Below are 59,690 nucleotides of genomic sequence, written 5' to 3' on the forward strand. Positions count from 1 at the left end.
ATTCTGACTTTCTTATTTAGATTTATATAAGATTTCTGATTTTCAAAAACTCCTACTGGAAATTATAATAATTACCAAACAATATCTATATAAAGGCAACATTTCTAAAGTAAAACCAATTGGTATCACTCAAACAGAACAATCTCCATTATTCATTTGAAACAGTGTATTAGATCCCAAAGCTTCAGAAGCTTCTTTCAGACACAGCAGGTTATTCACGTACCAGAAAAACAAAAACAAAAACAAACAAAAAAACAGTAAAAAGGATATGTTCATTAAATAATTTCTTACTTCTATAACAGTGAAAAAAATGTAAAAAATAAAAATATAAAATATTAAGAAACTCTAGAGTAAATAAAAGCATGGATTCTGTGGCCAAATTATCTGGCATACTCCTCCCAGCTCCTCTAGCTGGGCAAATTTGAATAATTTGCTTGATCTCTCTGTGCCTTAATTTCCTCATCTGTATGCTTGGAATCACAATAATCTTTTCCTCAGGGGTTTTAGGGAAAGCTGTTTAACCTCTGAGTATCTTAATTTTCTCATCTTTAAAATAGTGATAATAACAATACCTATGGCAATGTTGGGTTACTGTGAAGTTTAAGTAATTTAACAGATGTAATATGTTTCATATGGTAAATGAGTTGATACATACAGACACTTAATTAGTGCTTGGCACATATTGAGTACTCCATAAGAGTTATTATTATAAAATATTAAGAACTTGAAGAGAACTTGATCTGTTTTTACTTGTAGGTGAAGAATCATGGATGACACAGACACATATTTATTGAACTTCAAAGGCTATAATTTTGAACGTTCTTTAGTTAATGTTGATCTACTAGAAAATCTAGATGATTTTGAAATTAGAGATGATGATGTCTTCATAATCACATATCCAAAATCTGGTAAGCTTAAAGAGTGGACCATCTGGTAAGTTTAAGGACTGTGCCATCTGGAAAATTTAAGGAGTGGGCCATCTGGAAAGCTAAAGGAGAGGGCCATCTGGTAAGTTTGAGTGGACCATTTGGTAAGAGTAAGGAGTGGGCCATCTGATATCAGCCTTCACTTTGTTTTGGTAATACATGTATACAAATGTGCCCTTTTCCAGACCTCATCAACAGCCCAACCTACTTTTAGATAACCATTTAGGATCAGAAAAAAGTTAAATAGAACTCAAATATGTATGTTGTAAGGCTATTTGCAATGCATATATTGTCATTTCAGATGGCAAATATGAAGAAATCAAGTATTGAGCCAAGAGACAGTACTTGGTAGATGCTAACCTGTTGGCTTGGTCTGATAATGAAAGAAAATATATTCAAAAACCCAGCTAGATTTCTGTTCGCAGAATATCTCAGAACTATTTCTTAATATGCTTTTCAGTTACTCGAATTGCTTTCTATTTCTCTGTAATAATAAAATAACTTTCAGCTAAAATACAATGCACTCAAACTTTGTGGTTCAAAAAAAAGTATGTTTTCAAAGTGTGCTTTTTAGAACATAGGATGATTGGTGCCACCGACACACTGTTATACAGAGTAGTTAATGCTGCTCAAAGATACACTAGAGTCTAACTCAAAATGATAAAAAAGATTACTGATTTTCATGAAAATGCTCCAGTCCCTCCCTTTTGCCCTCTACTTTGAAATTCATGACTTTGTTTGCTTCCCCCAAGCAAGTAACCCCTCTTCTTGTCTCTGGATTGCCTTATTTCTGCCATCTTGTGAAACTCTATCAGGTGGATAACTCAGCAGCAACTGAGATTGTTTTTTTCTCCTCCTGCCTTAGATGTTGGTGGCATATCAGAGATTGTTTTTTTCTCCTCCTGCCTTAGATGTTGGTGGCATATCAGCTTGCTTAGTTTTAGGTCAAGCTCTGCACCACATATAAAAGCATTTCCCTGACCCATAGTCCATCCCAAGTTTCTGGAATATCACATACCAGTCCTCTGTCCAGCCTGCGGGGTTCTTGTTGCCTTGGAGGAGACATCAGTGAGTCTCCCCAGGATTCAGTATAAATTGTATCAACTCTGTCACGTAGATGAATCAGTTGAGCAGCAACATTTATAAGATTTTTGGCACTTCCCATCCTTTGAGAACATTCATAAACATAGATGCAAATATCCTAAACTAAATATAAGCAAGCAAAATCTAGCAGTGTTACAAAAAATACACTATGACCAAGGTGGGTTTATTTCAGGAATTAAACATTTATTAATGTAGCTCACCCACATCGCTAGAGTATAGGAGAAAGCCTGTATTATCATTTGAATAGATGTAGAACAAGAATTAAGTAAAATTCAGCATCCATTCATAATAGAAACTATTAACAACCTAGGGAGAAAAAGGAACTTCCTTAGCCCGATAAACACAATCTAACAAAAATTATAGCAAACATTGTATGCAGTGATGAAACATTTAAAATATTATTTTTAAAATCAGAAACAAGACAAGAATGCCTGCTACCTCTACTTATATTCAACATTGTATGGGAAGACATATACTGAACAATAAGAAAAAAAAAAAAAAAGACAGATGAAAAGAAAGTCAATGTAATGGTAAATAAATAATCAAATAATATCAGTACAATAGGAAATTTCACTTTGTTACATGTAGGGAGATGAGGTACAGGCCCCAATAGTAGCTGTTCTCAGAAGGGGAACAGCAGCAACTGTGAGTGCTTGAAACACATCTTGTTGGTGTCTTATCCAACTGAATCTATCCTATCTGTTTGCCTGCAGCTCTTTCTCCAGGCATCTTGGTTTTTCTGAGACTCTTCTTTGTGGCTTCATCAGAGCTTCTTTTGGCTACAGGGTAATATTCTTCCATAATTTGAGGTCATCATGTAGACACTTGTTATTTCTTACTTTAGTGCTTCTCCCACATACTGGGTACTAGATGATTATTTATCATGAATGTGTGGATTCTGAATGTGGAACATATCAGCCTCAATCAATAGAGGGATCAGTGCATCTTAAAGCACAATTTTATGACTCTGTCTTTAGGTAAAAGAGTATTTTATTAACCATACAAAAAAGTAATGATTGTCTAGTTAACTAATCAGTAGTTCTTTGATGAGTATGGAGATGATCTGATGTAATGACAAGGAAAGATGTCCATGTTATAAGACTGGTTAAAAATAACCCTCAAATTGTAGAATAGTAGGTATAACATGAACTTATTTTTGTCTTTGAAAGACTATTTACATATGGTTTCCATATAAAGTATGCAATGAAATTCTAGAAGGCTATACTCTAATCTGTTAATAGCAGTTATGCTTGAGAGTGTGGTAAGTTTAAGCTTTAGATGAAGTGTTTCCATTTTTGATTTACTGTTTCCTAATTTATTTAACAAGAAAATATGTTTGTAATTTAGAAGGAAACAATACAAAGATATTTTGAAGGGGGTGAATGAGAAACATCAAAATGAGAATCTATTCCTGCTAAACAGTGACTCTATGCTTGCTGAATCATAGCAGGGATTATTTTGGTGGAAGTGTTGAAGGAATTAGAGGAGAACTCCAGTGAGCAGTAATCCCCAGCAGCTGGTACCTCTGCAGTTTTTTTTTTTTTTTTGGTTTATTAAATTTGGTGATTAGAATGGAGACATATGCCCTGGACAGGCAGAAGCTGGAGGAGTCATCTCCAGTAATGAGAGATGACTTGGAGCCTGATGACTGACCTGGAATGATGTGGCATTAGGAGTTATGCAGAAAAAGAGTTGTATCACTAAGAGCCAAAGAGCTTAAATTGGAAAAGAGGCCTTCTTATTGACGGTATTGTCTTAGAATGGCATTATGTTTTTGGAATGTGACAGGTCTACAATAAATTCTGTGAACATAATCCACTAAAATTGGTCATTTTATATGGGAACAAGAGATTTTTGGATTTTCCAGGTTGCTCTTTTGTTCCTGCTTTGTAAAATATGTTGTTTTCCTTATGATAGGTCTGAGACAGTGCAAAACCTTCCTTTCTCCAACTTATAAATGCTTCATTAGTTAGAGGCTTTATCTCCCATAAAGATCAATTTTCCAACAGGTTTCATTTTCTTAAGAAGCATTCCATGAGAGCTGAATTCTAGTTTAAGAATTTCAAAAAAGTCCTGGACCAATAATGTCCATTGAAAAGATTGCTTTTTTTGAGGTCTGTGAAGACCATCAGTACAAAGGAGTGGTGACACACGGTCCTAGTAGGTTACAGGAGGAGGCACTGAAAGGCTTTTGATCATGTGATGCCTATTTGTACTTCAGCAGAGGGTGAAACTTGGAATGCTTGGTTTGAATTGGTTTGATATGGACTAAGAGGTAAAGCTGGAGTTGCTGAGATTTCAAGTATGGTTTTTTGCTTGTTCATGATGTGGGTGTCCCAGAATACCACAAACAAGTTGGTCATACAAGGTTTGGCAATAAAATAATTTTTGGAGTAAATAAAGAGGTTTTCCAAATATACTGCTTTGTTTTATTCAAGTCCTATTTTGTCCTTACATCTTTGGAATGCTTAAATATATGATATTACTTGAAGGGCCCTTATAGGAGGTCATTCCGTCTTACTGTAGATCTGGAACCCAAGACTTTGATTGTCAAAATCTGAGAGAGTAGTAAGATTTTGTCCTACATGTAAGCTAATATGTTAACCCTCCATAGTTTCATAGATTCTAGCAGATGATAGGAGACTCCTGGGTCAGAGCCAATGGATTTTATTGCTCATGGCATAGCAGTCAGCATGAACTTCATGTTTGCCTCAGTTTCCTTTGGAGAATTTCCTCCCAGCAATGATTATTATCTTCATGGATCCCAATGCTTTGAAATCTCCTTGGGTTATTTTGATGAGACAGAAGAGTTAGTCTGAGATGAATTAAAGTTTGACTAGTGTGTGACCACACAAAGACCCTGACAATTGCAGCAATATTTGAAGTCACTGCTTGTTTTATGGAGATAAGAAATCCCTTCATTTTCTTGATGATGTATGTCCACAGACTTTTTGACTCTAGCTCTGATAGCCTGGCCAAAGTCCATGCTACCAAGCAATAAGCACACTTGGCAATGAGAAAACAATGCCAAGCGAGCATCTTCATGTGATCATCCAGTTGATGTGGCCAGAAAAGGGCTCATTAAATCACCAGCAGATTGTCAGGTCCTCTTGGAGGTCCTGGGCCAAAATTGGGGTGAACGATGAGTGCTTTTGATGGACCATGGAAGATGTTGGAAACTTTCATTGTTACCAGCACCAGAACCTATGATTTCTTGGTATGGTTAATTCTTTTCAAAATGGCAAGCTCAGCTTCATAAGAAGCACCACTGTCTCTCTCAGAATAGCAGTGTGTTAACATCCACATTACCACTCACAAATGGTTTAGAATAGCAGCAGTGTGTTAACATCCACATTACCACTCACAAATGGTTTAGAATAGCAGCAGTGTGTTAACATCCACATTACCACTCACAAATGGTTTAGAATAATCATTAGTAAATCAGGTCAAACCTTAGTATCATCATATTTAATTACATATGGATCTGTTCTAATTGTTTAAAACATTTATATGAATTTCCCAAATCCTTTCATAACCAGTGATCATGTTTGACTGGTCAAAAAACCAAGAATCAATGAGAACAGTGAAATTTTTGGTTTTCTCTTTCCCCGTGTGTTTTGGGTTGTCTGTTCTTGGGAATTTGGCATAAAAAAAAGTGTTTCAGGGCCGGCCCCGTGGCTCATTAGGGAGAGTGCAGTGCTGGTAGCTCCGAGGCCGCGGTTCGGATCCTACATAGGGATGGCCGGTGCGCTCACTGGCTGAGTGTGGTGCTGACCACACCGTGCCAAGGGTTGCAATCCCCTTACCGGTCAAAAAAGGAAAAAAAAAAAAAAAAAGCGTTTCATAATGTGGAGGCCTTACATGGTGGGAATCAAGAGGAAGGGAACAAACTGAATAATTTTATCATGTTTGGAAGAGACATCTGGTCCCTAAGATCCTAAATGTTTATACTTCTAAAAGATAAAGTTCTAAGAAAGGAATCCAATGAAGGAGAAACAGAAGTACCCACAAAAGATGGTAAAAAGGGACCTTACATGATGTACAAGAAACATAAGGAGTTGTAGAATTAATCTGAATCACCACTATAATGGAATCAACAACTACAGTTCTTCAAAGTGAAATAAACACTGAGTCCTTGATTTAATCTTTACTAATTTTAATGTAAACCACAGATGAAAAGCAAGCAAAAAAATTGGACAAACTTATTAGCATACTTGAAGTATTTAGAAGAAAATAAAAAGCTCCAAATGATTTTAAGATGGATGGCATTACTGTTGGCATTTATTATTAAAAATTAATTTTGGTTTGAAAACAAGATCATTTATTTTTATAGGTACCATCTGGACTCAGCAGATACTAAGCCTGATTTATTTTGAGGGACATCGTAACAGAACTGAGAATGTGGAAACAATTGATAGAGCCCCCTTCTTGGAATACAACATTCGCAACATGAACTTTATTGACAGACCGTCCCCTCGCCTCTTCACTTCCCACATCCCATATTATTTAGCACCAAAAGGTCTCAAGAACAAAAGAGCTAAAGTATGTCATAGAAATGGCTTATGGACTTTTGCACAGACAAAATACCTTCTGCACATATTGTTCCCCAGCTCCACTAATCCATATGCTTTCAAATGTTATGCTTATTATATCATTATGATGTTGTCTTGCACATTAAAATTATATATGGAATTATAAGTATATGCACATATTGGATTGCCACACGTTTGCAATGTGATTATATAGCAAAAATTCTTTTGCATCAATACATAAAATTCCATTCTTTTTTTATGGCTTAATAGGGTTTTACTGTATGGCTGAGCAATATTTAATGTGTGTTTGATGGACAGGTAGGTTGCAGCAAATGTACATGTTATGCTGTAATAAACATTCCTGTAGATATTCACACTTTTTTATTCTGGCAAAATGTTTCAGTAAAAGCACAGTTTTAAAGAGTCCAAATATTTTAAGCATTGGCAGATATTACCTACTTGCCTTCTATAATATTATCAACTCAAACGTCATCAAATAGCCTGTGATAATGCTTCTTTCCTCACATGCTCACCAATGATGGGAATTATAAATCTTTACTAATGTACTGGGTAAAAAAAAAATCTTGTTCTTGAATAATTTGCAACTCTTTTGATTTTAATAAGATTAAGCATCTTTTAATATTTTTATAGTATTAAATATCCTTTATATTCTTTGCCCATTTTTATTTAGTTTGTCTTTTATTTATTGTTTTATGGAAGTATATATAAGGGGCAAACATTTTCCAATTAATAGCTTACCTTTAAAAATTGTTGAAAGTTTTTAATTCTATGCAACCGATTTATTAATCTTTCCCATGGCTCCCAGCTCTGGTGCTTTGATAAGAAAACACTTCTCCCACCCCAAAGATTATGCAAATACTCTCCAGGTTTTTTTCTAATTAACTTCATTTTGTGTTTTTTATTTTTGATTATAAATTATATCTCATACTGCATGTGATGTGAGACATAAATATTGCATGATATTTACCAACGGGGTTAGCCAATTGATCCAACATGATTTATTAAAGCATCCACTTTAATAATTCCCTACTATTTTGAAGTCTACATTTTGATGTACTAAATTTCCATAGTCCTTCTCTTCTGAGTCTGCATTCTTTATGCCCAAAGTGGATACATCTGTTTAATATGCGGCAGTTCTTCACAGTGTTACGTATTATAACTAATAAGGTAAATTCCCCCTCAACTTTTTTTTTTTTTTTGTCTTTTGTCTTTTTCCGTGTCCGGCAATGGATCGCAACCCTCAGTGTTGCCCCCGTACTGGACCGGGGACCGGCAACGGGATCGCAACCCTTGGTGTTGCTCCCGCGCCTCGCTCAGCCAGTGAGCGGGAACCGGTCCGTATGTGGGATCCGAACCCTCGGGCGGGAGCGCCGCCGCGCTTCCCAAGCGGCGCACTATCCAGTGCGCCACCGGGCCGGCCCTCCCCCTCAACTTTTTAAAAATATTTTAATCCCCCAATGATTTTTAGACATTTGTTTGAATTTATTAAATATATAGATTAATTCTGAGGCAACCATCATTGCAATATTCCAACATTCCTTTGGCATTATTTTAGGGCTTTTTGTTTATCAGGTTTACTTTGTGCCTTCCAGATGTGCTTTATATTGTTCTTAATATACTTCTTACCCATTTTATCTAGATTTTGTAAAAAAGTACAACATATTTTTTCATGATGTTATCAATTACTCCAATTCTGTGATTATATCTTTTTCATTCATTGTAATGATGAAAATTTTTATATTCTTTCATTTTTTTTATGTTTCAGGATATGAATTTTCTATTTTACTGATTTTTTTCCCACCAAAGAACTACCTTCTTTTTTGAAACATAATTTAATGTTTTCTATTTTGTTGATTTCTGCTTTTATTTTAATTATTTCCTCATATTTTGTTTGCATTTATTTTTCTATGTTCCTTAATTAACTGCTTAGTATATCTATATCCAATGTTTATTTTTAAAACACTAATTTTATTTATTAACTTATTTTTATTTTATTTTTTATTATACATACATTGGGGTACAATGTTGATTTGCAATAATTGTGTAGAATGTGTGGTGGTTAGGTCAGTATAGTTAGCTTATTCATCATTACAATACACAATCATTCTTTGTGTCCATTGACCAATTCCTCTTTAGCCCCCACACCCTCTCCCCTTCTCCTCCCCTTTTCCATCTCTAATTTTCTAAAATTTAACATATTACTGTGATTGCTGTTTCTTTCTTTCTTTCCCTCTCTCTTTATTGTTCATTTGTTTATTTTTGGATTCAGCTCCCAGTTATGAGTGAGAACATGTGGCATTTCTCTTTCTATACCTGGGTTGTTTCACTTGGGATAGTATTCTCCAGACTCATCCATGTTGTAGCAAATGGTAAAATTCCATTCTTTTTTATGGCTGAGTAGTATTCCATTGTGCACATATACCACATTTTCCTTATCCAGTCATCCATTGATGGACATTTAGGTTGGTTCCATCAATTTTAAAATGATATATATCTTGTTTAGTATAGCTATGGATATAATTTTGCTAATACCTAAATAATCTCTCATTTCAGTTTTACTTTTCTAATATGTCCCAGTTATTTTGAGTTTTTTTTTATTTCCAGCTGTTTATATAAATTTCTTTTTAAGCTTTTTCATTGCTGGTTATTAGTATTATGGCACTATCATCAGGTAATGGTGCTGTAAGAGTTCTGATTTTTTGAATTTGTTGAGAAATTTTATTGCCAATTACATGATCAACTTTTCAATATGTTTTACAACTACATGAGAAAATGATGTACATTTTCTGTGTGGGGTACTAATATATACATATATCAAATAAACTTTTAAAATTAATTTTTAAAATTAACCTTATTTCTTTTATGCTATGTCTGAAGAAAAGTGTATGTAAGTCTTCCACTAGGATTGCTGCTAAATCAAAATATTTCCAGACTTACCAGAATTTGTGTCATTTATTGTTATTTAGTATATAAAGATTACTATTCTGTTGTTCACTGCAAACAGATTATGTTTTCCTGTTTCTAGATTCCTTTTACGTTATTCAGTATACAAAAATTCCTGTTCTGTTGGTCATTGCAAACAAATTATATGTTGTCTTGTTAAATCATTTGTCCTTAAATTTTACTTAACTTTATATGTATATTCTTGTTTTTTTATTTCTTTATTGTCTGGGACTTTGCCATATGCTTTTGTTTACTCTTGCTTTTGAATACTATTTTCGCTCTTGTATAATTTCACAGATTGTGTAAGTAATTATATCAGATCTCTGCTTTCCCTTTTTTGAATAATTAGGTTATTCTAATTTGCTGTTATAAACACTTGCTGCTATGAACTCCTGGGCACACCTGCACAAGATTCCCTAGTGTAAACATCCAAGAATAGAATTACAAAGCCATAAGCACAAGAATATTAACTTTTTAAGATGATGCTATATTTTCTTAAGAAAGCAGGTGTACCAGTTGATACTGAAACCGATAATGGATGAGTTCTTAATTTTTCCCCCAAGATTATTTTCCCAATAATTTTTACTGTAGTAATTTTTTTTTTCCTTTTTGTCTTTTTTTGTGTCCGGCAACGGATCGCAACCCTCAGTGTCGCTCCCGTACCGGGCCGGGACCGGCAACGGGATCACAACCCTCGGCGCTGCGCCCACACCTCGCTCAGCCAGTGAGCGGGAAACGGTCTGTATGTGGGATCCGAACCCTCGGCGGGAGCGCAGCCGCGCTCCCAAGCGGCGCACTGCAGCAGTGCGCCACCAGGCCGGCCCATGTAGTAATTTTTTTTTGTACAAAACTTTTTCATTTTTGTCAATGTAGTAATTATAAAATGGTTTCTCAAACTGATATTAAATTGCATATTTATAATCAATAATGAGAATAAGCACTTTTTGATGTTTATTGGCCATAATTATTTCCTGTTCTGTGAAATGACTATGTCTTTGGCAAAATTTTTTATGACATTGTATTGTCTTATTAATTTGCTTTATACATACTCTGGATACTAATCTATTGTTGCTTATATGTGTTGCTTCTTTCATATTTTGTGGCTTTTTGTAACTTTCTGGTATGCAAGGGCACTTCCACACTTTTATGGAAAATAGAAATGAAAGATAATATGAATCTTTCCATGAACTTTTTGAAGTACCCTTATGTTTTGATTAATAGCATTCTTGATTTTAATGTAGCAAAACTGATTATTTTTTATTTTAAATAAAATTTTTCTTGTTTAAGAAATCCTCCTTGGGCTGGCCCGGTGGCGCACTCAGTTGAGTGCGGCACTTGGGAGCGCGGCGGCGCTCCCGCCGAGGGTTCGGATCCCATATAGAGACCGGTCGGCTCACTGGTTGAGCGTGGTGCGGGCGTAGCACTGAGGGTTGCGATCCCGTTGCCGGTCACGGTACGGGTGCGACACCGAGGGTTGCGATCCCGTTACCGGTCACGAAAAAAGACAAAAAGGAAAAAAAAAAAAGAAATCCTCCTTTGCTCCAAGACAAGAGATATATATATATTTCTTAGCTGTCAAAGTTTTTATGTTTATATCCTTAATCCACTTATGAATATTTTTGTGTATGATATGAGATAAAATGCTTTTCTTTTTTTTTTTAATATATGGATAACTTTTTGTCCAATATCATTGGACAACATTGAGTTCAACATTTTTCACTTATCTCCAGTGCTATCTTGGCTATATATCAAAAATCACATAATGCTTGTAGTGGGCAAATGGATACAGGCTGTTTGCAAAGTAATTTTCAATATTTTTCAACTTTACAAATAATCAGTTTTACATTTTAGAAATTTATTGTACGTGCTTGCATACATGTGAAACACCACGTGAGTGAAATTATTTATTGCAACACCCTTTGTAATAGCAAAAAAAAAAAAAAAAAGGTAACCACCTAAATTTTCATGGCTAGTAGACCAGATGGAAAATTATTATAAATTTATGTAATAAATTATTATGTAGCTATTAAAAAATCTGTAAGGATAACCAAGAATTGTTAAAATTATTTTATAATTCTTTCTGCAGATTGTTTATGTCTACAGAAACCCTAAGGATGTGTTGATCTCATATTTTCATTTTTCAAAGCTTGTGGTTACATTAGAAGATACAGATACTATAGAACATTTCATGAAAAAGTTTCTAGATGGAAAAGGTAATTATGATTTTATTTATCAAGCAACATGTTTATGAAGTAATGTTACCATTTAGCCAAATTGTCGAACTTAGGGAACATATTTTGGAGAGATGGAGAAGAGCAAACGTAGATGACAGAATGCATGTGAGTGGTTACAATTGTATGTCAACTTAGCCTGCCACACTATGGCTTTTCTATCCTTGCCAGGACCATTTGGGGATTGTCAAGTTTGCAAAGGCATATTGTTTAGGAAATGTTTTGACCAGACCATAAGAGAGCCGTAAATGGTCTAGCAATTCAAACTAGCTAGAGCCATGTACTCCAGAATAGCTACTATTCAGGGTGAGTTTGTGCGTTCTGTCGTAGACTTGTGATAAGCCTTATAAAAACAGCTGTGGAATTTTTTATTCCACTACTGAGGAAGAATTATTGATGCAAGAGGCTTATGGAGTATGGAATCAAGCTCTCACTCATTTAGAAGTTTATATTCAGGTTCTGTCCCATTCTAGATTGCTAAGATTGCTATCCAGAGATCTTACAGAATAAGAGGAGAAATAGAGACATATGTTTTCGAGTGAAAGAAGTAGGAAAATGAGAAGACTTGCCTTAAAGAAATCTTCTAACTTAGATCTTTGGGCTTCTTACTTCTGCACTGCTGCTTTTCTATATACATACATTAACTTTACATAGGCAGGTTTCTGTTAAAAATCAGGTAATTGTTCCCCAAAGCACTAACCACTTTAAAACAGTAATACACATGTCCAGTGGTGGGAGCTTTATTTTTCTTTCTGAAGATTCCAGAATAGAAAAGAAAGAATAGAGTTTGCTGTACAATAAGTGCGACATCTTTACCTCGTTACTTATTAATTTTTTTTCACAGTGGTAGGAAGCCTTTGGTTTGATCACATCAGAGGCTGGTATGAACACAAACATGATTTTAATATTCTGTTCATGATGTATGAAGATATGAAGAAGGTAAGATAAGAGTACTTCTTTAAAATAATATTTATTTGAAACAGATTCTTCTCTTGGTTTCAGCAAACCAGAATCTCCTAGTTATCTTCATACCTAATTGCTCTTTCTCAGGCTTCTTTTTGGGTTTATAATTTCCTTCCCATCCTTAATTACTGGTCTTTCTCAAGGCTGTCTTCTCACTATACACAGTCATCTTTTGTGATCCCTTCTCATGTAACCACCTGTAGCAATAAAGACAACCTCAATATATGGCAGCCATATGTTAAAGATTGTGTAGTGGATTGAATTATGTCCCCCCCAAACTCACTGAAGCTTGAATTGTGTCCCCCAAGTTTTATATATTAGAAACTTCATCCCCACTGTGACTGTTTAGAAGGTGGGAAATCCAATTATGGTAATTGGAAGGTGGAGCCTTGAAGAGGTGATTAGATTGTAGGACCGCATCATAGTGAATGGATTAATAATGGTGATCAGAGGCATGGTTCTGAGGGCTTTAAAAGAAGAGAGAAGAGAGTCTGTCTCTCTCTGCTTCTGCTTCCACTGTCTTGCAATGTGAGACCCCTGGGTTACTGTCACCACCACCAGATGGACTTTGGACTTCCCAGCCTCAAAAACTGTAAGTAATAAACTTCATTTTTCTTTATAACTCACCTAGTTTTGGGTATTTCGTTATGTGCAACAGAAACCGACTAATACAGAGGGGCTTCATGGATAACTAGGGCAAGAAGTCATTACTAACATATGGTTAATTATTGCCATAGATGAGTATGTACCCTGTGATGCAAATTCTTCCTGTTTTTAAAGAGAATTTTGAAATGAAGCTTTCATGTGAAAACACAAAATATTTACATATTGGCAAACAATTCAAGGCTGTCTAATGTGATATCTGATTGATGTGGCGATTCGTAATACATAGTCAATTCATTTACTCAAAAATTAGTGAATGATTACTATGTGACAGGCACTTAATCATGAGAAAGAGAGGATGAATCCTTTACTCATATAGCTCATAATATAATAGGGAAGACAGGTATGCAGCAAACGAGTATATATAATTCAAAACTGTGATAAGTGTGGTTATTAAGGAAAAGCTCAGGTACGATGCCCATATATGTAATAAGGGTAACCAATATAGTCAAAGGTGACAGGCAATGTTTTCTGGAAGAAGCGAACTAATAAATATGGATTAAGAAAAAGAAGAGAAGTGAAAGAGAATTCTTAGCCAAGGAAAAATAATGTGCAAATACTGTGAAGCAATAAAGTAGAGCTGATGAAAGATTAAGATGGAAGAGTGTATAAGACTGGACTAGGCAAGGTCTGTAGGTTATGTTAATGATGGTGATTTTCTTTAATCCTAAAAATAGTAAGGAGTACTTTAAGAGTTATAAGAAGTATAGCAATGGGATAAAATTAATATTTTTAGAATATCATTCCCATTAGTGGGTTGAAAAGTGAAAATAGTGAATACAAGCAGACCAGACAAGTTAGGAAACAGTGTGTTAATCCACTGAAAATCAATGGTGCCATGGATTGGAGTGGTCTTATTGGGAATTGAGGGGATATAGAGTTTTAAGACATTTAGACTGTAAAAAGGACAGGGATTACGTAGAGGAAAAATGAGAGAGAGGGATGTCAAGGATGCTTTCTAGATTTCTGGTTTGTATATCTGTGTAGATAGTGGTATCATTCTTGAAGGCATTTAGGAAACACTGAAGCAAGATCAGGTTAGAGGAAGAAGATTGATTACGATGTAAGTTTTGACATGCGGAGTTTAAGGTAACTTAGAAATATCCAAATAAATATACCAAGAAATAAATTTAAAAAATTCATATCTAAAACTCTAAAAAAGGTTTGGGCTGAAGATACTAATGATGTAAATTTGACACTGTCACTGTGCATAGAATATAACTGAAACAATGAACTTAGATTAAATTGAGAAAGGGGAAGGAGGGAGGCAGAGAGGGAAGAAGGAAAGAAAGAAGGGGGCAGAAAAGAGGACGGGAGGAAAGGAAGGGGGAAAAAGAGGGACTAGGGTCAATTACTGAGAGACCTTAACATGGAAAGTTTGGATAAAGAAAGATAAGCCCACCAAGAAAAAAGAAAAAGAGGAATTGGAGAGGTGGAAAGAAAACACGGAGTGTGTGGTGACACAGAAGCCAAGCAGGCATGTCTAGAAAGATATTTAAGACTGCCAGGAAATGGACTAAAAGTGGATTTAAAACATCCATTGAATTTAGTGACATGAAGTATAATGTGAGGTACAGTAAACCAGATTGGATACTAAATTGGTGAATCCCAAATATATATGACAAGCGGAGACCCATATATATTATAACTGTCTTCTGTATACCTACTTTTATATCTAATATCTGGACTTCAAATAAATCATGTGCAAAATAGTATTTTTCATCTCCCCCACAAAAACTGCTTCTCCTCCTGTGAATTCCACTGTAATTCCGGGGGCCTAAATCAGAAACCAGACTTCATACTTAATATCTACTTTGCCCGTACATCTTCATTTAATCAATTAACCAATGGGCCATGTTAATTCTGTCTCTGTATCCCTTGTGGAAGACATGAAATTATCCGATCAATATTGCTTTTTCCTTAGGCTGGGTCACTGATGTCTCTTGCTTAGTTTCCACAGCAGCCTTCCTAATTGTTCCACCTGCTTCTAATCTCACCTTGTTTCCAGTTATTCTCCATTCTTCAACCAAAATGCAAACCTGATTTCCTTCCTATTTTTATATTTGGCTTCCATGTTAAGAATGTGCTCACACAAAAGCATTTATAAACAATATACTTTATTGAAAATTTGGACAAAGAAACCATAGAGTAAACTATGTAAAACCTTCTGAACATTTTTCTGTTCCATCTTCAATATGCTATCGCCAGGTGTCACTTTTCTCTAACCTTCCACCAAGTAGCCCATTGCTTATATATCTTTGATCTAGGTGTTTTGCCAGACTTGTGAAAACATTTTTTTTAAAACTGTGTAATAGGGAGAGAATCTTCTTTCAACTTGCTGGAGAAGATAGACCTTGGTCAACCCAAGTTTTTCAGCTTCAAGTTCTTTCTATAGAAAGCTCCCAATTTCTCAAGCAATTAGGTATCCAACAAAGGTGGAGTAAATTTTAGGGTCTTGGTAATTTTACTTAATACAATTTATGCCTGGTTCTCCAATGATAATCCCTATCAGGACACCCAAAGCCAATGCAGTTTATCTCAGAAGATTTTGTGCATTTCCCACGGACTTGGAGGTGATATCCCTAGGACCATAGTGACTTAGTATAGGAGAATCATTTTCTACTTTTCTGGCTCTTGTCCAGCAGTATGTAGATGGAGTGGAGGCAGTTATAACTATAATGTTTAGAGATTCATATTTAGGTGCTAAAAATACAAATAAAAACAAATAAGTCAATATCATAAAATGAGGATAGTGCTTATCTTTTGGGGGAAGGGCAAGGTTTCTGATTAGAACAGGAATGTGTCTGGTGGCATTCTGGAATACTTGCATTGTTCAGTTTCTTGACGAGCATGTTAGAATTGTGGATGAGTACTTCATAAAAAATCATTAAGATGAATCTTTGTTTTATGCCTTTTCTGCCTGTGTGTTTTAATTGAAAATGTAAACAAGTTTTAAAACATTTTAATTTATCTTAAGAGAAATGAGAATCTATTTAAAGGCATATTTTGGGGGAAAGTCTAATATAGTGAGAGATTTAATCTTTCTCTTCCTATGATTTTTTCATTTATATGTCATAATTGGCTGAAGTAAAGAAATTTGTACATTTTCGTATGCCTTGTTGTGGTAGTCTTTGGAGACGGAAGTAACAGGGTGATAAAGAACAGGAGTGTTCATAGTCTTGCATAAAAACAGTTTACTATTTTGTGGAGTATAGTTCAGGATTATGAACTGTGACAGGTGGTAGAATTAGGGATTGGCTTATTTGCTGAAGAACTAACTGAAGTGGACAGTTTTAGAGAGACACAGAAGAGAGTCTTATGAGCTGTGCTACAAGCAGGAATTCTTTCTAGAGGAAGCCGACCTCTGTTTTGTTTCTTTGTGATGTGTCATTCTGAATGTTTCCTTCTCTCCCTAACTCACGTTTCAATCTTGCTCTATGCATCTGCGTTTAATCTGCTGTTAAAATTATTCACCCCAGTCTTCATTTCTACTCGTGAACTGAGATCTATTTTAACTCTGCTATTTTTTATAATTTCCAGTTATTTTGCCAAAATTTTATTTTGTCTTTTATCACCTTGAATATAATAAGCTTAGTTATTTTAACAATCTTTCCAATAATTCCAGTATCTGTAACATCTATAGTTTTATTTCTATTGTCTTTTTTTCTGCTCATTCTTGGCAACATTGTCTTATCTTCAGTAAAGAAATTCATACATATTTATTTTTGCATGTCTTGATTTTGGGTTAGTTATTGTATATAAAAATTATTTGTAAAAATAGCTTAATAACTAGGATCCTCTTATATTACTCACCCTATCACATTTAATCTCTTCCGCTGACTATTACCTACAAGGAAAAAGACTAAGATACTCAGCAAACTTAGAAATCCTTTTTCACCAATTTGCTAATCCAGCTTCATTTCTTGGGAATCTATCAAGTACCAAGCACACTAAAGTTTAATTTTTATTTAATGTAAAAGGGATTTCAAGTTTTATAATTTGGGACTTACTTTTACTCTCAGAAAGGAATTCCATGCTTTTCCAGGAACATTTCTTATTCTTCATTTTTGAATTGGAAGAAACATTTTTTTTCTAGGAAAAATTGTTCTTACCTCTCTGAGATAAAATTGATCTCTCTTTCCTGTGAGCTGCTGCTGGACATTGCATCTCTGTTTCAGGTTTTTTCCCAATTGCATTTTTTCTTGTGATAAAATATCCATAATATAAAATATGCCATTTTAATCATTTTTAAGTGTACAATTCTATGACATTATGTATATTTACATTGTTATGCAACCCTTACCACTGTCCATCTCTAGAACTTTTTTCATCTTGCAAAATTGAAAATTCCTCACTAATTTAAACTATAGTTTCTCATGCTTCTTTCCCAATCTGATTATGCTTAATACCTCATTTGAGTGGTATCGTACAGTATTTGTCCTTTTCAATTAGATTATTTTACCTAACATAATGACTTTGAGGTTCATCCATGTGTCAGAAATTCCTCTTTTAAAGCTGAATAATATTCCATTGTATGTACATCCCATATTTTGTTGATATATTCATCCATCCATACACACATATCTTTCTTCCATGTTTTAGCTATTGTGAATAGTGATGCTATAAACATCGGTGCTCAAATATCTTTTTGAGACCTTGCTTTCAATTCTTTTGGGTATATACCCAGAAATGGAATTTGTGAATCATATGTTAATTCTATTTTTAGTATTTTGAGAAACCACCATACTATTTTCCATAATGGTTGCAGCATTTTATACTTCCACCAGCAGTGCACAAGAGTTCCAATTTCTCCATGTCCTTACCACATGTTCTTGTCTGTTTTTTGTTTGTTTTTAAATAACAGCCATCCTAATGGGTATGGAATGGGATCTCATTGTGATTGATTCACATTTCCCTAATGATAATGATGTTGGGCATCTTTTCATGTGCTTATTGGACATTTGTATATCATTTTTGGAAAAATATCAATAAGTCTTTGCCCATTTTTTTAATTGAAAAATAGTCGATTATATATATTTGTAGGGTAAAGCTGAATATCGATACCTGTGTACAATGTGTGATAATCAAATCAGGATAATTGGCATGTTCATCATTACAAAATGTAGTCATTCCTTGTGTCCATTAACCAATTTCTCACTAATCTCCCTCCCCATCCCCCCTTCTCACCTCAAGTAACCACAGGTCTGTTCTCTCTTTCTGAAAATTGAACTCATTACTGTGATTGTCCTTCCTGCATTCCTGCCTTCCATCCATCCTTTTTTTCTTCCTTCCTTCCTCCCTTCCTCTCTCTTTCCCTCCATCCCTCCCTTTCTTCCTTTCGCTCCCACTTATGAGTGAGGACATGCAGTATTTGTCTTTCTGTGCCTGGCTAGTTTCAGTTAACATAATTTTCTCCAAGCTCATCTACATTGCTGTGAATGGCATAACTTCATTCTTTTTTATGGATGGGCAGTATTCTGTTTTGTATATATACCACATTTTCCTTATCCAGTCATCAATCAATGGACATTTAGGTTGATTCCATATCTTGGCTTTTGTAAATAGAGCTGCAATAAACATGGGACTCCAGATATCCCTTCAACATGATGATTTCCATTCCTTTAGGTATATGCCCAGAAGTGGGATTTCTGGATCATAAGGCAGTTCTACCTATAATTGTTTGAGAAACCTCCATACTGTTTTCCATAATGGCTGTACTAATTTACAGTCCCACCAACAGTGTATAAGGTTTCCCCCTTCTCCACATCCTCACCAGCATTTGTTATTCTCTTTTTGGTAATAGTCAGTCTAACTGGAGTGAGATGATATCTCAGTGTGGTTTTGATTTTCATTTCCGTGATGATAAGTGATGTTGAGCATTTTTCATATACTTGTTGGTCATTTGTATGTTTTCTTCTGTAAAATGTCTATTCAGCTCCTTTGCCCATTTTTGAGTCAGATTATTATTGTTATTATTATTTTTACTGTTAAGTTATTTGAGTTCCTTGTATATTCTGGATATTAATCCCTTGTCAGATGTATAGTTTGCAAATATTTTCTCCCACTCTGTAGGTTATCTTTTCATTCTGTTGATTGTTTCCTTTGCTGTGCTGATGCTTTTTAGTTTGATATAATCCCATTCATTTATTTTTTCTTTTGTTGCCTGTGCTTTGAGGTCTTATTCATGAAGTCTTTGCCCAGTCCTATATCCTGAAATCTTTCCTTTATGCTTTCTTCTAGGAGTTTTGTAGTTTCAGGACTTCTACTTAAGTATTTAATTCATTTTAAGTTGATTTTGGTATATGATGAGATGTATGGGTCTAGTTTCATTCTTCTACACATGGATATCCAGTTTTCCCAGGACCTTTGCTGAGGAGGCTGGCTGTCCTTTCCCTAATGTATGTTCTTGGTGCCTTTGTTGAAGGTCAGTTGGCTATAAGTGTGTAGATTGATTTCTGGGTTTTCTATTCTGTTCCATTGGTCCACTTGTCTGTTTTTAAAAAAGAAATCAAGAAAGCAAGCCCATTTACAATAGGTACCAAAAGAATAAAATACCTTAGCTCATTTTTAATTGGGTTGCTTTTGTTGTTGTTGAGTTGTAGAAGTTCTTCATATTCTTGATATTAGCCCCTTATCAGATATATGACTTGAAAATATTTTTTTCTTAACATGAATTACCTTTTGACTCTGTTCATTGTGTCCCTTGATGCACAGAAGTTATTAATTTTGATATAATCCATTTAATCTATTTTTCTTTTGTTGTCTGTGCTTTTGGTATCACATCCAAGAAGTCATTGCCAAATCCAATGTTGTGAAGCATTTCCCCTAAGTCTTCCTCCAACGGTTTTATAGTTTTAGTGCTTACATTTATGTCTAGTCAATTTTGAGTTAAGTTTTGTATATGGTATAAGGTAAGGGTCCAAATTTATTCTTTTTCATGTGGATATTCAGTTTTCCCAGTACCATTTGTTGAAAGACTCTTCTTTCCCCATTGAATGTTCTTGTTAAAAATCCTTGTTGAGAATCATTTGATCATATATGTGAGAGATGATTTCTAGGATCTTTATTTTATTCCATTGGTATATATTTCTGTGTTTGTGCCATTACCATACCATTTTGATTACTGTAACTTTGTAGTAAATTTTGAAATCTGGAAGTGTGGGGCCTCTAAATTTATTCTTGGTTTTCAAGAGGGTTTGGCTATTCAGTATCCCTTGAAATTCCATATGAATTTTATGATAGATTTTTCTGTTACTGCACAAAAAGTCACTGAGATTTTGAGAGGGATTGAATTGAATCTACACATCACTTTGGGTAGTATTGTCATCTTAAAATTATTGTACTCCAATTTTTGAATGTGGGATGTTGTTCCATTTATTTCTATCTTTCATTTCTTTCAGCAATGTTTTGTAGTTTTCAATAGGCAAGTCTTTCATCTCCATGGTTAGGTTTATTCCTAATAATGTTAATCCTTTTGATGTGATTTTTAAATGTAGTTGTTTTCTTAATTTCCTTTTAAGATTGTTCATTGTTATTCTATAGAAATTCAGCTGATTTTTGTGTGTTGATTTTGTATCCTGCAACTTTGCTAAATTTCCTTGTTAGTTTTAACAAGTTTTTTTGAGTGTGTGGTATTGTTGGAGTTATCTATATATAAGGTCATGTTGTCTGCTAACAGAAATAATTTTACTTCTTTTTTTCCAGTTTGGATGCCTTTATTTATTTATTTTTATTGCCTAATTGCTCTGGCTAATATTAACAGTATTATGTTGAATAGAAGTGGCAAAATCAGGCTTGCTCCAGATCTTAGAGAATAATCTTCTAGTCTTTCTTCATTGACTATGACTATTTCATATATGGTCTTTATTATGTTGAGGCAGTTTCCTTCTATTCCTAGTTTGTTGAGCATTTTTAACATGAAAAGGTGTTAGATTTTCTTCAATGTCTTTTCTGCATGAATTGAGATAATCATGTCAGTTTTTTCCTTCATTCTGTTCATATGTTATATTGCATTGACTAATTTTCATATCGAACCATTTTTGATCACGATATATATAGGCTGTAACTCATGCATCCTCATAAGCTGAGTAATTTCTCATACCTACCACTCTTTCAGAATCTCAGAAGTTCTGTGCTTAAAATCAGTGGCTTTCTTGAGAAAGAACTGAGTGAAGAGGATGTGGATGCTATTGTGAGACAGGCTACGTTTCAGTCCATGAAGTATGATCCACAAGCAAATTACAATCTCATTCTGCAAAAAGAAGTTGGCACAAGAAATAATGAGGGATGTTTCCTGCGCAAAGGTGATGCTCAATTCTTGGCCCCTAGGAGAAATAAGCAGTGCTTCCAATTTGTCTCTCCACGTGATACTGCTATTGGGGACGTAAAGAGTACCAAAGATCCTAATTGAAAATGGCCCTTACAAGTTTCACAGGAAACTTAGCAGTGTTTTGATACACAGCCTGACAGCTGAACTTTCTCCATAAATATTACTTTTCTTTCTTCTAGGCCACATGACCCTACTTTAAAAAATTTATTAGCAAGGCTTGTCTCACAGCAGTGGATATTCATGATCAGGAGAACTCTAATCCTTGTTTTCCTTTATTTCTCCTAGAATATTCTAGGAGGTAAACTTAATACATATTTTGTTGTGGTGGAGGAGGTTTGGATTGCTAGTTCCTCATGTGTCAGATTTCTTCATTACAAAAATTAGAGTGGTATCTCATTAACTCAATCTGCTGTGAATTCAATTTTTCAATAATACACGATACATTTTTATTGTGCTCCTATTACATGCCAGGAGTTATAGTTAAAAATGAATATATTTCTCTCCTAATTGGTACCCCTTAAAACTCAAAATTTTAGAAATATAGCTATTTTAATGAACATCATTCTAAAATGTAATTTGAACTTCTTTATTTTATTCGTGTTTTATTCTCTAATTCATGTATTCATAATGTACCATTGTAATGAAGGACATTGATTTATAAGTAATTATGTAAAGCTCTTACTGAAATTGTCCTAGATATTGATATTTTAAAACATTCTTTTTTCTTCTTTTGTCCCATTTATTATTAACTCTCACTTTCCTTTTCTCAACTAGATCAGATATAATGTAATTCTCATACCCCTAATATCTTGCTATCTGTTCCAAATGCCAATAATAATGTTTACACAAAAAGTCTAATCACTGAAGATACTAAGTTTTTAGTCTTCATTTAAAAAATGGCATAACCATAGCTTCAAACTTCTATCAAGTAAAACTGCAGCAATGGCAGCTCTGGCACCCTATGTGAACTTGATTTTATTAGCTGAAAATCTTCGGGTTTCACTTTTTTAGTTTAACAATGAAGAAATGCTTGCTTTTTAAGGTTTTACTAAGAATTAAATTACATGATAGATGTAGTTTGCTTAGTATGATGCCTGGCATATAGTAACATATATTTAAAAAAATTCTAATACATTCACATATTTTAGTGGTTTTCTTCCTAAAGAATGATTATGATAGAATGGTAATAGTTGGTGGAAGTTTATCAGATAGGAGAGTAAACTGTAAATCTTAAAATACTACCATTCTGTTATAATCATTCTTTAGGAAGAAAAACACTAAAAGATAAGAATATATTATAATTAACATAATGTATATGTTACACGTGCCAGGCATCATACTAGGCAACCTACATCTATCATGTAATATAATTTTTAATATAACCCTATAAGGTAAGTGTTTATTTTTAAATTGAAAAAGTGTTATTGCATTCCTAAGTTTTTTCTTATCTCATGCCTGTATAAGAAATGGTGAGGTTTCAAACCTCATGAAGAACTAACAGATATTTAGCTTGATGTGGAGAAAAGATTAAAGTGGATTGGGTAAACTTTGTCTTTATAGTGCTACTCCTTCACCTAGGTACTCTTCATGTGTTTATCCCACTAGGTACCATTGGAGACTGGAAACATCATTTGACCGTGGAGCAGAATGAACGGTTTGACAGGATATTTCAAAGGAAGATGAAAGATTTTCCCTTGAAGTTCATCTGGGATATAAATGAGGAGTAGAATTCTAATCACAGTGCAAAATAATCATATAAAAATCTGCTAATCAGAGGGCATATTTTAATATACATATTACTTTGTGCCTATAATATAATTGTTAATTATAAAATTTTATTAATGAACAAAATAAGATAGCTATGCTTAGATTAGTTGTCATGAGTTTAATGAACTCTTTGGAATTTCAAAAACTAATTTGATTTGGAAATAGTTGGCATTGGCACCTTGCACAATAATAGGAAAATCAGAAAGCATAAAACATGAATTGTAATGTCTTGAGAGAGTATTCTTTAGTGTGTATTTTTCCTTTATCTACTCTTAAATTTAGGATTAATTAACACTTAAAAAGGATTAAAAATCCTTTTATTCTTGTAATTAAACTTTAATTTTTTGGCTCTGAAGTCAATGTGAATATCAAAATGTGATGGTAATTGGAATAAATAAAGAACTGATATAAGAACACATTCATCTTTTAAATAATTTACCAGATCACAAAGTTTGCACTAAAGATCAAATGATCAAAGATGGATGAATCATCTGCTGGTTTAATCATTTCGCTATTTGGATGAAAAAAATAGTTCTATGTGTAATATATCACTCACTAAACTATTTCCATGAAAATTTAATGGTTAAATATTTAAGATAAAATTATTTTAGATAATTAGGAAAATATAGGTGAATAATTCTCAAATTATATAGGTTTATAATTCTCAAATGGAGAAAAAATTTTGAAGCATAAAGCAGTAGAAAAAACTTAAAAGAAAAAGTTAAGTAAATTTACAATCATAAGTATTTAAGGGCAGCACCATTCATAACAGTCATCAAATGGAAACAACCCAGTGTACACTTACAATAAATTATGACATTTTATATGATAAAAAACTAAGTATTAGTAAGGATGCAGAAATTACAGCTACATGGAAAACATATATGAATCTCAGGTATATAATATTTAGTGCAAAAAAGGCAGACACATTGCAAGATTTGTTATATAAGATTCAAAAAGAGGTGAAACTAATCTATTTCAGAAGTAGGGAGAATAGGTAAATTTGGGGGATGGTGTAGTAACTGGACAGGTAAATGAGAGAACTCCTAGAGTGATAGCAATGGTCTGTTTCTTGATCTCAGTGCTCGTTCTATTGGGGTAGTCATTTTGTGAATATTCATTTAGCTGTGCATGGATGATTTGTGCATTTTTCTGTATTTTTGCCATACTTCCATAAAATTTGCAAAATAATTCATAAATATGAAAACTTTTTTTTTTCCTTTTTGTCTTTTTTCGTGACCGTCAACGGATCGCAACCCTCAGTGTCGCGCCCGTACCGGACTGGGACCGGCAACGGGATTGCAACCCTCGGTGTTGCTCCCGCAACTCGCTCAGCCAGTGAGCGGGAACCGGTCTGTATGTGGGATCCGAACCCTCGGCAGGAGCGCCACCGCGCTTCCCAAGCGGCGCACTGTAGCAGTGCGCCACCGCGCTTCCCAAGCGGCACACTGTAGCAGTGCGCCACCGGGCCGGCCCTAAATATGAAAACTTTTTGTAAGACAAGACAAAAATCTAGCAGTTATTGAATGGACAAAACATTAATTCATATTTAGCAAAAGTTTAAGAACTGGGGAATGTTCAATATCATAGAGAATAGAGTGAAATAAACATTCTCGTATATCTCATGTATCTTTGTGGAAATGTAAATCATTTGTAAACTTCTGTAATAGCAATTTGGGAACAAAATCAACTCTTAAAAATAGTCACATCCTATAATCCTGTAATTTCATTTCTAGAAAACTTCTTAGCTCCTATTTAACTTAATTTTCTGCAATAATTATTTTACCTTTGCCACATCATTTGTTTCAACTATAGCATACTTTTTCATGTCTATGCAACTGGCTTATTTTTATCACATAAATAAAACATGTATTTAAATCTTTGTGGAAACATCAATCAGAAGTGTTCTTTCATTTTTGAGACTTTGATTACTTATATCTTAGTCAAACACTTTGTTGCAAACAAGAATAAAATATTTCTAACCAACATATGCAAAATATGGTAGTTCATTAACATGATTTATGAAATACCAAAAAAGAAATTGTCTTGGACTTATGAAGAACCCAAACCAATATGAAGCAGTCAGGAATTCATATATCTTCTAAACTTTTGTTTTTCTTTCTTTTGTCTTGGGGCATCATGGTCTCTCATCATGTTGTCTTTGTGATAGGTATTGCAAAAGAAAAACAGTTTTCAATGACATTTATTAAAGCATGGCAGTGAAGACGATTCAGGACCATTATGATGCTGTGCTATAGGAACCACCGCAGTGGGATTTTGCAGAGAGGAGAGAGATTAGGCTCAACTCCAAATACCTGATGGGCAAGTGGGAATTTATAGCCAAGTTGCAGGGTGGGGATCAGTGGACAGGAAATTACTAGGAGAAAACATCAGGGGTAAAGGGAGATTTTGGCTAAACTGACCTGATAGAATTCTTGCTGAAGACAGATCAGAGTGATCAGGCATCACTTGGGGGATCAGGGAGAATGAAGAACCGGATCATTTATTGAGGGCGATGACATATCGAGGGTGGTGGGTTCTTGTTGAACTAACTTGGCAAGATTCTTTGCTAAAACTGAATTTTACAAGGAAGTACACAGATGGGCCTAGACGAAGGTTCAGGGACTCGACTAAAGTCAGGCCAAGCAAAGAATCTTTGTCAGTTTCCTTCATTATTCAAGGAACAATATAAATCCATTTTCTCACTCAGTCACCTTTTGTTCATTAAGGACCAGCTGAATCATCTTTTGGGACAAGGTAGTAGAGGATATTTGCTAGACGATGGTAGCATTCAGGCATTTAATGAGGGGAAGTTTTATGAAAATGAAGGAAAACAAAGATTAATAGTTAGAAACCAAGTTTTTGAATCCAGAGGACAGCCAGTTGGGATTTTTAGATTTGAGCTTGAAGCATCTTTGGATGGTGGAGTGCTGATGGCAGTGGCCATTTGATGAATTTCTTGCACTTTGAATGTCTTTGTGTTCTGGTGAATGTTCTTAACAGTTATCCTCAAACTGCTCATGTAAGTTTTATAAGACATTAAACAAAGCTAGCCATCATTTTAAGTTATTTTCTTTTTGACAAATCAGACAAGTATCAAAATATCACAGAAGCAAAGAAACTAAAAAGTTAAACATGGTTCTTTGCCCTCTCTCTTTTTCTGTTTTTAAATTGCCATTCTTGACATATATCAAGCATTATTTTTTACTGTACATTTTTGTTTGTAGGTTAAATTTTTTCTTGTATTGTTTTAAACATCTAGTAAATATGACATAAGCTTGTTTGACTAGTAAACGTAGGTAGAAAAAAATGTGTGTCTGTATTATATTTAATGCTGCTGTGAAGAATAACATATTTAATCCTGAAGACATTCCTGTTTTTATTTTATGAACAATTTTTGAGTTAGCTTTATTTACCAAAGATTATCCCAGAACACATGCATTTAAAAAGCACTCAAGTCACTTCCTATTTTTCTGAGAATACTTACTTTACAAATTTTTTGTTAAATCAATTAAAAATAGCACTTTTACAAATTAAAATTTATAAAAGATTAAAAAAATTGTAAAAAAATAATTTATTGGCAATACCATCTGGAGGTAGAAAAATTTCATATGTGTGTAATATACATACATACACACATACATAAACAGACAGATTTCACTCTATAATTTTACTTAGGTCAGTAAAAAACAGTAATACAAACTGACCGATGTGTCTCCACTTTACATTTTTATCCAAATTGTATTTTTGATAAAAATAGGACAAGTTGATGCTACATACTCTATAAGGGCTAAAGTTTTTGCCATTATTTGTGGAAAAGGTTTTCAAGATCTTCTTTTGCCTTGACCCGTAATCTTATGGAGGTAGCGAACTGAATTTTAAATGATTAAGTGAGGCAATTTCTAGCAGCTATTTAAATATCACCAAAGTCCATCTAAGTGGACAAAACATCCATTTCTGTTTCCAAATAGCCTTCCCCCCCCCTCTTCTTTTAAATCTTAGATGGTTGCTTCTTGGGGTCTCTGAGTCCTTGAAAGCCCCTGATGGGGAGTAGGGGCCTGAAGTCCAAGTGACTGAGGGTCTGGAATGGGAAGGAAATGTCTAGCAAGACTGAACAGAGGAATGGGTTTGAAGTGGGACATATCAAAGTATTCAAGGAAATTCCAGGAAAGATTGCAGGTGGTAAAAAGTGGAAGGAGGATTGGAAGAAGTGGGAAGGGGGAGGTGTTAGAGGAGCCAGATACCTTTAAGAGAAGGTTTAGGAGCCTGGCTAAAGTTAGGTTAATCAATGATTTTTTTTGAAATTTAACAAATTATTAATTAAATATAGCATATACACAAAATATTTATAAAATGCAACAGATATAAAAAATAATAAATATTCACATATCTACCATCCAGATCAAGACCTTGGACATTAACCATCTAAAAGGGTGTGGGGATGGGACAAAAACAACTGCAATCTCTCAGGTAGTTTTTTGTCTGGAACTTCATAATCATCATGGGGGGAAGCTAAAAACAAAACAAAACAACCCAGGAGTGTAGGCATTCAATCAAAGATGTTAAAAATGGACATTTGTGTATAATAGACTAGTTGAAGTATAACACTGATTGACCCTGTAAGCATTTTGAATAAAAACAGTTTTATATTTTAGAGTCCAGGAAATATTGCTAGAACGAGTGTTCTGGGGTGACTAAGACTTTGTCAAGTGGTCCATGTTTATAAAGGACTATTTCAAAATAAATGAAGGGCGTATTACTTTTCCGAAGATGATGCTTCTACTAAGGAAAAATAGACATCATTTAGATGCACTCTTGCACAAAGATGTTTTTCTTTCCTAGCTGTAATTGAACATTAATGTCCTCCTCTAAACCTAGTATTTTATAAAACTTTTGCATTTTAACTAAATGAATCTTTTTATTCTGAGAGTGCTTTAGTTCTGTGACAAAGTGTTTCCAAGCTTCACGGGATATTTTTCTTGCCGGCTGACTAGTATGCCTTGACCTTTGTGTTACAATACTGCACTGTAACCAACTGAGCTAACAGGCCGGGCCTGCATCCTAATTCTTCCTAGAGTACTCAAGTGAGATGTGATTCACATGTTGCTCTTAAATTATTAGATTCTATTTTTAATAGATATCTAGATCTTTCTTTTGGAGTTATTAGAGATAAACTAAGAGAAAGGAAAGTTTTAGGAAAAATGTAATATTTAATTTGATTTTATATGTATCAGTTTACATATACATATATAAATGTTTTGTTTTTTTATTATTTGTACCTATACTAAAACTAAATATACAAACTTTATTGGCATCTGCATCTATTTTTGTAAAGTAATATTTTATGAAGGTGCTGTGCTAAAATCTGTGAGGGATACTAAGAAATCTAAAATATCCCTTTTTTCAAGGAGCTAGCAGTCTAGTTATGGAGACATCAGTAAATGCATACCACAGTAACGTTTTTTAAATTGAAGTGTAACATACACAGATATGCAAATCATTTGTATACATTGAACGAACTTTACACCAAATATTTTATAAAATGAATACCCCCATGTAACCTCCACTCATATTAGAAACAGAATATTCTTAGCATTCCCAAATCTCTCTCATGTGCTCTCATGGGCACCACATATCCCATGAAAAATAAAAACTGTCCTGGTATCTATCACCCATAGATTAGTTTTGAATGACTTTGACCTTCACATAAACATTATCACATGTAGTATTCTCTTGGATCTGGCTTCCTTAAATCAAGATTTTTATATGATTCATTTACATTATTGCATGGGAGTATAGTTTGTTCATTTTCCTTCCAGTATAGTATTCCATTGAGCAAAAACACTATAATTTATTTGTTCTTCTGTTGACTCTGTAGGATATAAATTTAGGAGTAGAATTATTTGTTCATAAAGCAGACATGCTCAGCTTTGATGGATATTGCCACACAGCTTTCAACTTACATTTCAAGCTTTCATTTTGTAACTATTTCTAATATATAGAAATAAAATTGATTTTTGTATGGTGACCTCTCATTCCAGAGATCTTTTAAAATTTTATTCTAATAGTTTGTGATTTTTTACATAAACATTCATGCGATCTGCAAATAATGACAGTGTTATTACTTCTTTAGCAATCCTTATATCAATTTTTTCTGTATTGCATTGGTTAGAACCTCCTGTACAATGTTGAATACGAATGGTAATAACAGGTGCACTATTCCAAATTCTCTTTCCCAGTCTTAGAGGGAAGCTGTAAATGTTTCATCATTGAGAACAACATTTGTTGTAGGCTTTTTGTATATGTGCTTCATGATATTGGGGAATATCTCCCCTGTCCCATTTTTAAAAATTCCAACAATACTTTGTTCACATATAATCTGCATATAGCAAAATGCACAAATCCTAAGGGTACATATCAATAAATTTTGACAAACCATTGCCAAAATATATCCATCACCCAAGTCAATATTCATAATCCCAGAATATTTCTTTTATTTTATTGACTCATAATTGATTATACATATTTTGGGGTTTCGACATTGATGTATGTCGATCAAATCAATATTATTAGCATATACATTACAAATCATATTACAAATCATACTCGTTCTTTATGCCCCTTATCCAATCTCTCCCCATCCTTCTTTCACTCTCCCCTCCCACCTCTGATAACCCTAGATTTCTTCTCTCCTTCTGTTGACTTGTTGCCTAGATGATCTGTCCAGTGCTGAGAGAGGTGTGTTCAGAGGGCCGGCCTGTGGCTCACTTGGGAGAGTGTGGTGCTGATAACACCAAGGCCACGAGTTCGGATCCCTATATAGGGATGGCTGGTTCGCTCACTTGGGAGAGAGTGGTGCTGACAACACCAAGTCAAGGGTTAAGATCCCCTTACCGGTCATCTTTTTTTTTTTTTTTTTAAAGAGAGAGGTGTGTTCAGATCCCCAACTATTATCATAGAGCAGATGCTTCTTCTGTCATTCTGGAATGGGCTTTGTGAAGAGAGACATCCTCTTCTTTTCTTTGGTCTCTGCTGGTGACTGTCCTGTGTCAATACACTTGAGTGGCTGGTGGGCCATCTGCACAGTGGTTGTGGTGTCTAGGCACTTTTGTGGTTGCAGTGGCTATTGTGGTGGCTGTGATGGGCCACCCACATGGACGTGGTGTTATTGGCATGCTTCTTGCCTGGTTGTAGGAGGAGGGGTTAGTCCGTGGCTCCATACCTTAGGACCCTGGGTGGCCCTGTGGCAGCAGTGGTGTGCCTGGTTGCAGGAGGAGGGATCAGTCCCAGCTCCATCTGTTTTTCCATTCTAAGATGTTGTTGCAGAGCAGTTGGGTGGGAGGGGGAGAGAGGAAGGGGGAAGGGAATAGGGTGTGAGAAGGAGGAAGGAAGGGGGGATGGTTGAGTTCTGTGGCACTCCTCCTCATTCCTGCAGGGAAGACCAGGAGGCTTCCAGTGGTGGCTTGGTCATTGCTGGGCTGAATGCAGATGTCAGGACCCCTCAGTTCCTAGCTGCCTGGCTCAGGAGCACAGGGTGTTTCCTGTGGCGGCTTGGTGGTCATCACTGGGCTGAGGCCAGGTGTCAGGGGGGAATGGCCAAGGCCCTTGGTCCCCCACTGTCCCTGTGTGGGGTTGGGGCACTTCCTGCAGCAGCTTGGTCATCACTGGTCTGGTTGTGGGTGTCAGGGGGCATGGCTGAGGCCCTTGGCCCTCTCCCTTCCTGGCTTGTGGGCCAGGAGACTTCCAGTCCTTCTAGGTTTTATAGGTGTTCTTTGGTGAAGTGAGACCTTTACTAGTTAATATCAAACTTTGTCTCTGGTCTGTGGGTATTTTGTTTTTTCTTTCTGCTCTGTGTTGGATTATTTGCTGTTCCCACCACTTAAACTTTGCACTGGAACTAATTTGTTGTCCTTTGCTTACTTCTAAAATGGGGGAACTGCCTGTGGGGACCAACACTTGAGCCCTGTGGTTGAGCTAAATTGCTGCTTTGCTGCTGATTCCCTGGGGAAGGCTTTTTGTGCAGCTCAAGTTTTAATGGTTGACTAGGTACTGCCAGGTCTTGTAAGGTAGAAAACACAGGGCAAAAAAATCAAAGAATCAATGAAACGCCTGTATTGGTTTATATTTGGGTAATTCTTTTTTTTCTAAAAGTTTATTAATAAAAATAACTGACAATTTAGATCAATAGTAAGAAAAGCCATAACAAATTTCATCATTTAATGTTCTAGGAAAGGAGCAAAGCATGAGAGAATCACAAGAGAGTAATGTCCCCAAATTTCAGTGGGAGTGACAAAGCTTATGTACCAGTGTTGAGAGAGAGAGAGAGTGCACTATATTTGTATAATTCTAATGCACACAGTTGTAGGTGATATTCTGCTGCCTTGAATTTAAAGTTCTTCATTCATATCCCAGATAAATTTAATAAGAAGAGCTTTCATCTTTTCATGAAAAAAAATCTATCAAATATCTCATTCTGTGACACAGTTATATGGTTTCCCAATCTCCAATCAGAAAGAGAAAAATGAATTTATCAATGTATTATCATGTGGATTACAAGAAATACACATGAGCATGTGTACACACCAACAAACACACATCTTATTAACAGCAGGAAAGGCACAGTTCTTTTGAAATATTTAGTTGCTTGTAATGTATCTGTTGTACATACTAAGGGGAGGATGACACATGAAAACATGATTTTGTTGTTTTCACTCGCCAGTAATTATATGTGATAGTTATGAATGCCAGTGAGGGAAAACAGAGTTAAGGTAACTTCCAAGTTAGTTTTGCTCAAGTAGGGTACATTCTGTTGAGAGACCTCACATCTCTGGACAACGCTACTGCCTCTCTGCCACTTTGAATTTAGGGAAGTTTGAGGTAGCTTTGGAGCCATATCTATAAAGATTAACACTTCCCTTGATGATCCCAGGAAGCAGCCAGCCTAATGGTCACATGACCTCAGTGAAAGCCTGGACCCTAAGCCATTTTAAAACGAGTAGTGAGATTATTTCAATTTATATTTTAAAACTTAAAAGATTATTTATCTATATATAAATAAAATGAACTAACTGCATTATACAAGCAAACAAGCTATGGCCCACTCTAGTTGATATAATTAAGATAATACATTAATGTTAAACTATTTGAAATATACTTCAGTAATAAACTGTCAGACTCCTCTGAACAATATGTCAGTATTGCTCTACAGTTTATGCTGTTATTCCTTTTCCTCTTGTTTTGCAGTAGCACAGTTACAACCTCAGGCACAGGCCCCCTTTATGGCAGTAGAATCTCACGGAAAGCTGGTAATATCTCTGAGGATTGGCCCATTCACGGTGAGGATTCACTCCCTTGCCTTAGTTTAATTCTCTTTTCTCATACAGATCTTACCCAACTGCTCTTCTTTTTCATAAAGCAAAGGTCCAGTCTAAACAACCCAAAACTGACAGGTCTGAGACACTACTTGTGTCATCTAGTTCATGCCAAATGTGATCATACGCATGTAACACAAGGAGTTGCAGTGAAATCAAAGTTCAATTCCATTTCAAATGACTGTGCTTCTGGCTCTTCATAGTTGGGAGATTCTCCACATGTAAGTCATTCCTGAATTTAATATTAACTGGCTGTGTGACTTTGCAGTTAAATATACAAATCCAGCCTTATATTTCTGAGACATGTTGGGGGAAGAGATTGCACATGATGAAGTGCTATGTAAATGAAGGTAAGATTGTAAATGTTATACTAAATTTAAATACTTATAGATAGAATTATCTTAAGTAATTATATATTTGCATCTCGTGGTAAATTTAAATAACATCGGGTTCACAAAATGCAAATAACTGACTGTTAGGCTCTCCAGGTTTATGAGAACCTTGAAGAACTACCATTACTTCCCTAGAGAAGTTTATACACTAGTTGTGATAATGAGGTAATCCTAAGTACATAAGAATACATTTAAAAAATAAACTCACTGGTTGAATTTAAAATGCATGTTACAGATGAGGTTAAATTGTTTAAATAGGATGATGAATGTAATAGGCGATAAATTTTAGGATGAATTATAAACTATTAAAACAGCATAGATTAGTAAGTAGGCATAGACACAGAAGAGAGAATTATGTATGTGGTTGGTAAAAAACCTCAAAGAAGAGACTGTAACTCAGGTTCATAAAACCTAGGAGTTAGGAGAAAATTTAGAGGTCTCCAGTTCAACCTCCATGAAGTAGGAACCCCTCTACGATGGCCTAACGGAAGACCACACCACTTCAGATTAAACCCTAGCATGCCAAAGGGCACACCACTCCCACAAGGAAGCCAATTCAGTGCAATCTGCAGGAAATCTATCTATAAAATGAGCCGAAATTTAAGAGCGAAATGCCCTGAACTCTGAACAAACCTACTTGCCCTTGATCGTGTCAGGACCTGAGCTCCACGGAGAGCACCATGCAAGGCAGTTCGTATACTTCATTCACAATATTCTGATGTAAATATTCACAATAATCTGATGCAGCTGATCAGATTAGCCACGTAGGCTGCATGTTAGACAAATGGAAGAGATGAAAGGCCAGAGAGAAAATGGAAATTACATGCAATTGAGTGAAATCTAATGAATGGAATCTAATCTAATCTACACAATCTAAATAGTTTCAATGGTAAAGGAATCTGGGATTTACTAGAACTAGCCTAAGAAAATAACAAACAGAGCCAAATAATACATAGAGTCAATATAAGATGAGACGATCCATCAAAGTAATGACAACTTTGCATGCTGAAGAAGCGATTTAACTCCCCCCGCCCCGCCCCCAGCAGTCTCCCAGGGATGGTTACGTAGGTGAAGGCTGATGAATGAGAGACACTACGGTACCCCGTACCCCATCGCGCGGATGAATGAGAGCCACTATGGTAACCCGTATCCCTTCGCGTGGGCAGGCGGGCAGCCGTTGGGTGCGCATGCGCGGGCCCTGACGCTCCGCGCACTCTGCGGGGTATGGTGCCCGCTCGTCCCAACGTGGCCGCTGGGATTCCCAGTAGCTCAGTAAAACACTCGAAGCGCTCCGGCAATGACGACAGACACATTAACATACCGAAGGAAACTTTACCTGCTGAAGCTAGCTTTAAAGCAAAAAGATGTCCAGCTGTCGTGAGAGGTCCCTTATTAAAGTTTAAGAAGAGCCCTACCAAGATTCCTTATAAGGCCATTGCCTGCGCCACGGTGCAGTGTTTGGTCGGCGCCGTCCTCGTTATCACGGGCTGCCTTCTGCTGGCGGGCTACCTCAGCAATGTGGGGACCAGCCGGGCCGTTCCCTTCTTGATCGTTGGCGTCCTGGTGTTCCTGCCCGGGTTCTACCACCTGTTCGTCGCTTGCAGAGCACACAGAGGCTGCAGGGGCTACTCCTATGACGACCTTCCGGACCTCGATGACTAGCGTGCACCGCAGCAAGGAGAAGAGTCACACACGGGACTGAGCAGAGCTTTGAGGCTTTTGGCGGAAGCTGTGGAAACCTACACAAATGCGAAGAATGACAGAATTCCGCAGCTTTGAAGATGCTTAGAAAAATTATGGCCAGAGTTTATAAATCCATCCCCCCAATGTTAATTGAGTTATAATTAGCCTAATAGCCACTAGGACATGCTCTATTTTTAATCTCCTATTCTGGGCAAAAGCTCCTGACAAAATTTTCCACACATTTGTGTATAGTGGAAGAGTAGCAATGCTAATTGTATATGGAAGTGAAAAGTTATTCTGTAGAGCAAAGTGTTGGGCCACTTCCCTATGTAGAGTTGAACATTTCTTTTAAATAGTCCTCATTGACAGTTTATCTTGTGGCAAAAGGGGAAAGGTGTATGTCTAATTTCATACTACTAAGTATTTTGAAAATTTATAATTATCCTATCTCCCACACTTATCTCTAACTTTGTATTCTATGGATGATCTTGGTAAAATCCAATAAAAATTTAGGGGGAAAAAAAAGAAAGAAAAGGAGCACTCCAGCTGTGTTGTGTGGAGGCCTCATGAGCTCTAGAATCAGACAGAACTGATTTAAACCCCGGATGCAAACATTCTAGCTGTATCACCTTGCACAAATTACCTTAATACTCTGAGACAGAGTTTGAGACCTTAATTCCTACTGTTCAGGGTTTCAATAAGAGTCAAAGTATTTTTAGAACAATAACATGACATGTAGGTGTTCCCAAAAGTGTTAATTCCTCACTGTAAAATAGGGTTCTAGAGAAGACTGCACAAAAATTTAACTAAGCCATGATGAATTGCACCCATTCACTTCAAGCTAACCTAGAAAAGTTGGCCACCCAAAGGAATTATAATGTTAATGTGTAATGTTACAATCTCAGTTTCAAGACACTGAGTTGCTTTTTATTTGTCTTAGCCTTCTACTCTTGAGTCCCATATAGGAAAAGGGCAGATTCAGGATTTGCGGGGCATGAACATATAATTTGGAGGGGTCTCTCAAGAAAAATAATGCAAAATTATGAATACAGAGTTAAGTACAAGGCATGGCAATGGGACTACACAAGGGTGGGACTCTGAAGCCGAAGTTTTACTAGCTTCATAGTAAGTCTGGCTCTGGTAGAGAAGGTGAAGAAAGGATCTAGAAAAAAGGACTGAATTGTGTGGATGTTTCTGTGGTTAAGGCTCCAGATGAAAGGTAGCAATTGATAAAGCAGCAGTGTTTTCTAGGGTAACAGATATCATCCTATAAAAAGAAGTACTTTCTAAATTTTGTCTCTTTTTTAGATAAAAGAGACTCAGACTTGTAAAAGATTTTTAAAAAGTGTGTTTTCTGGACAAGAATATTGACAGTTCATAAAGGAGATAAAAGATAATTTTCAAGATTGTTACCTTTAAAATAATCAAAATGTACGCAAGTTAGAATTTGTTGGTTTACTATGAGTACTGTACTATGTACCCAGGTATATGAATGAGTGGGAAAGAATGATGAATTTCTAAATATTAGAGATCTATCAAATTTTGCTAAATAAGTACAATATGAGCTGTAATTTGTTTGGGCTTTGACAGCATTATAAGTTCCTCCCTTATTATAAACCGAGGAATATGCAGAAAAGTTGGTTGAAAAAGTAACTGGTAAAAAGGCCTCCACAACTTTAACATCACTAATTAAAATTAAAAGGACTCAGTCATGTAAAGGTAGTGCCTTTTGAATATAAAGAACACTTAATAAAATGTTTAATGTTAGTTAAGGAATATCAACTTAGGAGTCAGAGATCCAAAAAAATATCAATAGTGTAAATATTAGTCCAGAGATGAACCTTCTAACACAGAGATCAATACAATAACTCATTCCTAATTGTAGATGTCTAGCACTGCTGTACACCTAGAACTTATTTTCCCTAGCTAGCTGTAACTTTAGGTCCATTAACCACCCACTCACTATCCTTCCTCCCCGATCCTCTTCCCTGCTTCCACTCTCTATTTTTAAAAGTTCAACTTTTTTTTATCTCCCACATGAGTCAGAACATATGGTATTTATCTTTCTGTGCCTGACATTTCACTTTCAGCAATTCATCCATGTTGCAGCTAACGACAGGATTTCATTCTTTTCATAGCTGAGTACATATATACATTGTGTATATATACCACACTTTATCTGTTCATCTGTTGATGGACACAGAGGTTGAGTCTATATCTTGACTCCTGGGAATAGTGCTGCAATAAACACGAGGGTGCAGATATCTCTTCGGTATGCTATTTTCCTTCCTCTTTTGAAATGTCCCAGACTGTTTTCCTGCCTCTTTTCAGCCAACAAGAACAGGCAAAAAGAGACCTCCCTTCCAAAAATAACACCTTATTAGAATGCTTGCCAATCGGAGTCTGTTTCAATATTTCCTCATTAAATCTGTGTAATTTACTTTCCTTTCTAAGACCTTTGAACACCTGCTGAAATGATAGTGACAACAGATGGGTTACCTTGCTGCAAAATTATGAATAAACATATATTGTTAATTTTGTCTCAGAATTTGTTTGGTCTTTGACACAGTTGTGCTGTATTTCACTCACATGTTCATCTTTATTTAATAAAATACAATGATGGTTCAAGGTGACAGTTAGGATCCAGAGCACTTAAATTTCAATTATCTAATATGTTATCCGTCTACTATCTTATTCACATTAGTAAGTTCTGCTTAGAGAGAAAATTCATTGAGTAGAAATTCAGAATAAAAATTTGGAGAGCATGTGTGTGTTTGTGCGTGTGCTCATGTAAATTTATGTGTGTTGATTATGAATGTGAATGAAGATATGATTTTCTGGGAGATTCAAAGGTGCTTAAGACATTCATTGTTCTTTGGTATTCTCAGAAAATAAAGTATTAATAAAAATATGAAATGCAAATGAACTCATTTGGTAAATCATAAATTGGAGGATTTTATTCAAGTAAAATAATAAATTCCAATAATTTTAAATCTTTGCTCTATCTTGACTCTTACCTCAAATAAAATGCTAAATTAATTTGCAATATACACTAAATACAAAATCTAAATCAATTAAACTTTTAAAAGAAGTCATTGAGGATATTACTGTACTTGTGGCTAGAAATTATCTTTAGATAATATAAAGCAACAGACATAACACGAAAATTATGTAAGTTAGACTTCATCAAATTTAAAAACTGGTCCTCAATTGAAACTATTAAAAAAAAAAGTAAATAGTGAAGCTACACACTGGTAAAAAAAAAAAATTAAAACATATATGTAAGAAAAATCTATGTCAAGAATATATAAAACTATTTCTGCAACTAAATCATTAAGAGAAAATAGTCCAATATCACTTCATTGGCATTCCTGACAAAAATTAGCAAACTGGTGTCTGTTCAAGAGGAAACATGATTTCAAATTGATGAATACTGTAAAAAAAAAAAGAGATAAAAAAATTTCCTGTACTCTTAAAAAATATCAACATCAGGAAATGCACACACACAAACTGTATAACTGCTCCAGATTGAATTTGTCTAATGAAATATAATAATGCAATTTGCGATTCTAGATTGAACACTAGAAAAAAATATAGCTATTAAAAATGTTGTACTGGTTTGAATAGTGTCCATCCAAAATTCGTGTTCACTTTAAAGCTCAGAATGTGACATTATTTGGAAATAGAGTCTTTGCAGTTACGATGAAGTCATAATGGATTAGGGTGTGCCCTAAATCATGACTTGTGTCCTTATAAGATGGCTGCGTGAAGATATATAGAGACACACAGTGAAGAAGTCTATGTTGTAATGAAGGCAGAGATTGAAGTCACACAACTACAAGCCAAGGAACACCAAGGATTGCCAGCAAACACCAGAAGCTAGGAGAGGAACATGGAGCAGATTCTTCCTCAGAGCTTCCAGAAGGAACCAACCATGTCAACACCTTGATTTCAGACTTCTAGCTTCCATAATTGTAACAGAATAAATTTCTGTTGTTTTTAAGCCACATAGTTTGTGATAATTTGTTACATCAGCCCAAGGAAACTAATTCAGACATTATTAGAAAATCAAAGAAATTTTAATATAAAAGATAAATTTAATGTAATAATGTTACATAAAGGTTAAATTTCCTGATTTTAAAAAAGCTGTACTGCTATTGTGTCTAAGATATTTAAGCATAAAATGGCAAGGCACTTTCAAGTTATTCTCATGTGTCTCAGAAAAAAAAAGGATAAATCTAGGTAAAGATTATGTGTGCAATGGTCTCGAACTGTTGCAAGCAAATTTTCTGCAAGATTGAAATTATATAAAAATAAAATTAAAATTAGAAACATATTAAAGAAATAGACTAGTGATAGTCATACAGTTAGGATGTTTATAATACAAAGACTAAAAAGAAGCCAAGAGCTGTTCTGTGCTGAGCCTCACAAGGTATTCTGACTTTGGGCTCAGGGTTTGGTCTTCAATTAAACATTCACAAAACCAATTTTACTAGTACTCCAAATGGTGAAGAATCTCTGAATGAATGAGCAACACAGATCAGATTAATAAAATCAATAATCCACTTGCCAATTTCTTACTTTAGTGTGGGAAAAACAAGGGTACCAAGAATAACTTGGTAGTACACATTAAGCACTTACATCTGCAGGACAAATTCATTCCTTCCTGTCTGTCTTCATACATCGCAGAGAAAGTTTTGGTTGTCATTGACATGTACTTCTCCTTTAACCTGCCATATTAAAAAGTGGCTTGTGGGAGTATTTTTTTTTTGTAATTCCACCTCCTCTGGTTCTCTCTTGGTGAAAGGCTTCTGCAGCCAGCCTGTTGTTTCAAGAATAGGTTACTGAGAAATAAGGATCTACAGTTATGTTTTACAGAAGAGATTTACCAATTCTGCATTCAGCTAGAGGCCAAGAATCTATTCTTAATCCTTGGGAGAAATTTATTATTGGGAACAGTGAAACGAGAAAAATATTTGACCTTTACACAGGTAAAGAGTAACAGAACTGAAGACCTTGAAGGCCTTCAAACACATAATCAATCTCACTCTAAATTCATTTGCAAAATTCTGAAGCTCTGAAGTGTGAGAAGCCAAAGATCTAAGCTGAAGAAACTTTGAAGATTGGAAGTAAATATTCTTCATTATTAAGGACTGAGGAGGAAAAGACAATGAAGGCCTTTAGTTGAAAGCCTTGGAGGGACATACCCAGCGTAAAGGGATAAACCAATGGTAGATGACATCTTGCCAAATTGTAATACACCACCAAACTCTCTCACTCACTGATGAGAATATTAGTCCTCTCCAAATTTATTTGCATTACATAAAGAAGGGGAACTCTCTCTGGTGAAGAATAGTATGATTTAGAGCCTGTACATTTATTTATACATATGTAGAGCATATAATAAGAAATTACTAGACATGTAAATAGGCAAGATTAGATGACAGATAACCATAAGAATAAACAGACAAGAGAATCAGATCTAGAGGTGATCCAGATTTTTCAATCAGAAGATAAATGCTTCAAAATAACAATGATTAATATGCTCAATAAAATGAAGTAGATGACAGACTAACAGATAAAAGGATTTAACATTTAACAGAAAATTAGAATTAATAAAAAGGAATCACATAAACATTCTTTAAAAATATAATACTGGAACTATGGAAATCAATAAAGGGATTTAATCATCCATTGTTATTGAGCACAGCAGAAGATAAGGTTAATGATCTGGAAAACAACTCAGTAAAAAAAAAAAAAAACCCACACTAACATAACAAAGAGTGAAAAAAAAGGATAATACAAGTAAGAGTGTAGGAGATAGGTGGAACACACTAAAAAGTTACAACACTCATGTAATTAGCATCCTAGAATGAGAAAATAAAAGAAGAAATCTTCAATGAGATAATGCTGCATTTTTCCAAAATAGATAAAAGATATCAGCCCGTAAGTATATATGGCTTAACTAATAACAACCAGGATAAAACCAGAAACAATTACCCCAAGGCCCATTACAGTAAAACTGCTGAAAACCAAAGAAAAAGCAATAAAGGCAGTTAGAGAAAAAAGAAAAAAGGAATACAAGACAAAACATTATCTTCAAAGAAACCACACTAGAAGTGACATATAACTTTACAGAACTGTGAGGTGGCAGGAAACAATGGGATGAAATGCTGAAATATTTGTTTATATATAAATTTGCAAACTAGAGTTTTATGTACAGTGAGCATATTCTTCAAAAACACAGGTCAAAAAAAACCCACACAATTTCAGAAGCAGAAAATATGTTGCCTGATTTAAAGAAAGGGAAGTCTTCAGGAAGAAATAGATCTGGTAAGAAGATGAAAACGTAGAAGATACAAAAGCATCAGAATAGATATATGTATGGAAGATTTAAATAAATATTAAAAATTTAAAAAATAAAGTTTAACAATAGTAGAACATGTAAATACAATTGTACACTCAAATAATGGACCAGTAAAGATGTTAAATAATCTAAAAATCCTTCAAAAATATGGGTAGATTTTTAAATAAAATGTTTAGCAAAAGAAAACATACACAAGATAGTACATAGTGTAGAATTTTTTTGAAGAAAGATTAAATCAAATCTATGCTCTCAAAATTCATAATAATGGTTGCTCTTAGAGGAGGTGTGTAGTGACTGAGGGAGGTTATAATGGAGGCTTCTGGGATGAGGGTAGCATCTGCTTCCTTTTTGGGGTGCCCATTACATGAATTCATTCCTTATGTGAAAATTCATAGCATGATACATTTATGATAGATGAATTTCTCTGTATTTATATTGTATGTATTTATATTGTATGTCAATAAAAATTAAAAGCAAAAGAACAATAACAAGCAATGTCATGTAAGTAAGAGAAGTCAGGATTTAAAGGTGGTGTAACCTCAAGGAGAACATGTTCCCCTACACTCATTAAAGATATGTTCAAGAGTAGATGAAGTTCTTCCCCTAGAGCAGAATCAAAGCTGAATTAAGGAACTTCCTGACCTTCATGGCTGGAGGTATTCACAATGTTTGCCCACAAAATTTCAGCATTATTATGGACCAAGACCTTTTAGTCTTGATTTTTCTGTTTTCTGAATGTTATTGAGAGTAGTTCCTATATCACTATTTCAACCTTGTATATTGAGCATTGGCAATGCAGAAAACTGTCATTAGTTGATCCATTCATAGACCAAGAAGAGCCCACTCAGGTCTGATGAAGAAGACAATCCATAATCCAAATTGTCTGGATTTTAGGCTGAATGTGTTGCCAGGTAGAATTTATGCTTTTCACCCCCACCCTCCATTTCACATTAAAATTTACTGAATTCCCTTTAAGGGAATAGATCAAATTCAATTGTTGTTTACAGAATCAGGAACACTTGGATTTTCTAACAGAAATTTATTGTGGTTTTTGCAAAAAAGTATATAGAATGCAAATCACACACACAAAAAATTATTTCATCATTATTATCATGAAGTTTACATTAGAAAATTTTTAAAAATTCCATAAGCAAAAATTCTAAAATATTTCTCATTTCTTCTGATGTCAATCATTAGATATAATTCAACCTTGATGTCAGCATGTTTTTTGTAAAACTTTTAATTAGCCACAAATGTCCTACTTAAATATTTTAAGATCACTGTGTCAAAGTCTTTACTCTCTTCAAAATATTGTAAATAATTCATTATTTTTATAAATAATACATTGAAAGAAAATAATCATAATTTCATATAATATGAATGGATCGATATTTTATTAGTTTAGATCTCACTAACAAATTTGAAAAATATACAAAATGTACAAAAACTCAGTACCTTAGGAATGCATATTTCATACTATCCATTAAATCATTTTTATAGGTGCAATCTATTTTTGATTTATTGTTATTCCAGTTTTTGTTAATTAATTTTTTATCATGTGTCATACCAAAGGGAATATAAAGAGAAGATAGTTGTTATTAAGTGCCCCTTGTTGAGTATATATTTGTGTAATTCTGTGGACAAAACAGAATTATTCATTAGTATCCCAGATGAACTTTAATGGAAAGTTGTCCATTTTACTTTGGTAAAATTTGTCAAATCTTTCACTTTGTTCCACAGTCATGTAATTTTTCCAATCTCCAATAATACCTGATGGGAGAAGTAGAGAATAATTAGAGAAGTATGAATGAAGCAAAGTTTAGATTTATTCCATTGCAAGTAAGTAAGCAGCATGTAAAGAATTTGACCTATGGTCTTTGTCTTTAGACTTTCTTAGCTTTGGACCACGTATAGCCAATAAAAATTAATTTTAAGGCATTAATACACACATAGGTGTAAACGAATTCTGACACCCTATGTACCTACTTTTATTTTCTTTCAGTTAAAATGAGTTCACATAGGTTGATAAAACACAAAGTTAATATTTCTTTTTCTTTTAAAGGTGAAAAGCAACTTGGTGTTATAAGTAATATGGTTCTTTGCCCTTCTGTGTGTTGTCCATGCAAAGCTAGGGATCTTTGTTTTATCCTTCTACAGGACAATACTCTCTATTGCCATTTTCTCTATGAAACAGAGAAACAAACTGACCACAAGATTATAGTAATACCCAACAAAATCAGTAGTCTGACTTCCATAAACCTCAACTATTTGGCTTTTACAACCTAATGGAAGTGAAATTCAAGATGAGCCTGGAGCATCGTGTAGAACCAGAATGTAACCAAGTATTAAAAACACTAAAGGATAGGGACATGTTAAAGGGATACAGGAGCCAAACTGAAAGGGCTATCAATGGACAAAGTGGAACAAACTGAGCTACAAAGTAAGTAATGTGGATTTGGACTATAACACAAAATACAAAATAAATATTCCAAACTACACACTAATGTGAATAAATGGTAAGAAATAAATGAAGGGAAAAAACTTCCTTAGAGAAGAATGCCAAATAATATATGTAGATAGCATCCTTGAAAGAAGCGGCACTTAATCAGCAGGCCCTCATTTGAGGATGAACTGACTTAGTGACTTACTTTCAAAGACTATATCCAGCAACACTATCAATTAAAAATGAAGGAGAAATAAATGGTCAGGTTGAAGAAAGAAACAAAAAGTTAATTGATACCAGACCCTCATTATTTCCCCTAGGAGCAAAAGCTCAGTATTTATTAATGCATTATCCAAGGTAACTTTATAGAACATAATTACTGTGAATAACAAGAATCAACTGCTTGAGTGTTTGTGCAGGTGTGTATTTGTCTTAATTTCCTTGAAAACATAATGTTACTTAAAACAATGCTTATAATAGTTTGTTGGGTTTCAAAAATACATAGATGTAATATAGATAACAAAACTACACAAATTGGAGTGGCTTTATTATTTTTATCTCATTTACATAAGAAGAAATCACAATGTAAACAATTTGAACTGAATGTAAACAAAAATACAACATATCAGAATTTATGAGATAAGCTCAAACACCACCTAAAGACATTGTTCATTTTTGTATAACAATGAAAAATATGAAAAAGAAATAAAGACGAAAATAAAATTCAAGTTAGAGCCAGAAAGAGTAAAATATGTAAAACTACGTTTAACAAAAGAAGTGCAAGACCTTCACACTACAAAATGTGAAATGTTAGTGACAGAAATGAAAGAAGACCTAAATAAATGGAGAGATGCATTAAGTTTTGGAATTTTCAATATAGTTAAGATGGCAGTTCTTTCCAAAGTTATTCATAGATTGAATGAAATCTCTAACACAAACTATGCATAAGATAAGATCTGGCAGGAAGACACAGTTGGGGCAGAATTTTAAAGTGCTTGAACTTCAAATATATTTCTCAACTCATAAAAAGATATATTAGATGAGGTCATGGTACACCATGGTGTTTAAACACAATCTTTGAACAAACATGTTTGTATAAACAATATTGATCCAGATGTGACCCCCAAAGAAGCCAGTCTTATAAATTAAAACAAGAATTAATAACAACAAAACAAAACAGAGACATTAACTGTTACTCATTACAGAGGGAAAAAAAATCTCTTCAGAATTAGACTATGCAAGTTACAAAACAAAGAAAGAAACACAGAGTAACACTAACAAACACACCTTGGGGGTGGATCAGAACACAAAATCACAACAACATATTTTCTGAAATTTCTAATTTACAACAAAAATATCATAAAGTATGTAGTCTAATTGTCTCTGGTCTTCTATCCTTGATAAACTGGATATCAGACTTTAAAGTGAGGAATAATTATTCCACCTAGAGTGACACAGAGAAGACTAGTTACGTTGTGTTATAGTTTATTGTCACTGACATAACGCCTTCTTGAGGTCACCTGGGCAATACCATACTGTGCCTTAAGGGAACCTATTAACAGGTAAGAAATTGCAAGTGCTGTGGATACTAGTACATTCACAGTGTCATCATAGATAAGTCTCTTTGGAATTAAAAGAAAATATTTCATGTTTTAGATTATAAGTACCTTCATAAAATAAGATATTATACCTGAGCCAAACACTTTTATTTTTATATACTTTCTAAATTCAAGCATTGGATGTTTTCACTACTAACAAATAATCCTGTTTTCACAACATCCTCAAACCAGTGGAAAGTCTCAGTTAACCATTCCTAATTAACATTGTTTTATGGTTCTATTTCCTGTTTATTTCAGTGTCTAACTTACCAGATTTGGGGTAGGATATTATGAAGATATCATCATCTCTAATTTGAAAGTCTTCTAGATTTTCCAAAATATTGTGATTGGCTAACTTTGAATTAAAATAAAATCCTTTGAATGTCAATAGTTCTTGCCCTTTTTCCATTATTAATTAATCTGTAAAAAAAAAGTACTACTTGAGTTTTCTAGTACTGGTTTAGATGTAAGAAATCTATTTCTAGATTATTTTTATTAAATGAACACTACAAAGTATTATTATTACTCTTGGATCCAGAGTTTTTTGTTCAAATACATTAGAAATGTGTTTCTAATAAATTGGATATTTACATTTCCTGTTAATAATCATAGGCATTCATTACACATGCTTGCTATGTCTTTGTAAAAATGTATACATATATTAAATATAATATATTATGTGTAATATTCATGTATTTAAATACATTTAATATAAGGGAACCACACTTTAAGGAGGCGTGGGGGCCTGTTATAGCAAGAAGAAAAAGACGCAGTCTTGGGAGAGTTAGCAAATTTGAATGGAGCATGTGGATTGGAAGGCACTGCAGTATATCGATGCTGGTTTTCTAATTCGAATCATAGTGTAGTGGCAATGTAAGAAGAATGTGCTCCTTTGGGGGAGGTACACACTGGAGTATTTAGTGTTCTTTGGTGACCACATCAGAAAAGACTATACATAGAGAGAAAATAAAATGATGATGGTGAATGTGGTAAATTGTTAAAAAATGAGAAATCTGGGTAAAAGAGACATGGGTTTTCTTTGTACAGTTCTTGCAAACTTCTTCTAGGAAAATGGGTAGTGGAAAAGGAGAAGTCATATTTTTCTTTGCTAGACACAGCCCTTTTGTTCCAGCTGGACACAGTAGAAGCTACAAACTATTACAGCAATCCATTTTAAAAATATATTTTTTTTATTGATTGTGCATATTCATGGGGTATGAAGCTGACCATCACCACCTGTACCCAAGAGGTGGTGGCCAGATCAATACTATTAGCATACCCATTACCACAAATTGCAATTATTCTCCGTATCCACCACTCAATTAATCCTGGACCTCCCTCCCCTCCCACTCTTCCCCATCTCACCCCGCAATCCTAGGTATGCTCTCTCCCTCTACAGTAGTCCGTTTTTTAAATCTCAGTTTATAAAATACCCAGATTCACTCTCTGATTCAGGTAGGAACCTGCCTTTGTGCAACTCATGGAGATACTTGACTCATATATACATTAAAAGATCCTGTCATGCCCCTTTGAAGTCCCTCTTGGTGGGTGACACAACTACAATGTGAAAGTTTAAGATTTTTTTGTACTTACAGATCCTAGGAAGTCCATCGTACTCCCAGAGGAATCCACATATACGCAGAGGTCAGGGAACACAGGAAGAGAGAGGAAGGGGATCCAAAGGCCAACACCTCTATTGGGTCTGGCAAGTTATCCAAACAGGTTTCCCACTAAGAGCTTTAGTTGGTGGTTTTGATGCAAGCAGGCACTAGTTTCAGAAGGTCTTGCTGTAACTGAGAAGTGGTCACTTTATTTTTGAGGGCAAGTGTCTGAAAGGTCCCTTTAAAGGAAGCAGCTGGAAAGCAGGGAGCTCTCCTGCTAGGTGGGAGAGATGCCTCCGAGTGTTTATCCCTGGCCAACAACTAGAGCTATTTGAGTGAGGTATAGAATTGGGAACTGTATTAAATGTGACTGAGCCCTGCTTCTGGTATGAGGAAGTTAAACATATCTAAAATGGATGCTGAGACAACACAAAGTTACAGGCACTCACTATACTCCTGAGTTAATTTTTTGTTTATTTGATATTTGCTCTTGGAAGCATTGCCATGGATTTTAAATTTTTATGTTTTTCTCTCTTTTTTTTCTTTTTAAATTTTCACTAGTCTCACTAGGAAGCAGGTCCATGGAGGTCTTCATGTAGTCATGCCATGCCTCATGAGGTCTGTATGATTATTCAATGAACTTTCAATGTAACTAAACTCGTGAAATTAGGAAATAGGGTTTGAGAGCATGCAAATAACTTCTCCATGCTTACACAAGAAATAAAGAAGTAGAATGAGGTTTAAATCTAAAATTCATTTTCTCCTTAGCCTGAGATTTTTAAAATTATGCATTCTTTAAAACTTTCATTTATTTGTTTATTTTGTGGAAAAAACTAATTTGAAAATATCTATTTTAACTCTAATAGTATGTATATAAAGATACCAAATTTGGGCTCATCTAATTTGTAAAAGAGTAACAAAGTATATTTGAATTTCTCTAATCTGTTTGGTCATTATTTAAAATTCATTTTTTTAAATGTCTATAAATTTATTTGGTGGTAGGAGACATGTTCCACCTCAATTGAAGCACTATAGTCAGTGTTGAGAGAGCTCAGTGTGAGAGCTTTACTGAGGAAGTGAGAAATTATTAAAAGTTGATAAAGAAAGTCTATTTGGAGACAGTGTGGTTAACATTTTTCTGGGTCCAGGCTAATGAGAAAACAGAACTGAGCCAGAGATTATATCCATTCCACAGTTGCTGTGTCCCAACGAGGCATGTATTCACCTTATCTATAGAGCAGTATTGATGAATGGATAACCCTGTTTCACATTTTGTCATAAGCAACAGAAACAGACTAAAACAGAAAATTGGTACCAGAGAGTTGGGGTTTTGCTTATAACAGATACTTGAAAATGTGGAAATGACTTTGGAACTGGGTGTTGAGGAGAGGCTAGGGGAGTTTGGAAGACTCAGAAGAAGGCAAAAAAAACAGGGAAGATTTGAAACTTTTTAGAGACTGGTGAAATGGTCATGAGCAGAATACTGATAGAAATATGAACTTTAAAGACCATTCTAAGGAGGTCTCAGAAATAAGTACGAGTTTATTGGAAACTAGGGCAAAGATCACCCTTGCTGTGAACTGGCAAGGAACTTGGCTGCATTCTGTCCATGCCCTAGGACTTAGTGGAAGTTGGAACTTAAGAGTGGAGAACCAGAGTATTTGGTGGAAGAAATTTCTAAGCAGCAAAGCATTAAGGAAGCTCCATGGCTACTTCTAACAGCCTACACTGAGTTTTCACAGCAAAGGCAGGACCTAAAGCCAGAATTTAAAAGGGAAGCAGAGTGTAAATATGTGGAGTATACTAACATTTATAAAGCAATTGTATTTCACAGGGCCTACCTTCCAAAGCCCTGTAGTTTCAGGTATAACCAAACTTTTAAAAATTACATATAGAAATGTTAAGCTTGCAAAAGACAGGAAACTTTTCCCAGGCTAAAGTCTCTGTTGTAGAAAAAGAATTGTAATACAGCAAAGTTGCTGGTTCAAGGACAGATGTCCTTGGTGCAGGTTAACCTAAAGTTACTTGATGGGGTTATCAAGAGAAGGGGAAAAAGGCCCAGAAGGGATTGCAGAAGCATCTGGGGTCAATTCTTCTATTTCAGGCCCAAAGGCCTAGGGAGATAGAATGATCTTGGGGAACAGGAATGAGGTACCCTCCACTGGCTTACTGCTCAGGGCCACTTTGGGAAGCTGCTTCCAGCACCAGCATCCCAGATGCTTTGGCTGCTCCAGCTATGGCTAAACTGGGTCCAGGTGTGGCTGGACCCACAGTTTTGGAAAATATGAGCCAGAAGTCTTGGCAGCATTCATGTGGTATTAAGTCTGCAGGCTCGAAGAATGCCAGAGCTGTGAAGGCTTGGGAGCCTCCAACAAGATTTAAAAGTATGTATGGGAAAGATTGGGGGCCTGGGAAGAGATCTGTCACTGGGGTGGATTCATCACATACAGCCCTCACAAGAGCAAGGCTGAGCGGAAATGTGAGGTCAGAATTTCAGCAGAGAAACCCCAACAGCGCCATGGCTAATGGAGCTGTTGGAGAAGGACTGCCATGGAGACCCCAGACCTATGGAGCTCCCAGACTGCAACACTAGTCTGGGAGAGTTGAAGTGCATTGACCTGAGACCAGGAAAACCATAGGAGTGGGGCTGCCTGAGGACTTGGAGATGCAATCCCCACACCAGTGTGGAACATGGGCATGGAACATGGACTCAAGATACACAATTCACCAGCTTTGAGATTTAATGCCTGCCCTGCTGTGTTTCAGACTTATTTAGCACCTATTACACCTTTCTTCTGGCCTATTTCTTCCTGTAATGGGAATATGTACCCTATGTTTATCCCACCATTGTATCTTTGAAATAGATAACATATTGATTTAACAGATGGGACTTTGAACTTTGGACTTTTGAGTTAAAACAAGTTGAGACTTTGAGGATGAAATGAATGTATTGGCATGTGAAAAGATATGAGTTTTGGGGGGCCAGGGGTGGAATGTAGTGGATTGAATTATGTCCCCCCCAAACTCATTGAAGCTTGAATTGTGTCCCCTAAGTTTTATGTATTAGAATCATAGCCCCACTGTGACTGCTAAGAGGATGGGAAATCCTATTATGGCAATTTAAACGTGGAGCCTTGAAGAGGTGATTGGATTGTAGCACCATGCAGTAGTGAATTTATTAAAAGTGGTGGTCAAGGGCATGGTTCTGAGGGCTTTAGAAGAAGAGGAGAGTCTGTCTCTGTCTCCCTTTCTCTCTCTGCTTCTTCCATCTTGCAATGTGAGACTGCTGGGACAGTGTTGCCACCACCAGGTGTGTTCCTTGGACTTTGGACTTTGAGCCTCCACAACTGAAGCAATAAATTTGATTTTCTTTATAAATCACCCAGTTTCAGGTATTTTGTTATAAGCAACAGACATGGACTAATACAGCGACCTCAAAAACTACCCCTGCAAAGGAGGGCAAATTAAATTAGGGCAGTCTCTGGAACAATTTATGCCTCAGGACATTTTTGAAAATAATAGAGCAATCAGCCAATAATTAATACAGCTTAACAGCTTGGTATGATTAGGGAAAGAGACAAAGAGAACCTTACCAAAACCACCACCATCTTAGGGCAACTGGGTGAATGTAAAGGCTGCTATCTCTCCGGAGCAAGATTAGAGGCTTCATACTGTGGAGAGAAAGACTACCAAAAATAATAGAGTAAATCAGTAGAAATAAAGAGAAAAAAATTACAATAACAAACTCAAACTCTGAAATTGGAATATCTTGTACCCAGAGTTGCTGCAACAAAGAATTAAAATGTTCAGTTTTCAACAATACATCATGAGAAATGCAAATAAAAAATTAAAGTCTTATGATTGCTGGGAGATAGGGGGTAGTGGTGAGAAAGTAGGCAACAGCAGCTGCCTGCTGGTGAAAGTGAGTGGGAGAAATATGTCACAAAGACTTAAAAGTAGCCATTAAAACATTTTCAAAAATTAAAGATGATAATGCTTAAAGAAATATGAAAGAATGGCATAACATCTTATCAAATAGAGAACATCAATACAGAAATAGAAATTGTAAAAAAGATCCAAATGGGAATTCTGGAGTTGAGAGTACAATAAGTGAAATGAAAATTTCAACATAAGTGTTAGCTCAATAGTAGATTTGAGCAGGCAGAAGAAAAATCAGAAAACTTGAAGATGGATTGTTGGACCTTATGCAGTCTTAATAATGGAGAAGAAAAAGAATGAAGAAAAATTAAGAGTCTTAGGGAAATGAGAAATACCGTTAAAGCACACATACATACACATAATGGAAGTGTAAGAAGGACATTTATCTACATATCCAAAAAGCACAGTGAAATCCAAGTGGAATAAATATAAAGAGATCTGCAAACAGAGTCATCATATTAAAGTACTTAAATAAAAAGACAAGAAGAAAATCTTGAAAGCAGGAAAAAAAGCAGCTTATCACTTACATGGGAACCCCAATAAGAGTAACAGCTGACTTCTCATCAGAGATGATGGAGGACAGAAGGCAGTGGGAAAATATATAACAAATGCTCAAAGAAACAAGGAAACAAACTCTCAGCAAAGAATTTTATAGCCACCAAAACCATCTTTCATAAATGAAGTAAAGACATTCCCAGATAAAGAAAAACTGAGATAATTGGTTGTTAGCAGACTACCTTATAAGAAATGGTAAAGAAATTTCTTCTGGCTGAAATCAAATGATCACAGATATTGATTAAAATTCACATGAGATAGGGGAAAAGCAAGATGGCTAGCTAGAAAACTCTACTACTCATCTCTCCCACAAAGACAGACAAACCAAAACAGGTAGCTACACTTGGACAAAAATAACTAGGGAGCACACTGGAGCACATCAAAAGAGTAACAGAAACATTAGTGAGTGAAGAAACTCAGGATATCCAGATACAGAACAGAAGGAAATACCTGGCTTCCATCACACCATTTCCAAGCCAGGAGTAGCAGGGAACCGGGATGAACTTCTGCCTCCAGGGAAAGGTAAGCAAGAGTTCTGCCATGGATGCCTACAATCCAAACTACAAGAGAGCTGGGGGGTCCTTGCAGCCTGTGAGCCCATGTGAGGAGCTGCTCAGTAGATGCAGAAAAAGCATTTGATAGTATTTAGCATCCCTTTATGATAAAAACTCTCAACAATTCGGTATAGAAAGATAGTATCTCAATACAATAAAGACAATACAATAAAGACCATATGTGACAGACCCACAGCTAACATCATCCTGAATAGGGAAAAGTTGAAAGCTTTTTCTGTAAGAACAGGAACAAGACAAGGAGTCCCACTTTCACCACTGTTATTTAACATAGCAGTGGAAGTTCTATCCAGAGCAATTAGGCAACACAAAAAATAAAAAAGTCAGGGGGCAATAAAATTGGGAAAGAGGAAGTCACATTGTCCCTGTTTACAGATGTGTACATGGCATGGCATAACTTTATATATAGAAAACCCTAAACACTCTCTTTTTCCAATTTAATGGAGTAGATTTTTTAGGAATAGACTTTTTTTTACATTGGTCTTAGGATTTCAGTTTGGTATGATATGTTGTCTTTGGTTGTGGGTGGACTTAGTCGTGTGGTCTCTGTGCTCTTTTGCTGTAATTTTCATCAGCTATGTCTGCAGTTGTCTCAGTTGCTTGGGTTGCAGAGTTTTGCGACAGAGGTGGTGTGGTTTTCTAGGGACAGGATACTTAACCATTTTGGGGGAGCTGGTCATATTTGGGCATGGCAGGCCAGCCAGCTGTGTGTCAGTGTCTCCCAGGGTGTAGGGCCACTTCTAGCTGGCTGTCAGGGCTAGGTGGAGTGCATGCAGGTGACAGCATGCCAATCTGCTATGTATTGGTGTCTTCCAGGGTACAGGGTTTCCACTGGGGTAGTAGTCAGGGCCAAGTACAAGCACACATGGGCATGCACAGGTGTGGAAGTCTGGCCCCCCATGTGGTAATGTAGTGGTGGCTCTTGAGGGGAATGGCTGTCAGGGCTGGGCACAAGCATGAAGGAATGGTTTGCTATGTGGCAGTGGCTCCCAGGTTGGGGGTCATCAACAGCACAGCAGTCAGGCTTACATGGTGGCATGAATGACTGCGAAGTGCCAGCTTGCTGAGTGTAATGCTCCTGAAGGGCAGGACCACAGCTGAGGTGTCTGTCAAGGCTGGGCATGGGCATGCTTGGGTGAAAAGAGCCAGCTTTCTGTGTGGCAGTGGCTCCCCAGGCACAGGGCCACCATTGGGGTGTCTTCAGTGGTGGACCTGTGCACACAGGAGTGGAGGGCCGGCTTGTTATATGTTGGTGGCTGCCAGAGGGCAGGCGGCCACTGGGCAGCTGATGAGGTCAGGCACAAGTGTGTGCCAGTGCAGCAAGCTGGCCTGCATGCTGGGCTTTGTCCTAGGAGAGAAGGTCACCATTAGTCCTGCTGTTGGGTCTGGACACAAGCACAATGGGGTGGTAGTCTTTACCACGATGTCTGCAGGGAGGTGGGGTTGCCATTGAGCCTGATTACGGGGCCAGGAATGGGCAAAAAGGGCAAGCCAAATGTGTAGTCATGTCTCTAGGAGGAGGGGATGCCACTTTACCTACTGTTGGGCTTGTTATGGGTTCATATGGGCTCTGCAGGTTGGCTGGCCACTCTGACTTTTGCAACTAGAACTAACAGACATCTGTAGAACACTCCACCCAACAACAGAAGAATAAACATTCTTCCCAAGTGTGCATGGAACATTCTCCAGGAGAAATCATATGCTAGGCCATTAAGGATTTTCACCTTTTTTAAGGTGGGATAAAGTTACATTGTAAGTATATACCACATTTTCTTTATCCCTTTATTCACCTATAAACATTTAGGTTGCTTCTACCTCTTAGCTATTGTGAATAATGCTGTAATGAACATGGGAACATCTCTTTGACTCTGATTTTAATCCTTTGGGATATATACCAGAAGAGGGACTGTTGAATTCTATGATAGTTTTACTTCTAGTTTTTTAAGGAAACTGAATAATGTTTTCCATAGTGACTGCACCAATTTGCATTCCTTCCAACAGGGTACAAAGATTTCCTTTTTTCCACGTTACCAATATTTACTGGCTTTGGTTTTGTTGATAATAGCCATCCTTATGGGTATAAGGTGACATATTATTGTAGTTTGATTTGCATTTCCCTGGTGATTAGTGATGTTGAGCATTTTTTTTAATGTACACTTGGGTTTATTTCTGGGCTCTGTCTTTGCTCCATTTGTTTATATGTCTGTTTTTATGCCAATACCATACTGTTTTGATTATCATAAATGTAAAAAATATATATATATATATATATATATATTTTTTTTTTTTTTCCTTTTTTGTCTTTTTTCGTGTCCGGCAACGGATCGCAACCCTCAGTGTCGCGCCCGTACCTGACTGGGGACCGGCAATGGGATCGCAAACCTTGGTGCTGCGCCTGCACCTCGCTCAGCCAGTGAGCGGGAACCGGTCTGTATGTGGGATCCGAACCCTCGGCAGGAGCGCCGCCACGCTCTCAAGCAGCGCACTGTAGCAGTGTGCCACCGGGCCGGCCCTAAAATATATTTTTTAATTGGGGAGTTTGTTGCTTCCAACTGCGTTCTTATTCAAAATTGCTTTGAGCAGTCAAGATATCTTATTTTATGATTCTATATAAATTTTAAGACTACTTTTCTATTTCTATAAAAAAATACCATTGGATTATAATAGGGTTTGCATTAAATCTGTAGATCATTTTGGGTAGTATAGATATTTCAACAGTATTAATTCTTCCTAATCACGACCACAGGATATCTTTCCATTTACATGTGTCTGCTTTAGTTTCTTCCATTAGTGTTTCATAGTTTTCAGGGGATGAGTCTTTCACCTCCTTGGTTAAGATTATTCAGAAGTATATTCTTTTTTGATGCTATTGTAAATAAAATTGTTCTCTTAATTACTTTTTTAGTTAATTTGTTGTTACTATATAGAAACACTGCTGATTTTTGTATGTTAATTTTGTTTTGCTGAAATTGTTTATCAGCAAATTTTGCTTAATTTGTTTATTAGTTCTAACAAGTTTTTTTGGTGGAGACTTCAAAGTTTTCCACATATAAGATCATGTCATCTGCAAGTAGTGATAATTTTACTTCTTTCTTTCTGATTTGGATATCTTTTTTTTTTTCCTTGGCCTATTGCTCTGGATAGGAATTCAAGTATATGTTTAACAGAAGTGACAAGAGTGGGCATACTTGCCTTGCTCCAGGTCTTAGAGGAAAAGCTTTCAGTTTTTCACCACTGAGTATAATGTTAGCTGAGGGCTTTTTATACATGGCCTTTATTGCATTGAAGTAGTTTCTTTCTCTAACTAATTTGTTTTGAATTTTTCTTGTTAAATGTGCTGAATTATGTCAAATGCTTTTTCCTGTACCTATTGACTTGAACATGTAATTTTTATCCTTCATTTTGTTAATATGATGTATCACATTGATTATTTTACATATGTTGAACGTTTCCAGTTTCCCAGGGATAAATCCCACTTGGTCATAATGTATAATCCTTTTAAGGTGTTGTTGAATTCAGTTTGCTAATATTTTGTTGAGGATTTTGGCATTTATATTCATCAGGTATATTGGTCTGTAGTTTTCCTTTCTTCTAATGCCTTTGACTGGCGTTGGTATAAGGGAGATGCTTGCCTCATAAAAAGAGTTTGAAAGTTTATCTTATTCTTCTATTTTTTGCAAAAGATTAAGAAGGCTGGGTACTAATTCTCTTTAAATATTTGGTGGAGTTCATCTTATTTAAAACTATCTGGTCCTGGGCTTTTCTCTTTTGGGAGGTTTTTATTACTGATTCATTTTCCTTATTTGTTATTGGTCTGTTTAGGCTTTCTATTTCTTGATAATTCAGTCTTAGTTAGGTTGTATGTTTCCAGGAATTTACTCACTTCTTCTAGGGTGTCCAATTTGTTGGCACAGAAGTGTTCATAATAGTCACTTATGATCTTTTCCCCCATGACATCTCTTGTAATGTCTCCTCTTCCATTTCTGATTTTATTTGAGTCTTCTCTCTCGTGCTCACCATCTCTCTTTTTTTAGTCAAGTTAAGGGTTTGTCAATTTTGCTTATCTTTTCAAAGAACCAACTCTCAGTTCCACTGATTTTTTCTTACTGATTTTCCATTCCCTATTTTACTAATTTCCACTCTAATCTTTAATATTTTCTTTTTTTCTGCAAACTTCTGGCTTAATTACTATTATATAGCTTAAATAAAAGGAAATACAAAGGCTAAGGATAAAATAAACATGAATTTTTTGAAATGTCTAGTAAAGTTTCAGTCATTGATAACCTAAAAATTTTTTTTTTTATCTAAAAAGGCCTTAGGTAAGTATACTTTATAAGTATTTATTCAGTCAATCTCAAAAGGATATATATTGTACCGTTTATTTATATAGCATTCTTGAAGTAAAATTGTAGAAATGGAGAACAGATTAATGGTTGTCAGGGACTGAAGTAGTGATTACATGAAACTACACATGTAATAAAACTGCACAGAACTACAGCCCCTCCCCTGACCCCCCACAAGTGCTTGTAACACTGGTGAAATTTGAATAAGCTTTTGGAATTGCACCAATGTCAATTTCCTGGTTTTGATCCTGTGTTATAGTTATGCAAGATGTTATGAAAGAGGCTAAGTAAAGGATGCATAAGATTTCTTTGTATATATATATTTTTGAAGCTTTGTGCGAATGTGTAATTATTCTGAAATAAAAAGTTAAAACATGGTAAGGATTTACAAATGACAATGTAAATGTGCCATAAATATATGTGTTTGAATATATATATTAATGTCTATGTTATGAGCTAGTTTGACAAAAAAATTTGGTAGAATCCACTCAAACACACTACAAACCTTCTTTATTTCTTCATAGGTAACAAAGAGAATATTGAATTTATCCTTATGAGTGTACCAGCCTCTAATATGATCAAAACAGGAACTTCCCAACCACTGGTGAAAAGAAACATAAAACAGATAAAGTAGAAATTCAAAAATATAATAAGACCTATTTTTTTAAATTTATTTTTATTTATTTATTATTATTTTTTATTATACATACATGTGGGGTACAATGTTGACTTTCAATAATCATGTAGAATGTGTGGTGGTTAGATCAGTATAGTTAGCTTATTCATCATTACAATATGCAATCATTCTTTAAGTCCATTGACCAATTCCTCATTAGCCCCCCTCTCCTTTTCCACTATTATTTTTCTAAAAGTTTAACTTATTATTGTTATAGTTGTTTCTTTCTTTCTTTCTCTCTGTTTATCTTTATTGTTCATTTGTTTATTTATGGATTCAGCTCCCAGCTATGAGTGAGAACATGTGGTATTTCTCTTTCTGTACCTGGGTTGTTTCACATAGGATAATTTTCTCCAGGCTCATCCATGTTGTTGCAAATGGTAGAATTTAATTCTTTTTTATGGCTGAGTAGTATTCCACTGTGTATATATACCACAATTTCCTTATCCAGTCATCCATCGATGGACATTTAGGTTGATTCCATTGCCTAGTTATTGTAAACAGAGCTGCAATACACATGGGAGTGCAGGTATCCCTTTGACCTGATGTTTTCCAATCCTCTGGATATATCCCCAGGAGTAGGATTGCTGAATCATATGGAAGTTCTATTTCTAGTTGTTTAAGCAACCTCCATACTGATCTCCATAACAGCTGTACTAATTTACAGTCCCCCCAACAGTGCAGGAGGATTCCTCTCTCCCCACATCCTCACCAGCATTTGTTATTCACTTTATTTTTTATAATAGCCAGTCTGATTGGGGTGAGGTTATATCTCAAAGTGTTTTTGATTTGCATTTCCCTGATGATTAGTGATGTTGAGTCTTTTTTCATATACCTGTTGGCCATTTGTATGTCTTCCTTTGAGAAATGTCTATTCGGCTCCTTTGCCCATTTTTTAATTGATTATTTGGTTTTTTACTGTAAAGTTGTCTGAGCTCTTTGTATGTTCTGGATATTAATCCCTTGTCAGATGCATATTTTGCAAATATTTTATTCCATTCTGTAAGATGCTTTCCACTCCATTTATTGTTGTTTATTTATTGCAGAAGCTTTTTAGTTTGGTATAATCCCATTTGTTTATTTTTTCTTTTGTTGCCTGTGCTTTTGGGGTGTTATTCATAAAGTCATTGCCCAGTCGTAAATCCTGGAGCATTTCCCTTATGTTTTCTCCTAGGAGTTTTAAAGTTTCAGGCCTTATATTTAGGTCTCTAATCCATTTTGAGTTGATTTTGGTATATGGTGAAAGATATGGATCAAGTTTCATTCATATACAAATGGATATCTAGTTTTCCCAGCACCATCTATTGAAGAGGCAATCTTTTCCCCAATGTATGCTCTTGGTGCCTTTGTCAAAGATCAGTTGGCTATAAATATGTGGGTTGATTTCTGGGTTCTCTATTCTGTTCCATTGGCCCACGTGTCTGTTTTTATGCCACTAACATGCTGTTTTCGTTGAAAATAAAATTACATGTGCAATATCCAATTTCTTTTAGGAGGAATGGCAACTCCGTGCAGGAAGCTTTAGGGGTCAGGTAGTTCGATCCAACTTGTGCTGTGAATAGCAAGTCATGCATTAGTGGAGGAACAATGTAATCACAGAATGCATGTGTGTGTTCATAGTGAAGAAGGGTGGGCCCTTAATCTAATATGAACTGGTGGCCTTCTTATAAGAAGAGTGAAGAGACAAAGGCACATGCAGAGAGGAGAACACCATGTGAAGACAGACACACAGTGGGAGAATGCCATGTGACCACACGGCCAGAGAGTGGAGTGAAGCGACCACAAGCCAAAGAATGCCTGGGGTTAACAGAAGCTGGAATGGGCAAGAAAGGATTCTCCCTTAGAGGCTTCAGAGAAAACATGGTCCTGCCTGCTAACACCTTGATTTCAGACTTCTAACCTCCACAACTGTAGAAAATTAATTTCTATTGTTTGAAGCCACCTATTTTGTGGTACTTTGTTACTTCAGCCCTAGGAAACTAACACACTTGCAAATGTGTTTTTAACATCCTCCATGGTTTTTGAATACTTTCTGATCCTTTTCTATCCTTAATTTAATATTGGTTATTCATATTATTGGAGAAAAAAACATTAATGCCACGAATATTTTACAGCTTATTAGCCAGGCACTGCAAAGAACAGTCTCATTTATTCACCTCTGTAACGGTGGTCATATAACTTATTCTTTCTTGTTTGTTTTTCTTGTCTTGTGTTTTCCTTTTCAGTTAGTCTGCCAAATTGTGCCACTCATCTTTTCAGAAAAACAGAAAGAAGATGATTCGCATTGATTTTTCAATCCCAATGTGTGGAATATACTATAAAGCATATGTACTTCACAAGGCCTGATTTTCCAAAGCCTTGCAGTTTCAAATATTGACCTTGTGGAGGACTGGAAATTTCCTTCAGGCTATAAGTCTCTGTTGCAAGATAAGAATGGTGGCACAGCAGGTTGCTGGCTCAAAGACAGACTAGTTACTGATTGTTATGTAAAGATACTGAGAAATTGCTGTTAAGAAGGAATGTTTGCTAAGATCAAGCTGTTGTTGATAGGACCACTTAATTGTCTACTGGAATGTCATCTGGCTTGTTTCACTGAAAGTTACCAGCCTATATTGTTAAACTATAACCCCACCTTTGTTCACTTCCTGTAACTTCCTGGTCTGGAAAATAA

General features: G+C 35.5%; 2 protein-coding genes across 2 annotated transcripts; both read left to right on the plus strand.

Annotated features, from left to right (window-relative positions):
- Positions 1 to 766: 766 nt before the first annotated feature.
- LOC103586457 (amine sulfotransferase-like) lies at positions 767 to 23,439 on the plus strand. The gene is made up of 6 exons (XM_008567743.1): positions 767 to 908; positions 6,364 to 6,572; positions 11,613 to 11,739; positions 12,602 to 12,696; positions 21,500 to 21,686; positions 23,318 to 23,439. Exons 1-6 carry the CDS (start codon positions 767 to 769, stop codon positions 23,437 to 23,439), a joined length of 882 nt encoding a protein of 293 aa, XP_008565965.1.
- Positions 23,440 to 34,466: 11,027 nt separating this feature from the next.
- LOC103586458 (transmembrane protein 230-like) lies at positions 34,467 to 34,904 on the plus strand. Its single transcript, XM_008567744.1, has 2 exons — positions 34,467 to 34,563; positions 34,639 to 34,904. The coding sequence occupies exons 1-2, from the start codon at positions 34,467 to 34,469 to the stop codon at positions 34,902 to 34,904; spliced, it is 363 nt and encodes a 120-aa protein (XP_008565966.1).
- The last annotated feature ends 24,786 nt before the right edge of the window (positions 34,905 to 59,690 follow it).

The sequence above is a fragment of the Galeopterus variegatus genome, unplaced genomic scaffold (assembly GCF_000696425.1).
Source record: "Galeopterus variegatus unplaced genomic scaffold, G_variegatus-3.0.2 Scaffold342, whole genome shotgun sequence".
Taxonomy (NCBI): Eukaryota; Metazoa; Chordata; class Mammalia; order Dermoptera; family Cynocephalidae; genus Galeopterus; species Galeopterus variegatus.

Coding starts and splice junctions, on each gene's coding strand:
- LOC103586457 (XM_008567743.1), top strand. CDS start 767: ATGGATGACACAGACACATATTTATTGAACTTCAAAGGCTATAATTTT. Junction 11,740..12,601: donor AAAGTTTCTAGATGGAAAAG/GTAATTATGATT, acceptor TTTTTTTCACAG/TGGTAGGAAGCCTTTGGTTT. Junction 12,697..21,499: donor TGTATGAAGATATGAAGAAG/GTAAGATAAGAG, acceptor CCACTCTTTCAG/AATCTCAGAAGTTCTGTGCT.
- LOC103586458 (XM_008567744.1), top strand. CDS start 34,467: ATGGTGCCCGCTCGTCCCAACGTGGCCGCTGGGATTCCCAGTAGCTCA. Junction 34,564..34,638: donor CGACAGACACATTAACATAC/CGAAGGAAACTT, acceptor GTCCCTTATTAA/AGTTTAAGAAGAGCCCTACC.